Below are 72,089 nucleotides of genomic sequence, written 5' to 3' on the forward strand. Positions count from 1 at the left end.
TCCTACTCTCTGTACATATATATACACCAAGGAATATTTTTAACTTGTTAATTTAAGATTAATCTTGTCCAAGTACGGACCTAATATTGACCGTGAGATTCCCCAGTTGACCCTTACTTATATAGAAAGCATAAAATGCTACCGGTAATTATGCTTTATTAATTAAAAATTTAGATAAAATTCGAAACTCTCAGATGAGTTGGCAAAAAGTAAAAAGATAATATGAACTAGATTGCCTTAGATTTTCATTTTCCTAAGAATTACACGATTTTCCTTTTTATAGTGTGTATCTTGATAATCGAAAGTCTATTTGACACTGACTAATCAAGTTAGAGTCGAATCGGCCTATTAAGGGATTAAAACTTTCCTAGTATGAATTTCCTCCATTAATATGATTTTCTTTTTGCTTGATAAGAATTAGAGTTACATGATTTTCTGGAGTTATTTTTAAGCAACACTTCAAAAGTAATAAGAGGTGAAGTCAAATGATATTTGTTTCTGCAAAAAATTGAAAAAGTAAAAACAAAAACAACAAAAAAAAAAAAGGAAAACGAAACGCTACCCCGTGGTGGAAGAATTATATTTAGTATTATATTATGTAAATAATAAAAAAATAAGACTAAAAAAATTAATTTAATAAAGAATTAAAAGATAATTTATTCGGTTATCTTATGAGTCTAATACATTAACATATAAATCCTAATAATTAACAAATGAGCACGGATAATTTCGCTACGAAAATTGAACTTGCAATCAAAAGAGAGACAAAGTGGCGCACATTCTTACTTGATAATTAAGAAGTTCCAAATTCAATATTCAATGGAGACCACCGGTACTCCTTTATTAAAAAATCGAACCTACAAAAGATTAAATGACTAATGCTGCGTTTGGTTTCAAAATAGGATTTTAAAATCATATTTTGAAAAAGAGTTGTATAAATAGTTATGTATGGGGTCCACCCTTTGAGTTTGTATGAGTTATTTTGTTTTGTTATGAAAAAAAGAGTTGTATAAATGGGGCTCACCCTTTGACTTTGTATGTTTTGTTGTTGGTAGAATTAAGTTAAAGTGTGATTTTAAAATTACACTTTGAAACCAAACAAGTCATAAGTTTCCGTTTGGTTTTCAAGTTGAATCATTTTCTAACTTAATTTGATTTTGTATAATGATTGCAAGTATTGACAAATATATAGATGGTGAAAAAATATATATGTATATATATAAATGTGAAAATATATCAAAAATTTATTATTAAAAATTGATTATAAAAATGGTTAGGAAAAAATCAATGAAAAATTATTATTAAATTGAGAAAAATATAAAATAATAATGAAACTTGCGTTAAATAAAGTAAAATTTTTTATCCGAAAGCCAAATAAAGCATAAAGCGTTTTCCGCTGCGTGACGGTCTCTTTCTCAAATTGAAAGATGTAATACCCCGTTTGGTTTGCAATCAAGTTTTTAAAATTTTAATTCTAATTTTAACTCTACTCATTACATAACAAAAATCAACAACACGATTATTACTTTTTTCTTTTTCTTCAATTTTTTTAACGATTCAATTCAATTTTTTATACTAAATTCTCTCAACTATCAATTACTTTTTTCATAATTCAACAACATAATCATTATTTTCTCTTAATTATTTATTAATTTTTCACACTTTTTCTCATAATTTAACAGCATAATCATTACAACTTAATTAAAATCAAAACTCAACTTTACTTAATTCTAAAACCAAACACATCTGTTTTATTTAGTTTTAAAGTTGAGTAGAATTAAATTTTGATTTTAATTGATTTATAATGATTGTGTTGTTGAATTGTGAAAAAAATAATAAATAATTTGAAGAATTTAATATTAAAAATTGAATTAAATGATTAATTTTTTTAAAAAAGTAATAATTATATTATTAAATTTAAAATAAAATAAATTAAATGGAATAGAGTTAAAAAAAATTTTGAAACCGGACGGGCTATTATATCCTCCATTAAAGCAATGCAGCCAACAGCTCAATAGAGGTTTGAGGCTATTCCCTAAAAGCATTTTCCCACTGACACTGCAAACTAATCATCACTCTGCTCTCTCCCTCCCTCCCTCCCTCCCTCTCTCTCTCTCTCTTACGCTCTCGCTGTCTGAGCCGAAACCCCCGATGGCGGTCTCCGTCGCCGTACTCTCCACCATCATTGGCCTCCACCTCATCGCCTTTGTCTTCGCTGTCGGCGCCGAACACCGCCGCAGCACGGTACGGTCTCCTCCTCCTCCTCCTCCTCGTCGCTCCCCTCTCCTCCCTCCCTGACATTCTCGACTGTTCTCGCTGTTTTTGCAGGCCACGGTGAAGCCGGACGAGTACGACGAGTACACCTACTGCGTCTACACCACAGACGCGTCGACGGTGTACGGGCTCTCGGCGTTCGGACTCTTGCTCCTTAGCCAGACGGTGCTCAACGGAGTCACTAAGTGCCTCTGCTTCGGCAGGGGCCTAGTGACGGGGTCCTCCGTCACGGCTTGGGCTGTCTTCTTCTTCATATTCTCCTGGTAAGCTTGATTTAGCATGGCTTTGCGAGATGGACGCCGCTGTTTATCTCACTCGATACGGGAGCTTGTATTGTGCAATTTTATGCCATGAGCGGCTTAATTGTTACCATCACACTGTGCAATGAACTCTGACCAAGTTGAATCTACGGAATCCGAGCCCGTAGCCCAAGCACTGTTTGTGTTAATCATCCACTTAACTTGTAACGTTGTGTGTTGCGGGATTGAACTCTATCGCAGTATTGCCAGCCTAATTTAGATGTGATTTGAAATTGGCCTTGCTATGTAATGCATCAATTGAGCATATAAAAGCTCTGTCGTCATCAAAGGTTGTAGTCTCAAAGTTTCTGAACGGGAGGAACCCGATGGTGCTTAACAATAGGATTTCACTCTTCAATTACTAGTTCATCTCTCTGTCTGGCTCTATGTACCACCTCACTTATCGTCTTAGGTCATATCTGTCCTCCTTTCTTTGTCGATCATCGCCTTATGTCCGAAAACTCAGAAAAGTAATGTCTAGAGGGAAGGAGATACAGAGGGTCTAGAATTGCTTAGCATTGATACATTAATAGGTGCTGGCTAAATTCAGCTGAAGATTGTCATCTGTTCCTCGTTCTATTTTTTAAGATGAAACACTCCATTTACTCATAAAGCAACATGTTGATCAGCCTTTTCATCCTCTGTTGGCACCGTTGTCTCAAAATTTAACCGATTTGATATCGCTTTACTGGTATAACTCGTGATAGTTAATGATTTCCATCAAGTATAACTTGTGAACGGAGAGTAGCCTCCCTATATTTCCCTCCCTATCACTGTGATGGATATCTGCAAAATGAGGAACTGCCCTTCCACTCCGACTACTCTCCGAATTTAATTCCATCCCCACGTTTACAATTGTTGGTAAATGTTTAACATCCAAATTTAGCTGTTAGTCACTTGAGCTTCAGAGCGTCCCATGTGAAAGGAGCTTTAATTGCTTATGTGGTTTTTGAAATAAAAACCACCAACCTCCCTGACCTTTGGAGGAGTATCGAAGTGTACCTCCAGATAGTGAGTGAAATCTTCCCAGAAATGCTGTGGCAATTCCTCTTTCGTGGCTATTCTGGGTGTCATCTGTTTCTAAAGATTGTCAAGCTAATTTCGTCTGTGTGGGGAAGAAGTGCGTAAATTCATTGTTCGAGATTTGCTTTTTTTGCACAATTAATCTGATTTTTTACATGGCAGTAAAACATGCTGGTTTTCTTCTGTTTTGCTAACTGAACATGTTATTGAAAATCTATCAGGGTAAGCTTCTTGGGAGCAGAGGCTTGCTTACTGGCCGGGTCAGCAAGAAATGCCTACCACACCAAGTACCGAGGCTTCTTTGGAGGAGACCATCTGTCTTGTGCCACTCTCCGCAAAGGTGTGTTTGCTGCAGCAGCTGCTATGACTTTACTGTCTCTTGTGGGTTCAGTGTTCTTCTACTGGTTGCACTCCAAGGCAGATACTGGTGGGTGGCAGAAGCACCGTGAAGAAGGTGTCGGGATGGCAGCTTCTGATTTTGCTTCTCAACAGCATCAGCAGACTGAATCCGGGAAAGCCTGATTGAGGTTAAGTGTTACTACATGTTTGAGGACTTTTTATGTAGGTCATGTCGAGGAAGAAATATGAGTGGGTGGTTGTTTTGTTAGAGTGTATATATGTTGGAATGGTATCTTAAGTATATCTAGACATATATGCATACATAATTGGATTAGGCTTCTGCTTTTGCAGTAATATGGGGGATATGTTGATCTCTAATATTCCACTCTGGACACATAATCTGTGTCAAGGTTGACTTTTCCGGTTTGTGGTTCTCTAGCTTGAATTCTACTATATTACCCTCTATAGTTAGTACAATGGGGACACTTGCAAGGTTGAATATCCTTGCATTCGTCGGATCTTGCCTGGAGACCTGCTCTATCTATGTATCTGCATGTGTTTTTTCGATGCACTGGCCCTGTAAGTTGGAATCCTTGGCAATCCTTCATCACGGATGCGGTCGTGCCCCTGAAACTAGAAGCATAGTTTTTTCAACTGACTTTCCTAGAACATGAATATTTCCCAACACATTAAAGAAATAATCGGAAAAGAAAAAAGAAAAAAAAAAAGGAAAAGGTTGAAAAGGTATCTTATTTTCTGCAGTGTGTTTGCAGTTTATTTTCTTATATTTTTTCTCAGTGAAATTATGATGTATTTTTAGTCTCTTAGTTAAGACGAATTTTGGCAAAGATGTTGGCTTGCCATCTGTTCCATTGGGTGTTCTAATTTTCCAACATGTATGCATATATACGCACACTCTATATAAAGATAGAGGCTGTCTATATAAATACCAACATGTGAAGTGACAATTGCATGTATCTCATGATTTTAATATTTCGATGTGGAATCAACATGCATACATATATATATATATATACATACATATATACATGTACATAGACACTACAGAAAAGAATGAGGGCGCCCCTTGCCATGTTGGCGCGGTAAAGGTTTATGGATTTAGTGCAAATTTTTATATTCTAGAGCAACTAATCTTAACTTTATAAAAAAAAAATCTCAACTTTTGTTTTTTTTTTGTTTTGGATCGATTAAAGAAAATCTCAAGTTACCACCTACAAGTTGTTGTTTACTAACGTTATCTAATTATCTGTCAAGTTATCCCAAGATAATTCTTCACATCTTGTCTCCTTATTATCTAATTTCTAGACGAAGTATTTGATTATTAGTTTTCTTGTTAGCATATATATATATATATATATATAAATTTATCTACTTTCACGAAATTCTTTCGATCGTGCCCCTCAGCTCATCAGTCATCTCTTCGAGTCTCTCCATTAATATAAACTTAAATTTTTTTTCAAATTTTCATGATATGTTTACAATTTTATTATATATTCCTAAAGAGACTTATAAATTTTTTAGAGATACTAATTAATGTAATTACTCCCAATATTTTTTATTTATTTCTAATATTTTGTTTTATAATATTATAATATTTACAATATCAACAAATTTCCATGCAATGCGCGGGTTATATGATTAATCAATCAATTATAATATATAAAATCCGACTAGCGAAGATATGGTTGCGCCATGTAAGCTAAATCACATACCTTTAGCTCCAAATTGATTACCTTTTCATTTCCGATGTTAGTATATTTCATTTGTGTTATATTCAACGTATTTCATATATTTGTTTATATTCTCTGTGTGTAATAATATATAGTAAAAAATATTTAGAAGAGTTAAAATTTTCCTTTATAATCGAAAAGATTCCTCGAGATTTGTGATATGTCTAAATTGAATGTGTTAAATATCCTATAACTAGGAGACATGAAGATTCATTTTATACATCATCTTTCTATTAATCATTATAGTTTTCCCCAATCTCTACGTGATATCACCCGCTCTTTATATGTACAAATTTATTATATGTTATTTCATTTTCATATAATATTATATGTATTTATTTACTATCGTCATGATTTCATGTCCTTTGACTCTCATGCACTATATGTTTATTATGTCCCTTTGATATAATATATAGTTTCACTGTCACTGTGGTATCAATATTCAATCGTATATTGCCATATGCGATTAATTATCTATTTTTTGTGACACAAAAATTGACAGAGAATTATCGCGCAATCCGCGAATATTAACTAGTTATACTATAATTTCAATATCGTCCATCTCTTTATTAGGGAGAGTAGGGTGGTTTTCCCCACTCGCAAAACTACCTTTCTCTTCCTTTTTTTCTCTTTTTTTTTACAATTTTTAAATTAAATTTTATTTAATTTGAATATACCACTTGACATTCGGAAATCTAATGAGTCTAACTCTATGTTTGAGCAATGTCAAATCACTCAAGGGTAAAACTCTTCAAATCGTAATTTTTTCCAATCATAAGATTCACATTTATGAACTTACTAAATCAAAACGGGCACCAAATTATCTAAGATAAACCATATTGAAGTTTTATTTCAATTTATCACCAGTCAAGTTATTTCTTCTTATTTTGAAGCTTCAAATGTTCTTATTTTTCGGTAAAATACAAGATTACACCAACTTATTGACTGAGACTAACTTTTATTTGGGTGTAAAATTAGCTGGCCAATTATTGACTAAGACTAATTCATATTTGGATGTAAAATTTGTCTGTATAAAATTAGCGGGCCACTTAAGATCTATTATATTGTGATTATGATTTTCTATTTTGAAATATTAAAAAATCAAATTAAGATTAGCTTGGAGAAATATTGACTTTTATATCATATGAAAATTAATTAATACAAGATTTGAATAATTTATTATTAATAGTTGGTTCATAATTTTTACACATAATCAATTTTATCATTAATTTCATTTATATTATATATTGATTATTAGGGGTGTGTACGGATACCGGGTATATCCGAAACCAGTCGGAATCTACCCGTTAGAGTAGGATCCGAGTAACTCGTATTGAAAATATAGTAGGGTTCGGGTATTAAAATAAGGAACTGGTGAAAACCGATTCCAGTTTCGGTTCCGGTACCCAAATCTGGATCCGGTACCCAAAAATCGATAATAATTTCCCCTAGTTATATTGAGATATATTTCTTCCTTTTACTTAACCCTCTTATCCTCTCCGTCTCTCTCTCTCTCTCTGGAAGCCTCGGATTCCTTATCATCGATAGCTTTGGTTCGACGACCTCGGTGTATCATCACTGAGGTCTGATCGTATTACGAATGTTTAGTTTTGTGGATGGATTGATAATATATATTGTTCTTTGTTGTAAATATATTGAGAATCAATCTAAATCTATATTGACATTATGTTTTGTGTTATTACTGATTACGAATGAGATATTTTCGATTTTATTTAACAAGACAAAAAAATTTATAGGTTCCAACAGGGTACCCAGAACTTGTGATACAATACAGGTTCTAGGTGGATTCTGGTTTCAAGACTCAACCGGGTAGAGTATGTTTCCAAAATCTTGAAACTTATTCCTTACAGGGTAGGGTCCGGGTATCATGAAAAAATAGGATACCTGAATCCGAACACCCCTATTGATTATTATACAAACTACTATGATAAACTAAAAAAAATTGAAGGAAAATTATTCTGACCCCTGCATCGTGTGGGTGCCCGCCCTAGTAATATTAAACATGCTTGTGTGGCTTTTACTAGGCAGATGACTCGCTAAGCTATTGCTATTTTTTTTTTAACTTTTCGGGGTTGAGCAAGTTTATTTTCATTATCATTATCCAACTTCATTTTTCCCCAAGAAAAAAAGGCGCATTTATCACCACGGAAAAGAACATCTGCAGCCTATTAAAACAATGCATTTTAATTTTTTTTGCATTTTAAAACAATGCAATATTTCAATATTCTTCATAACAATAAATAAAAACAGCACAAATATTGCACTGATATCGAGACTCAAAGCTTCGATTAGAGAAGCAACATTTATCACTATGGAAAATTAGCATTTCTTTGCAATTTTAAAACTAGGGCTGTTATTAGTTGGACTAAATAGAAATTCCATTATGGATCAATTACATAGGTAATGCATATTATGTTTGTTTTCAGCTATAATCAAAATCCTAGAGGCTGGTTTAGGATATGTAATAGATTATGAATGGGCATGCTCCATTATGTAATGGGAATAACCATGTGCGAAATAGTACTGGAATTACTTATCTACCTTTATTTATTAAATTCTCAAATTGTGCCCTCCCTCATCCCATCCTCGCCCTCCACTGTCGTCGCCTGCCAAATTCTACCTCTAACTATGTAGAATGTCATTTCTGGCCTAATCGAGGCCGTGAAGCTAGATCCAGATTAGATTTGACCCAATTTTGCCTCGATGATCGAGATCTCGGCCTAAATTTCTCGGAGATCCACAACCTATGAATACAAAACACGTTACTTACATGACTAGTTTAAAAATTAAAGCACAAATATAAGTACACAGTACACACATCTTCCGCTTCTATTTTCTCTCATTTATCTCTATTCCTATCTCCCTTAACATCACTTTTTTTTTTCTTTTTCAACACTATATAACTCATGAAAAAGGTAGAAATTTTAGCTATACGATTACTAACTGTTATATTGGTAATTAATTATTTTATAAATATATGCATTTTTTTTGTGTTAATAGTTCATCTGTGTGCATATCTTGTTAAAAATTCTCGGAGTGCGTGCTATACCTCGCTTAGCGCGACATGACCTCTATTTATTATAAAGAGAAAAGGAAGAATTTGGTCTACCTTTTCCTTTTCGAAATTGCCCATTATTCTATATTATTAAAGAAATAATGAAAAACATTAAAATAAAAATTCAATATAAATTAGTAAAAATGTGTACATATCTAGCTACTTCTATCGCATTTCCTTTTTTCGTTTTTCCCTTTCACATCTCTCTTCATTCTTTCTAACTCTTCTTTTCAATTATAAGGAAAAATCCATTAGCCTAAAAATCTAATAGAATTTGTAATAGATAATAAAAGAGTATAAGTAGTCATAAAACGATAATCGAATTTGAAATTTCTTGATTATTAAGGAATGGTGTGTGCCATTATACTACATTATATTTCTCTTTTTCCTAGCTCCTTGATGTTACTTTTTCTTTTTTTAATTTTATAATAATTACATTATAAAAGCTTTTATGATTTTCTGGTTTTGATTTCCATCAGGGCATATTTATCTTAACTAAAACTTTTAAGTGTAAAATCGCACTAGCAATACCCTTGCCTTTTATTTTGAGAATGAGATGTAGTTTAAGGATACGAATAACGACAATTTTTATGTTTGCTAAAACGCAATATAGGACAATAGTCGCTGATGTTCTTAAAATTACTGTAAGTTTTACTTATTTTGAAATATAATGCGTAAAACTCGCTCTAATATGAAATCAAGAAGTTCTGGATTTGGTTTTTTGCCAATGTTCATATACAGACTTTTGGTGCTCCTTCACTTATGCATGTTTCTTTGGGAAAAAAACATTTTTTGTCCTATAAATTTAGCATTCGGTCAATTTTGATCCTCTAAGTTTTAAAAATATCAAATTAGTCCTATACATTTGTTTCGTAAGGCAATTTTGGTCCATTTTGTGACTTATAGGATGAAAAATGTCTTTCTTTTTCAAAATTTATAGGACCACAATTTAATTGAAAGTCAACTTATAGGACCAAAAATATATTTTTCAAAACTTATTGGATAAATTATCTTATAGAATAAATATATAGGACTGATTCGGTAGTTCTAAATTTTATAGGATCAAAATTGACTGGATGTCAACCTTATATGACAAAAACTATCTTTTTTCTCCTTTTTTCTTTTTCCCTTCTTTTAGTTATAAGAAAAAGCTCGTACATTTAGTATCAGAAAAAGAAATATAAATTAAGGGTACATGCAGTCTCACCGACAATACTCGAATTTAAAACCTCTTATTCGCAAGCAAGAGCATGTGACATTACACTATACCCTCTTGCTCTCTCTCTCTCTTCCCTTCCTTTATCAAGCTCATGGATTTCAGTCATACTCAAGAAAACCAAAAATAAATAAATAAATAAATAAAAGAAAAAATCCACCAAAAAAAGAAAAAAAGGAAAAAAAAAAAAGAACTGCGCCACTTATGAAGCACAACATACGACACACATGTAGTAGTACTGAACATTGATCCCAACACTTGGACCAAATAAACAAATTCCAGTACCATGCAGCTACTACATACTACGAAACCGATCAGGAGATCAGGTCCACAAATTTAGTCGGCTAGCACCATAGAAGATTTCGTCCTGGGTCTAATTAAGTTTGAGTAGAACGGCTTAAATTAAGGATACACTCGTGTAGCTAATGGATAAAACGAACATAAAAAGTCTCGATTAGGCTGATACGGATTCGGGACCCCAAAAGAATCCCACTTTTGGACCCGGTCTAAAGTACTATGAGCAATTGAGTATCAACTGAGGGATGAAACCGTACGTAGAATAAAATGTAGCAGACAGGGTTCGTGCCGTAGGAGAGGACTAGCAAGTGGGGAAAGGAGAGCCACAGATGGTGGCCACCTTCTTGGCATTGGGGGAGTTGATAAGCCTCTGCAAGTTGGGGTCCTTGAGGTACTGGCAGAGGCAGGGCCTCTGCTCCTTAAGCTTGGAGCAACATGTGGGTGAGGGAGGGACGCCCGACGAGGTTATGGCGGTTGCACATGAGCTCAGCTCTAGGGCATTGCAGGTGGTCATGGCTGCTGCCACTGACGTTATCTCCCCTTTGCCTAAGAGCAGAATCAGCAAAACCCACAATATGAACTTCGACATTTTCCCTTCTTAAATTGTCTGGCTTAAGGTTAACTTGAGTGAGGGAACTTGAGTGAGTGTGAGAAAGGGAGATTTGATGGGCATTTTGGTGGGTGCAGCTCTTCCCTTATTTATATGGAATTATTTCCTAGAAGAGGAGAAAGTCTTATATGTTTCGGGTATACCATATGATAGTGTCACAAGCCAATAGGGTTCTCCAATTCCTCTTTATATTTAGTAATATCACAAAAAAAGAAAATTACTATTGCCATTTTTTTTGTCTGGTGATATAGTGTCATGTGACGTAATACCATGTCAATTAGGAGGTACAAGTCGTGGAAATGTTAATTAAGGTCATAAGAGATCCATTCATGGCACCCAATAAAACTGGTTTCCTTAATTATTTTCCTTTTTTCAAAGATATCAGGAATGTCCTTAACCTAATCGATGATACTAATCTCATTTGGGTATCAACGTGACTGTGACAACAAGATATTTTTAATGAGTTTCAAATCCCTAAAATATCATAACTAGGTGAAGTCCGTAAACTGACAGTTTATTTAATTTTTTTAGTGTGTATTCATGGTATTTGGAAACCCAACAATTCCGACCAACTTAGTTCGAGTCGACTCGGTCCACGAAGGGGTAAAACTCTTACAATAAAAGAGTTTTTTTATTGACAATACTTGAACCCAATATTCCTACTTAAGAAGAACAACTGCCGAATCACTTCAACCAACTTTTGTTTGGTAAAAGCTTATTTATTTTCGTGCGACATTATGATGTTCTTTTATTGTATTGCAGCGGGACATCAAACGTCCGCAGACGCAGCTATTCATTCTTTAAACGTGGATGGTTTCCTAGACAACATGACTGACAATTTACTCGTTCTAAAATCAATGGAAGTTTGAAAAGTATATTATGGTGTTGAAGACTGTTAGGTTCAACTGGAGTCTTTCATATGATAGGTTTGGTTTCACCTGTTGCAAAAGTCCATCCTGTAATCCTGAACGAAAGAATATCTCTCATCAATCACAACTTCCTACTTGTGTTGGATGAACGACATTCACATTAAGCTTAGTCAACTCACTCCTAAATGATCGGATCAGATTCTTTTTTCTTTTCTTTTTTTGCAATGTAAGAGAGGTCTGTGAGGCTAATAAAGGCAAAAGGAAAATTAAATAAAGGGATACGAAATGTCTTATTGGTAATGTCACAAGAAAAATCATGCTGATAAGATCAAATCCTAAAATCTTTCGGTTTCAGATAAGGATCGCACCCTCTTTTTCTAATTGGGTTTTTCTAATTGTGTTGAATTTGGCTAACTACTATCCTTTAATAGCATTGGCATATTCTATGATACAATTAACAAAAGGCTGGGGCCAAAGACACATCCCATATGGGGTAAGTGGACAAAATTACTCTTGAAAAGTGGATGATACTTTATAGAGAAATAAATGGTAACTTTGTCCATTTACCATCAAAGGGTGACCCTAGTCATATGTGGTGTGTATTTAGCCCTACCCTTAACAAAAATGACTGTATATACAATCAAGTAATAAATTATGGAGTCTAATCTACTTTTTTTTTTCTTTTTCCATTTGTATAATTTAATTTAAAATTGGTGTCATTTATTTTTTTATCAGTAATTTAATAGAAACTCAAGTATTTACTTAGAGTGTATATAATTTATGCAAAATATACATAATTTACTTGCTATTGAAATATTTTAAAACAATATAGAATAATTTATTTTAATTTAGGGTAAATTACAAAAAAAATCCAAGTTTTGTAAAATATCTCAATTTTGTCCTAAATTTTGTTTTGTAACAAAAAAAACCATAAGTTTTCTAAAATGTCTCAAAAATGACCTCCGTTATAACTTCCGTCAATTTTTGCTGCTGATGGTGGGTCCCTTTAACAGTTCACGTAGGTCACACGTAGGCTAGTGGGTCCCTTTAACAGTCCACGTAGGTCACACGTAGGCAAAAATTGACGGAAGTTATAACGGAGGTCATTTTTGAGACATTTTAGAAAACTTATGATTTTTTTTGTTACAAAACAAAATTTAGGACAAAACTGAGACATTTTACAAAATTTGGGTTTTTTTTTGTAATTTGCCCTTTAATTTATGATAAGGTGATTGTATGTATAAGAGGTTCTTGATATATAGCATCCAATTTTTCATACTTGAATCATATTATATTTCCAAGATAAAGAGAGGGCACATTAGGTTGAGATCTCATTCAAATGTTTACTTTACTTCCACTTTTATATTTAACTAGCAAGTAACCAAATCTATTGAAGTTAAAGTGCAAGGAAATTGGGATTGCCCCTTTGAATGTATAGTTAAAGTGCATGGTGCGGTTTATCATGAGAAAGTTTAGGATGCTTGTGGGGCTCAAAGTACTATCATTGTCCCACTTCCTTGTATCATTCTTTCCCTAATTTTCAAATTCTAATTAGTGGCAAGTCATATGTGGCTATTATTACGAAGTAGCTGCAGGTTAATCATTTCTTCAAAACAATGTGTCCCACGTATAAATAACTCGATGATCTGATTGATTGAAAAGCCATGTGTTCATATACGTGGAGGGAAGATCCTGTCATGATTCCATAAAAAAAAATAAAAAGATTCTATTATGATTGTACCATGAATTTTAATTATTTTTGACATCTAAAATGACTCTTTTTATACCACAAAGATATTTTCAACTTATTAATGTTAGTCCGCGCTTGGAGGATCCTCAAAGAATTAAATTGGGTTTTTATGTTGTTTAGATTTGCAGATTTTTAACCGAATGCCCAAATTGATTTGAAATCGAACAAATTCGAATATACCCCTAATTAATGGGAAATTTGGATGGTGGGAGCTAAACCTAGTAATTTTCAAATGAACCTTTTGCGGCTATGCCCCTCTAAAAATACTAGGATGGAATGCCCTGCCGTGCAAAGTCTAATCGTTTAAATTTGTTTCTTATTTAATCAGTATAATCATTATATGCATTGGTTTATATTATGTATAACTGCAAGAACAGTTTAAACTAACTGTTCATTGGAATCATGAACTGTATACGACCACTTTAGTGATAAAAGTAATCGTTTAAAACGATCATTCTTAATTTATTGATGCAGAATATTTTTTATTAACTTCTTAAAAAGTATATTAATCAATATATGTTATATATGAAAAATAACTAATATTTTTTATGCTTATCCCAATAAGTTTACTTTTAATAGCTTTTACCAGAAAGTTATTTCTCAATTACATCAAAAGTATGGTCATTCTCCATTTTATCTTTGACAGTCTTCACTTAATCTTATTTTGTTGATACACGTGCGGAAGATTTTAAAAATTCTCATAAGCTCAAAAATAATTAAGTATGTAGTGTTATCATTTTATTTACCAGGCGAAGGCTTGGTAAATAGTTATTTTATGTTAAATACAAGTAATAATTACTTAACATATTGTTGTTTTACCAATTAGTATTGGTACATTATGAATATTGATTGGTCACCAATTCGATTGATCATGAAATATATATGAGCTTGGGAGAGGATTCTAGGTTAAGTTTTGGATAGGATAGCCTAAGTTAAGTTTAGTTTGAGTTGGAAAACCGACTAATTCCTGTGAGTGATAGGAATATACCCGAATGTTTTAGGTAGCCAATTAGGGTTGATAATTAATCGGTTTTTTCTTATTAATTGCCTAGGAATAGAGTAGTTAATTTGATACGGGGAATAAATTTCTACAGCGCTCGGAAAAGGGGTAGAAAGATAGTAGAATCCCAGGTTAGTAATTCATGAATTTGATAGAATAGAGAGAGAATGATCGATTTTATATAAGGTATTAGGGGAAATTGAAAGTCCTATGTTCATCACCATTGACTTTAGTTGTATTTACTTTATCGCTCTAATTTAGTTTTTAAATTTAGTTTAATCCTCTCTTTCGAAACCTGATCGTCTAGATAAAAAGCTAGTTGTGATAGTTTTGGTACTTAGCGAGGTCTAGATAAGTCTATGTGGAACGATACTTGTACTTTCATATATTACTTGACGCGATATATGCAATTGCGTGAATTGATGATTTTTATCGCAACACTAGGGAAGGCACCTGCAACAAGTCATAGTGCATGCTAGTTGTGAGTAACGAAACAAATGTCCCCTTAGTGAAAGTATAGAAAGTCTCAGTCATTTTAACATCCAAAGAAAAATATGCATAATAAATATATTTGCAGAAACCACGGTATCATTATGCATGCTAGTTGTGGGTAACGAAAGACTGTCAAAGAAATTACTCACCAGGAAAAAAAAAAAAGAGAGAGAGAGAGAAACTGTCAGAGAATTTACCGTTTGAAATGTACCAGCACCGGAAAGTGAGAACAGAGTCCACAGAGGTTATCTTCAGAGAGAGAGAAAGAAAGAACGCAGCAAATAGAAGAAGAATTGGAGAGAAGGAAGCTGATATTCTCATTAAACGAAGAACAGATACAAGATGATCATACCTACTGATGGTTTGATGATCGACAGCATGATCCCATCTGTTATCAATACCCCCCTTATCCCTCACTATTTCATCGTAACCAGAAGGGCTCTAGGCCCCATGTAATAACTGGAAAATAATAAAAGGAGGACAATATTTTGGTGTATGCTAAATGTTCCCAGCAACTACCTGTTTATTACAGCTGAGGCCCTGTTTCTTTTGTTCTATAAAACCTTCTCAACTTAAAATGATAACAAACTGAAGCATACAACATGATAACATCTCTTATAGCACCCTTGATAGTAAGGAACGTATTTGATGGTGAATAGAATATATATGAAAAATTAAAGTGGTGAAGAATACACGGGACTTAGTGAACGGATAAAGGTCACTCTATCGAATCCAACGGGATGACCAATATTTCTTGTTATTATTATATATTTGTTTATCTATTTATTGTGCCAAGAATTGTAGCCTCAGGAATACTAGAAACTGTCGGTCGATAGGGCTTCGGCCCCCAATTTCACCCAAAAAAAAAAACTGCCAGCCAAACTTCATCTGATGTTCAACTCAGAAATAAAAAGTCCTCCTAGAAGTATATCTTTCGATATTTGGAGTAAATAACTAATACAGTCCTCAAGAGATAGATACGCGGTACATCAATTAGATTCTCAGTTATTTTTATATTAACATCGCCCCCTTTAAGTCCTTTTGTCAGACTCCCATTAAAAAAATGGACAAAAACGATAAAAATCACTTTCAAATATTTCTTCTTTCAGTTTTTTTATTATTTAAGGATATGTTTAAAGAAAAAAAAATTATAACAAAAGAGAGAAAAACAAAAAAACTTTTGCGATTCTTGGAATGAGAAGTGGGTCGTAGGGGGAGGATCCACGGTGGAGCAACCCCATCGGCCACCGCACCCACAAGCTACCTCGCAAGGAGCTTCTGGTGGCTGGTGGGGGTGCCTACATCGCCGATATGTTCATTTTTGTATGGGCATTTAGTTTAATTATTCTATTCAGCTGGCGTGGTTATTGGCAAGAACTATTTGAATCCATCATATAGGCGCATAATAAATTAAAAGTTGCTACTGCTGCTCCTAGAGCCTTGAACATCTAATTCTAATGAATATATTACGTAAATTCTGAAAACATTTTGCCCTTAATTTTTTTTGCCCCAGAAGCCAAATTCCTTGAAGAGTCATCCTTCAATCTTTTCTTCCCCTAGACAATAGGACAATAATATCCTGGACGTAATTGCCACTAGCAAAAGGTTTCTCTGCACCAACAGTATCCTACGTGAGTAAATTCATAAGCATATGAACACATACTCGATCGCTTCTACTTTAAATAATAAACTATTTGGATGATGGAAAATCATAAATTCAGCTATTATATGGCTATTCTAAATGTTATAAATTGATAAAAATAAATAATTACCTATTAATTAAAAAGTATAAGAAAATACAAAATACTTTTATATTTTGGTAAACACGGGCCTTTCCTTTCATTGTACCCATGGACTCTTTTGTAATAATAATAATTAAAAAAAAACACGGGGCCGAGGCCCCAATACAAGATACTATTTTCTATTAAAAATGAAATTCATCACCTGATACAATCAAATAGAAATCCTAATCTTTTATAAAGGGCACTAATAATAAATGTGTCATGAAATAAGAGCTGAAACAGTCCTCAATATTCACACCTATATAGATTTTCATATTCAATCTTTTCTTTTTTAAATGTTGGCAATTCATTATGTTACTCAAAATTTCAGAATCGGCCTGGCCTCTCCATCTACATGTCCAATATTTTAAGCTATAATCTTTGTCATTGTAATCTATAATTAATTATAATATAAAAAAAAACTGAGGAGTACGTGTGAGAATGCGCCATGACACTTTTCTGAAATCCTTAACTCGTCATTCATCATCTTTTTGATTGCTCGGAGAATTAATTCTTAATGTAGTTTTGTGTTTGTCAATATTTCTGTCATTGATAGTACACTGTCTATTTACATTTTTCTAAATTCTATATATGTAAGAGATCAAGAAAACTCAATATAATCCTTGAGAGCAAGCATGCAGTGAAATAGCCTTCATAATCTATTGCTAATCCACGTTCACTCAATCTGTCGTTATAAGTTTTCTCCTTATTAATACATGCATCACGTTTACCATGGCTCCCTCCCTCTAGAAAACTATATCTGATTTTTCAAATAGTGATTAAATAATTACTAAAATTTAAAAGGCAAAACCAAATTATTACTAGAGTATATCATTAATCTTTGTCGAATAAAGTATGTTTCTTTAATTTCTTTACACGTCCCCGCAATGGGCGAATCTTTACTTAATTTATCTAGATCGATTTTCATATATATATATATATATATATATATATATCTCGTGATAAAGCGAGTAGTCACATTTAATATATTTCACATTCTATAATTAATTTCACCTCTTCTCGCTATCCCCACTCATTTTCATTTTTTTTTTTAACTACGCGCATGTATAGCGAATTAGGATCATCTGAAAGTATTCTGACCATCAAATAAATTGTCACATTGATAAAGCAGGCAAAAGTGAGGAAAGGCACAAAGGCAGCTCTCGAACAGTTCTTCCCGCTCTCCCTCTCTCAATGATGATTGCTTGCATACTGGGCATGGGTGAACGCAAAAGCGTGCTTGCAGCTTATTATGTGGGGTGTGCCTATACAGCACCCTTTTAAGAGTGTATATATTATAATCTAGCATTTCTATAATCAATTGAATATCGTACATGGGGTTGAAGATACATGTGGCACTTGCAAGTAAATTACTTATATTTTTTCAAGTACTAGTAGTATGGCATGCTGTGCAACGCACGAGAATCGTGTAATTGCAAGCTATGTAATTTAATCTCTTGGTTTTTACACTCAAAAGGACATCTATTGTAATCAAAGTAAACACACTGGCTTGAGTTTCCTGAACATTCGAATCAATAAAGGAGGCAAGTGAAATTTCAGTTTTGGCAATATGATGATATCTGAATTCTTATTGAAAAATTTCACGCAATTGAGTATATAAATGCTAACGTTTGTAATGCATTCCAACATAGTTTGAAGAGAACCAAACCAAATGGTAAGAGTGAGAATGCTTATGCCTCAGTTCTATCACTTTGTTGTACTAATAAAACCACACGTCATTTCCACATCAAAACACTATGTTCTTTTGGAACTGCTCTTAGACCATTATGCTCACTAACAAACTCTTGGCAAACTTTCCATCTTGATTTGCTTTGAGAAGCCTGCTTGGGGGGGGGGGGTGTTGGAAGAAAACATGGTTGTGGGACTACCCGTGTTTGCTTCATTAATTATTAGGATTTTTATTTTATTGATTAATCCAAAAAAAGTAAAAACAATGATTAAAAGACGAACTTATTCGAAATGGAAAATATAACTCTTCTATAATGAGATTTTCATTAGGCTATCTACCGTGAACTGGACTAAGTTTCCTGTACTATTGCTCAAAAGGAAGGATGCATCTCGTATACTGAACAACACTACGCATCGCCTGTAATGCCATCTACGGGGGGGCCTTCGATATGTAATAAATGAGTTGCATGTTAATATCTCAAGTCTCATCTTGGTGGCAGAAATTTGTGAAATATGAACTAATTTATTAACTTGATTATCCGAGTAAATTTTAGTATATTAGTGTGGATAACTCTGAACGATGACAGTGGTTTGAGACACATATTTAATATCAGTTATATATGAGAATTATTATCAGCGCAAGCTCCGGTATTCCAGTTGCTATAACCCCTATCCATGATAGTAGTTCGAGATAAATGTTTAGCATCAAAATCAGTTTATTAAGAATAATGAAAAGCATAAAACTGAAATGAGGAAAAGCTAAGAAACAATAAATTATTAATCAATTATTAATTATAACATACAAAAAGGTGGCAACAGCAAGCGCAAGGAGGAATCGCCAGCGCCGACCATTTTCTAATATCTTTAGGCCGTGGTCACGTAAAATATTTGATTGCGTAATGAGTATTTGATTGGTTCAAGTAATGATACTTATAGTAAAATATTTATAGAAAATGCCAACATTTTCAGCTTACAAATGACAACAATTGACCTGAATTTTTAATTTTATTATAAAAAAAATGATATAGTTACTTGAGAATTTATATTAGCATACTACTTTGATATGGAATATGAAATATGCATCTAGAAATTCATTTCCAAATATATGTAAGCTATTTTTTGTATTAGGATTTGTTGCATTTACCTATTAAAAATTTACGTGTATAAATTTATATTTTACAAGAGGTTTATATCATTTCAATCTTTAACTCTCTGCAAAATTCATAAAAAAATATATATAACATTAACATCCTCAAATTTATAATATATACATGTTTAAATATTTTTGGAGATTGTATAATGGACTTGATCTCGATATATTCCGTTATCCCCCTTTTTTTTTTATAAGCATATATATGTGATTGTTCATTTACTCAATCAAATGTCTCTGCGTTAATTCTTTTTTCATTCATCATAAAAATGTTGGTCCTTCATGTCCAATGCAGGTGATCAGTAAATCATTAAAGTGTACTACCATAGGCTTTCAACCCAAAAAAAAGGGATGCTTGACCAAAAACAAAAAACCAGAAAAAGGGTGCACTATTTTGGTCTGCTCTGCTCTTTAAATCATGACAAGGTAGTAAAAAGAATAATGAAGAAAGGAAGCTCCCTCTCTCTCTCTTCATAGTGATGATGAGAAGAAGAATAAGAAGAAAAGAGGGCCGGCCGGGAACCCAATGATAAAGAACGGAAAGTTTGTCAACAAGAACAATAATAAAGGGAAAGCTGGGTTTTTGAATGACGCTCTAATAAAATTGCGATGTAGAAATAAATGAATTTATGAACATATGAATAATAAGTAATAACATTATATAATAAAATAATTATATATATAAAATAATAAGTAATAACATTATATAATAAAATTATTTTATTTTATTTTATTTTTTCTCATCATATCAATTGTGAAGGAAAATTTAAAATATTGTCGTGAAATCTCGACCTTTGATGGTGCTCTGCGGAGGGCAATCCCCACCTCGCCACCCCTCTCTTTGAAAAACCCATTTTCTCCTTTTCATGCTTTTCCTCCCATTCCCTTTCTTTTTCGTACTAATCTTTTCCAATCTCTTAACGGTTAAGAATTAGTTTGCGGGATAAGCCTCAAAATAGTCTCTAACATTTTTGGGTTCATTATATTTTTTAGACTTAGTCCTTTTCTTTTTAGTGGGTATGTTGGTACGGTATTCAAAAGTTCAAAAAGCCTAAACTATTCTAGTTCGAGCTCGATCGATCCATTAAGAGTTAAAATTCTCCTAGACTCTCAGCGTAGATTGAAATCTATGACTTTACTTAAAGGGAACAAATAACAAACCACTCAAATCTAGCATGACATGAAGTCATGATAACACATATTAAAGTGTAAGTGTTTAGTACTTCGACTCAAATACTCATTACATATTTAATACAAGTGTTTATTACTTTCGCTTTCAGTTCAAACGATTAGTATCTTGCTTCAAGTGTCTAGTGTTTAATATAATTCATCATAAGGTGTGTATGAGAGTTGAATTTGGAGGGAGAGGGAAGGAAAGTGGGGGAGAGTGTTTCTCTTATTTGAGAAATTTATTTGAGGGAGAGGGAATGGGAAAGGAGGGACTTGGAGGGAAACACTCTCTCTCTATTTCCTCCTTTGTTAAGGGTGTGTTTGGGAGTTGGAGAGGGAGGGAGAGGGAGGGAGAGTATTTATCTTGTTTTGGAGATTTATTTGAGGGGGAGGGAAAGGAGAATGAGGGATTTAGATTGGAACATTCTCCCTTCATTTCCCTCCATTGTTAAGAAATTCTTAACCCTTTAAATTAGAGAAATTCGAAAGAACTCGTATATTTTCTACTCCCTCTTTTACACAACTCTCTTTACAATAATTATTTTTAACTTGTGTAATTTTTTTTTCTCTGTACCCCTCACTTCTCATGTCCCTTATTAATTACTCTCAAATAAGGAAGTTCATTTTCCTTAATTTCCTTTTCTCTCCCCTCCTCTCATCTCCCCTCCCTCCCTAAAAAATCACAAACATAGTGTTAAAAATCTCTTAACCCTCCAAATTGGAGGAATTTGGAGGAACTCATGTATTTTATATCCCTTCCTCTACACAACCTTCTTTATAATAATTTTTCTAAATTTTTTATAATAATTTTTTAAAACATTTATTTTTTTTCTCTTTTCACTTCCCTCATCTCACCTTCGTTGCTAATTACTCTCAAACAAGGGAGTTCACTCCCCTCCATCTCCTCACCTCCCCTCTCCTTCCCTCTCCACTACTCCCCTCTCCTCTCATCTCCTCTCTCTCCATAAAAAACTCCCAAGGTAAAAATACTAAACACTTGAACTAATATACCCAACGTGTCACCATAATTTGATGTCATCTTAGAATTTTTCGTTCTAGTTTTAACTTCCTATATTCCCTCTTTTTCCTTCGGTCAGCTCGATATTAGCCATCTCAACCCGTTCACAACCTCGTCGAAGGTCAATCAGGGGCCTCTACAGTATTCACCCCAACCCCAAATAGGTCTCCAGGATGGTCTGATCGTTTCAACAACCTTACTCAAGATGGGCGTTTATCCCCTAATTCATATAGCCTGCAGAGGAGAAGGAGTTACGCAACTTCGTGCCAAACACTTCGGCCCTCTATGAGGTCGCTGAAAAGGTCAAATTGACCGGTTGTCAATCCAACTAGACTAGCTAATACTTTTTTCGTAAAATTAGATAAAATACGCTTGCACGTTTTTTTGAGAGAGGACTAGTTCTCACTTTGTAGAATTAAAGAGAATAAATTTCCCGAGATGATAAACCCTAGTAAGGAGGAAAATCCAAGATGTTGCACACACTGAGGACTGCTTTGGCACTTAAACCCTATTTTTATACATTTTAAAAGAGACTAATAGTATATGACTTTAGTCTAAATCCATCTCTATTTCCCATGTCCATGTCCTTCCTCTTTAATTCTCTTCCTTTGATTTATCCCTTCTTTTCTTCTTTTCCGTACTCTCTCTCTATAGCTCATACCCTTAAATATGGTTCCTGCTGTAACTTTTATCAGTGTCTCCCTCTCCCTACTCCCATGGGATCATCATGCGAAGATGCCTCTGTAAGTAGCTTCCTCGTCCTTTTCTCACGAATTTCGGCTTACCGAACCCCAAACCTCCGTCTCAGTGACAGCTTTGTTTTTATGCTTTGACATCAGAGTGAAAGAGTGCGTCAAGTTCCATCATGAATGGAAATAAGGGAGATACCACCATGGACGTGGAGAGTACTGCCGGGAATGAGACAGAATTCCGACCGCTTGAACACCCAAGGGAGCCGCCGTTTGATGAAGATCAGCCGATTGAATGTCCCATGCGTGTGTCCTCTGCTGTCAATGTAAGTAAGAATCCTCCCTCATGATATACTTGGAGTCCAATAATGATGACCACAAGTCACATGAAACTAAAATGGTTTAGGCAAAATTACATTACGAATGGCTCACGATGTTCCCATGGCCATCGGATTAATGCCTGGGACTGGGAGTAGACCCCATGTTGATCCAACGGCCATTGATTAGCGAATAAAGCAACCCCAGTCCTTTATATCAGAACTACGTTTTCGCATGAATACTGTAAATAGTTTGGAATGTAAACGCAGAGGTATCTAATGAAAAAGTTATTAATCAAACAACACTACAAAGATCGTGTCATTATTTGCACATTATAACAAAGGAAGCTATATTCTTCAGCTGAAACTATAGTAAGAATTGAACCGGCTTATGACAAAGTGCCCTACAATCCAATCCCCCTCGAACAAGGACTCATATGGATCTTGTAATGAGAAGTTAATGTTCAGTCTTCAGCTGAAACTTAAGCAAAGCATGGCAAAAATGGTTGCGCACTTGAAAAATGGTCATGTACAATCATTCCACAAGAGAAATACAAAGGGCAACAGCCATACCGAGTATAAGCGAAGTCAACTGAGCCAAACTGCTCTTTATCGATGAGCTTCCATTATTATTCATTTCTGCAAGCACACCTGCAACTGCTATGTATATAAATCCCCCAGCGGTAAATCCCTAGAAGAGAGTGAGAAATATGTTAACTTCATGAGAGAGCAACTGATGAAACCTCCTGAACCCAAAAAAAAAAAAAAATCAGTTAGTCATGCTTTACCTCGATCAGGGAAGACTGTCCTGGATCTTGACCCCAAAGCAGTGACTGAATAAGCAAAGCACCAACAAGTACAATCAGAAAATTATAGAGCGGGCCGTAATCCTTTTCTTCTAATTTGGTTCAGTAGGCTACACAGGGAGATAGTTAATAGTACTTACAAGAGCAGTCCCTCCTAATGCAACAAGTGCAGAGAGAAAATTGAAGAAGAGGGCCTTGGATACGCTAAACCCCGATCGTACTAAGATACCAAAATCACCAACCTGCGCAGAATCCAATCAAGCTCTGTCATGGTTCTTGCACTATCTTTGAGTAAGGTCTGAAATCTCGGTACTTCTTTCGTAAGTAATATAGCCAAAGCAAGCAAAACGGTTAGGCATGTATTTAAGTTGGTCCCAGATCTTACCTATAAACTACAGTTAAATTTCCCATATTCCAGGCGAGCAGTCATTTCTATAACAAACATTATTACATCACAGCAGCACATAGAACTAATTTGTACACGTCATTGTATACAAGTACTATGAAATTATCTCATGTTTATTATGTAATCATAATATTAATTTTGTAAAACCAGTAAACTATTCAGTAGTAAACAAAAAATTAAACAAGTACCGCTGTTAGATAAAGAAACAGCACATTTAGGATTGCATAAAATTTGAATAACATGTTCTCAGAAAAGACCAACATATGGTGTAAAAAGTATGATTCTATGGAACCATTTGTCATATTCATTCAATTGTTTCCATAAAATTGTGTTTCTTTGATGAAATGCCAGATCTTTCAGCTACATGACAGACAAATATCGCAGCTGCTAGCATTATAGATCATAAGTGAATATTCTCGTATTGACATTCACTCAATAATCTAGCAATGCGAATCCAAATCCAAAATTTAACACGTACAGCGCACTCAATTTTTGAAGTAATTATATTTCGAATATTCACCAAGTTATACATAGAGTATTGTTATTGTAATTTAACATTTTTATTTAAGGTCGGAGAGATGCCCAAGGAAAACTCAATGGAGAGCCCAAGGAAGAGAATGGAATCAACAAATATGATGAGTAATGAAGGGACGATTCTCAAGGCGGATGCTGAACCCCCCAGTGCACGAAAGAGGCATCATAATCAGACCCATGGGGACATTGTCATAACTCCAATCCTGAGGAACATACCACCACCACCGCAATCAAACTTAACCCATGAACTCACCACACTTCACCAGATGGACAGTTTCAAGCCTAATTTAAATTGAATGAGGTATATAATTAGTGAATGTTGATCTCCCTCCCTCCCTCTTTCTCTATAGTGCTGATAAGGAAGGTGAGGGTGCAGAGGGAGCTGTCTATTCAACTTCAGTGTACTCTGTTCTCTGGAAGATATGGTGATCGGCTATTGTAGGAAGATGCAGAAAAAGGAAAAAAGAAGGACCAGTTCGTCAAACTAAAAATACAGACTGACTTGTTTAGACTGTTTAAGTTAACAGAACATACTCTTGCTTCTTTTAGTGAAGATTAAGAAAATGAACTCACAGCATGTTCCTCTTATGGGTAGTATTACATTCGTTAAATCATCATGGAAGAATTTTTTGTGTTTGAAATATATAACTCGTTTTAATTGTTAATGCATGTCCGAGAGATGGAGATCAGAGAGTCGGAGGAGATCCATGTAGAGAGTATAATACGAGGAAAACTGCACACATGAGAGGACAAAGAGCAAAGGAAAATATGCTACGACGAAGTGGTTCTGTCCTTGTACTAGAGATTGTTAAATCGCCTTATGCCTACCCGAAGATCCTAATGATCCCAAAAATATTTGAAAAGTTTAACTTTCATACAGTAATGTACTGATAAGGAGGGAGGCAAAGAGATGTATGAAAAAATAAAAGAACTGCTAAAAACCTCCTCAGCTTGTACAAGGATGCAATTTAATTATAGATAGTGATGCTTCCTTCTATTTTTTGCGATAAAGAGAACAGTGTATGAACTCCTTTAGATTCTCAGAGAAAGAAAGTCGTGAAAAAGCTAACATGATACATGGCCCGCAGCATCATTGGGTTTGTCTTACCGTAGTATAACACCAAGAAGGCAGAATATATATATTTTACAGACCACAACTTCTAGCCCAGAGCTATTAAACAAAGAGTAAAGCTGGTAGAAGAAGAACAAAAGAATCACACACATCATCATATCTATCCCTAGCTCAATTCTTGTTCAAGTTCCTTTCTCACAAGTTTAGAGTTCCCCACTTTAACAGGTCAGCATGAAACAGGACAAATTCTTTCCAACTAGTAATGACAGTACATTCATAGATAAGCCCGAAAGCAAAGATGCACTTGAGGACACCTACACTAAAGATGACATCACAAACCACCTCAAATGCAGACATTAAATTCAGCAAAATAGTATAATGATATGATAGCGAAACATCAAACTGAGTGATGATCCCCACGGAAGTCATCTCATAGTTGACAGACTAACGGCAAGGGTCATAATGTATCATAAAGGGAAGCAACCGAAAATGCATAGAAAGAAATTTCCACTCACAATTCTTGGAGAATATCAAGGTGGCAAACATATCACTATCCAAAACTAATAATGAAGATGCGTACCTCTTGAGGAAGCTCATGGGCGAGCAAAAATAGGGTCCTAGACCATCCACCAACAGATCCATACAGAAGAAATGCGCTTCCTAGAGCCATTCCATCAGTGAAATTGTGCTGCAAATATATGGCAATTGAAGCTCAGACAAATACATTCCAGCAAAAACATTGGTGGCAAAGTGCATAAGGCTGCTAGGGGACAAGCAATTCTATGGAGGCACTTACTACACCGTCAGAGAAAAGATTGAGATAACCAAACACAAGATTTGATGATGATTGCGATGGCTCCTCTTCTTTGGAAGATATCATATTTTTGGAGGATCCACTATTAGCAACTTCACCAGTGGCTGTGTCTGTAGCGCCTGTAGCTCCATCAGTAACCTTTCTCTGCAGGAAGCGTGTCAAAGAAGGCTCAATAATTATTTTACTCAATAATTCCGTACACCATCCCACCATTCTCAACTACTATATTCCACAAGAATTTCAAAACTAGCGCTACAGATTTCCTTGTCTGGGTATCATACGTCTAATAAAAATTTGTTATGTTTGCATAACTAGATTAAATTACATCATTTCTCTCCCTATACCTCCAGGCTGGAGGAGGACTGGAAAGCATACTTTGTAATACGAGTGATGAAAACAAAATATGGGACCATCCTAGAATGCAAAGCCAGCCAAATTTATATATATGGTACTAGGACTATTGGCGTTTAAGGATTAATCAAAATTTGCTACTAGATGAGTTTACCTTTCGAAGAGAACTAGGTTCAGTTGAATTCCTTCCGTCTGAAGAGTCATGAGATCGCATCTCTGACGACATTCCATTTCCATCAGATGATTTTGACTGAACATTGTCCCCAACATTTTTCACATCATCCAGCTTCTTATTACTATTCTTGCTATGATGATGATGATGGTGATGATGACCATGATTCCATTCACCAGCCCCTTGAGAATGATTGTCAACATACCTCACCAGCTTCTCTACAAGAAGAAATAGCACAATTCCAGCTGCAAGACCCAAATAAAAATTGGGTTACTATCTACTGCTTTCACTCTTAAGATGAGTACACATCTCTACATGTACAGCAAATATAATTATGCTAATAAAGATCGGAGCAAATGCCAAACAGGATTTTGCCTACTAACACAAAACTGAGATTCCAACAGAAAGATCTTTCAAAGTGTGAACATGTCCATGTCTGGAAGTTGACTCATGCAAATGATCAACATGATGATCATGTGAGTGAGAATGCTCTCCGCCTGAAAAGAGAATATGATACTGATTACATTCAAAACTTGCTGAAGCAGTAACAATTGAAAAGGAGCTTTAAAAATGACTAAAGAATGCTCAGTAACATATGAAGTTGGTACTTACATATATATATATATATATAGTAGGCAACTCTAAATCTTTTATACAAATAATTTGAAGAATATTTTATTAGCATTCACCAGAGCTGTTGCCTTTTTGACCAACAGTACTCAGGTACCTCTTCCCAGATTGCTATACTCAAAATTTTTGGAATTTAAATAAGAGTTATTTCCAGGGTTTCACTAAGCTGTAGGTCTGTCAAGCACCTTTGGCATAAAAAATTGTCCTCGGAACCACTGAATTCATATATTTCACTTTTCAAGCTAATATCATTTGGCTGTATGATAACTTTATTCTACTCTCTCTGGCCAGACAGTGAAAAGTACTAATTTCTTTGCAACGACTGTTCCAACTTTATCTTTGTTATAATTGTAATTGAGGGACAATCTAGACAAAGATTCTTCCTATCATTCATGAGAATGATATCAGATATAAATGATGCATGAAACCATGAAGTTAGAAAAAAAAGAGGAAAAAGATCAAAGAAATTTGAAGGGACTAGTAAAGAAAAGAGGACATTTGAAGAGACAATCTAGTGATGACAAAGAAAACAGAGAAATTTAATGTGACAACAAAGTGAAGCTCTAGGTTTCTTTTTCATTTTCTAAAATTTGAAATTCTAATAATCTTTAGTTACTGGTCACTAAAACGTATTTCCATTAAGTTTCTCAACTTTCATGCTACACATTGCGTCTTTAGCCAAACAAGAATAATCTTTATTGCCCCCCAGAAACCAGGATCAAAAGGGAACAAAAGAAAGAACAATCTTTATCTCCATCAAAACCAGATGAAAACAAAATTATCAAAACTTGGCAAGCCTGGAAGCCTCAGAAATTAATGGAACACTTCCTTTTCGTTTTCTCCAGCACAAAACACCTACTTTCTCAGTCACATCTTAGGTGAAATTTTGTGAAGATTCTCTGACATCTAAAATATGGATAACCATTATATAAAACAGAAAATTAGCAAGACAACATTTTCCACCATAAGCAACCACATTAAACCAACTAGAAAGATCAAGCTTCTTCACATGCCAAAAGTAGTTGGTACCTGTTAATATCGAAAAATACCAGAACTAGCTATAAGCATACCATGATATCTCATCAAGGAATTATTTTAGTTGCTCAAAGTATCGATTGCCATCCAAAATGTCCAGAACATCTTATGAGTACAAAAGCAACAGTAAGTCAATTATCCAAATTCAGTTGCATGCAGAAGTTTTCTCTAATCAATTATCAACATTTAGTTTCAAACCGAAGTTGTCTCTAATAAATATAGAACAAACTCTTGAGCTTATCAAGTAGTTTGTTACCTTTTTTTTTCCCTCCTTTGGGACAATAAGATAGATTGCTATCCAGATCATATGCAAAACATGGACAATGCCAAAAGAAGAGTATCATACCAAAAGCATGTGGTAGTTGGTGAAGAAATGCATCCCCTAACATCGCTCCGGCCTGAAAATGGCATATTCAGTTCAAATACATAACGATAATAGCAAACTAATTGTTTCCGTGTGCTATGTTCAACTTTCTTAAATTGCAATAAGAATGTCATGAATAGTCAAAAATTATTTTACACCCGCCAAAATTACAACTCATTTATATTAAAGCTTAAAGTGATAAAAGCATTGCAAACTTCCAAAGACTACAACAAAGGTCAGATCTCGAAAAATCCCGACATTAAATACAAAGAAAGTCCAAGTCCAGAAAAATAAATAGCGATACAATCCGCTTCAATTTTCCCTACACTAGAGCTCTTAGTGCATTAGTTATCGCAAGCACCGCCTCACACTAGAACAAACACAAACAAAATTAACTAATCGGTTCAGACTTGAATTTGTTTAATCTAGTACTCTTTTTCAACCAAAGATTACTTCTTTGCAACGATGGTTGAAAACATAAATAAAATGTCTGCATAACTAGGAGCTTAAAACCTAAAAGAGAGTGGAAACAAGAACACATCAATATGTCCTATCAAAGGTAGCAATGGTTCAAATCTGTAACAGGTGGAAGATATTCACTCTGGAGTTTACAGAAACAAATCATCACGAATAGAAATGGTTAATAAATCTAACCCCAAATAAAGCCAATGAATCGACAATCGCCTTGGATGGTTTCCCTTGTACTGCAATAAGAAAAAGTTCGTCATTTATTTCTCTAAAAAATAGAATTACAGATATTTTCACAAAAGAATTGGCCCCTCCAAGATGGAGGAAAGAAGCAAATAAGCATATAGTAAGCTAGAGTAACTTACCAAAAATTAGTGGCAGAATAATGAGACAAATAAGAGACGCCATGCTAACCAGAAAGGAGCAGCCCAAAGCATGCACCCAAAGAGCTACCAAAAGAACATATTCAAATGAGGAGACTGACGTCATAAATCACCCAGCAAAAGAAAAAGGCTACGGGAATTTAAGCTTGTCTTTCAACATGATAACTTCAAAGACCATCTCACATATATTAACCAAGCTAAACCAGGCAGCAGCGTCTTAAGAATAATTTGCCCCCGTTGGTTCGGTCACTATATTCCTGTTTTTAGATTTTAAGAAATATTGAAACATATCACTAACCAAAGGAAAGTAGGGCCTAGCTTTTATTCCTCCAACATGTCCATCCGCAACTACAATACTGTTACCAAGTTCTTACTTCAATAACAGAAACTATTGACGTCACTTTGCAAAATTCAATTGAACTAAGCAAATGCAACATCAACCTAATTCAAAGGCATGTAAACTCAGTTTAATTGAAATTAGATGTGTGAGATAGATTTGACCATTTTCAAGCAAATATTGAAAGAAACACACATAGAAAGTTGAGTGGTAGTTAAATGACAATCACCAACTTGATGTTCTTGTTAAATCATTCTCAAAGATGTACTAGATAGCGGTCCAATTTCAATAAGTAATAACAATGGGAAAATCTATAATACCCACTGAGATAAAATCATTTGATTTAACTATAATCCTACAAGGTCTAGCGCTATCATCATATGGAAAGTGCATTATGTATTTCATATCAGATAACCTCCAAATTTATCCTCAAGAAACAATTTATCTGAAATGAACATCATGCACAATGTACCTCCAAATTCGAGACTCATTTGTACACTAGCACATAAAAAAAAGGACCATAAGAATCATATGTGACAAGAATATCATGCTGATGCTCAATTTGACCAATCAATTACCTAACTTGGGGAGATCAGAATCACCAGAATGATGCAGCCGACCGACATGCTCGTGGTCATGGCCCCCATCATGGCTATGGTGGTGCCCATGATGAGAGTCGAATCCATACAGCTTCAGATCCTCCTCCTCAGCCAATTCTTCTGGCAGCTTCTGTTGTGCTACCTCATGCACGTGATGGTCATGATCATGTGAACAGTGATGATGGTGATGGTGATGGGCGTCCTCATGACCCAAACTCAGATCCAAACATAATAAGAAGATAAATGCAAGTAATTGAAATCTTTGTGTCTGCTGCTGCCGCCCATGATGGCCCATCTTGTTCATCATATTCTTCTTCTTCTTCCTTCTCTGTGAAATAGGACCAACTACTGTTGAGCCAGGTATTGAGTTCAGCATGATCTTGGAAGAGCTTTCAAGAGGGCCGGCGCTTGCAGGTCCCTTCGATCGTCATTACACAGACTGCGGCGAAGAACAGCACGATAATGGCGATTATGACTCCGAATGTTACTACCCCCATACCTCCTCAGTTGCAGCAGATCTAAAAACCACCATCAGTGAGCCCATTTGCAGGAACCACACCTTTGTTCTATTTAAGCAGTTACCCAGTAATGAGCAATACAGAGGGCGATTTGTCTACTTGTAAGGGTAACAAAATCAGGGCAAGCAGATAGGCATTGCAAGTAGAATTACACTGATATAGGCAAAAAACTAACTATGTGGGTTTCATAAAAATTAAAAAAATTTACCCTCGGCAATAATTTTTTTTCCCAAAAATCGTGCAATAGAGAATCATCCCAACTGAAGACAAGAAGGGAAAAGAAAGACGATTAAATACCGAAGAGGATGCAGAACCCCCAAAAGAGGGATCACGCGCTGACCCACGGAGACATTGTCAATAACAGCTTCACCTTATTCCACTCGCGGACTCACACTGCACTCTCCGCCAGTTTGGAGCCCCACCCAATTTGTGTGCTTTTCGCCGGAGCAGCTAGAAGAAGAGTTCGAGTGTTCTCTGTCGTTTTGTCGATAAGGTAAAAGTAATATGCAAGGCAAAGGTGTGCCCTTTATTTTGGAGAGTAGCGGCAGATAACGGCAGGGGTGGCAATTCGTGTCGTGCCGTGCTTATACGTATCGTATCTAAACGGATTCGTGTCATCAAAGTCATATTAAACGGGTCAGGTTTTGAAAACTCATACACGATACGTTTATATCCGTGTCAACCCGTTTAGACACGTTTAAACCCGTTTATCGAAACGTGTCATAATAGGTACACGTATATGCAAAGCAAAGGTGTGCCCTTTATTTTGGAGAGTAGCAGTAGCGGTGGCAATTCGTGTTGTGTCGTGTTTATACGTGTCGTGTCTAAACGGATTCGTGTCATCAAAGTCATAACCCATATACGCGCGATTATTAAACGGGTCAGGTTTTGGAAACTCATACACGACACGTTTATATCCGTGTCAACCCGTTTAGACACGTTTAAACCCGTTTATCGAAACGTGTCATAATAGGTACATGTATACACAATGCGATTATAAACGTTATCCAGACACGTTAACACAACTTATTTATCCGATCAACTCAGTTACCCGGAGACATTAACACAACATGTTTATCCAATTAACTCGTTTACCCAAACACGTTAACACGACATGTTTACACGTTAACACGGAGATTGAGATGAATGGGAGGGGGATGTGGAAGGGGAAGAGGTGGGAGCCGCATTCGGGGGAGGCAGCGACGGCGAGGATGAGATTGAGCCATGAGGCGCATTGGCTGGAGCGGGAGCCAGTGAAGCGGTGGGCTTTGAAGGGGAGATGGTGGGAGTGGAGCCGGCGATGAGCTTGGGAGCAGGGGAGGGCGAGATCTGAGACGAATCTGCGGACAATGTGAGGTGCACAGAGAGGAGAGCAATGAGAGCGAAGAAGTAAAAATTCGCCATTGATGGATGAGAAGAAGGAAATCAAATTGTAGATGAGATCCGAGGGAAGGTAGTAGAGAAGTAGAAGTAGAAGTAGAAGTGCGGTTATGCTGTGTTGGATTATATGAAAAAAAGGAAAGGAAATTAGGTTAGGGACTTATGAAGTTATAATTACATAAGGATATTTTGGTAAATCCAAATATATAAACGAGTTAATGGGTTACATGATTATAGTAACACGATTAAACATGTCTAAATAAACAGGTTTAATTATGTATAATCGGGTTACACGGATTCAACCTGATAAGACACGCTTATTAACCGTGTTTAAACGGGTTGGACCCGTTTAAATTGATTATCAAAAATGTCCAACCCAAACCCGTTTAACTCCGTATTGTGTTATCGTGTCGTGTGAAATATTGCCAGCCCTAAGTAGCAGTCTAAGGAGTAAGCGGAATCGCAGCAAGGTTTTGATTTGCTTCGGTTTGGTTTTGTTTTGTTTAAAAGGACAAATATCCTTCAACCCCCTAAACTATGACAAGGGATGGTTTGCCCCTTGAACTTTCTTTTTAGGAACATTTGCCCCGGAATTGTGGTCGAGGGCGAATGATGAGCACGGATTTTTCATATTCAAAGGTCAAAGGGAGGCACTAGTGGCTGCAAAGTCACGTCACCTTTGCTCCTTTTTTGTGTCCGATTTCTATAATTTGTAATTTTTTTAGCATTTTCTGTTAACTTTGATAGTAAATTAAACATGAAGGATATGCTTGCCTTCCCATTACAGTTCGGGGGCAAATGTTCCAAAAAAAAAGCTTAAGGGGCAAATCTTCACTCACCTGATAACATATGAGGTAAAAGGTAATTTTTTTTCTTATTACAATTAAATTTTGGTTGAATAGCATTATGCATCCTAACATTTTGATATTTTCTCAATTTTATCCCAACCTTTATTTTTTTTCTGAGATATCGTAATGTTTAGGGTTCAGTTTCAAATCTATCACATTGTTATTTTTTCATCCATTTTTTTTATCGAGAATCTGACGTGCACGTTAATATGTATAACTATGCTGACGTGAAGAGTGTGTGTACCCTAATACAAGATAAAAATAACACCATGTATCCCAAATCTTTTGATACTTTTTCAATTTTATCCAACTTTTTGATATTTTTCAATTATATCCCAATAGCAGTACTAACCAAGTACTAACCAAGGTTCAGCTAGTAACTGCGTCCGCGAATCAGCTGTCCCAACAGATATGTTCAAACAGCTGAACCTGTTCGAAACTCTCAAATTTTCAAAATAAAATTGCATTTTCGTTATTGAACTGTCAATATTTACAAAACGACACTTGACTCCCATTTTCCTATAAATAAATGGTCATTTTCAGAATTAAGGACTTTTAGTCATTCTCGTGTGTTGAGAGTCTGCCAAGTCACAGGCCTGAAATTCCTAAATTAAGCCTAGGTCTCCCATAATTAGTAAGGATAAGCCCGATTAAGCCCTGATTAGCTGATTAGAGCCCGGTTTCCCAAATATTAGTGGAAGAGCAAGGTAAAACTCTCGATACCAGAGGCTGGTCAACCTCAAATCGGATTTGGGTCGAATCAATCCTCTTCTTTGATTATTTTTTCCCAATTATGCAAATATCTCTTAAAATCGAGATTTTCGGTTACTTTTATGGTGATGTCAGCGCCTCATTTTGATCCATTGGTGCTCGATGACCATCAAGAAGGACCCAACTACATTCCCCATATATTGAGGAAGTCATCTTTGACTATTGATCGATACATTTGCTACTTTTGAAATCGGAGCATTTCGTTTATTTAACTCCAATTTCAACTTTCAAAGAAAAAAGAAGAAGAAAGAAAAAAGAAAAAAAAACTCTACGAACATTTTCAAGTTTTATGGGCGCCAATTTCGATTTTCAAAGGACTAAAATTATTTTTCTACATAATCTTGATCTTTGTATTTTTCTGAACACGACGGTGGTGTGGAATATTTTTTGGATATCTGATTGTAAAGATAAGAATTTTGGAATCAATCGATCAAGTACGATTGACGCGTATCAGATGGTTCGATATTGATTTTTATCAAGATTCGATCTCTACTGACGTAAATTTGATTTTTCATAGAGCCAATTATCTTTTGAATTTTTCAATTTCAAATATCCATTCGTAAAATTTTGACGGACACCGAGAAATTGAATTTTGCCTAAAAAACGCTCGTATGAATAAATCGATAAAAAAAAAGAGAAAAGAAAAAATAACAATATATATAAATGCATGGCAGAGGGGTCAACCAAACATCCAAGTGGGCCGACCCTCCTTGCTACCTTCTCTCCCCTCTTCTTTTGCTTCTTTCTTTCTCTTTTCTTTTCTTTTCTTCTTCTTCCTTTGCAATTTGCCTGCACCACTATTTTCAATCCCAACGCCAACCTTGCAGCTCGATTCTCTGCCATCTCTATCCCATCCTCTTCATCTTCCATCATCACGCAATAATCTCCATCACTCATTCCCCATAAACTGGCTTCCCTTCTCATTCTCTCACTCTCTTTCTTGGCTCTCTCACAACTGTTCCCAAGAGCTGTAGAAGCAATATTACGTCTCCATCACATTCTTCATCATCATCTCTGCTTCTTGCTAGCTCTTTCTCGCTCTCTTTCTCTTTCTCATTCTATTGGGCTAAAGAAAAAACATACAACAGCTTCTTCCCTCCATTTCCTTTATGTTCTCTCTCTCTCTTTTTCTTGAGCAAAGCACATACAGAAAATAGGAGACAGCAACTTACACCTTCATTTCGACCTATGCTTCTCACTATCACCAGCCTTTAGTCGCTCCATCACAGCCTGCTCACTCTTTCACCTTCATCTCAGCCATCCTCCTTCTTCATTATTGTCCTCATCGTTGCCAATACCACCATCACCTCCATCTTCTGCCTATCACTAGCAGACTCTTTCTTCTCCTTCTCCCTCTCCTTACTCTCTGTTCCTTCTTGACCGTCAGCTCCCTCCATCACCATCCCTTTCCATCACCATCCCTTTTCATCATCCTCTTCAACAAACTTCATTATCTTGTCATCTCTTTCTTCTTTCTCTCTCTCTCGGCTCAGTCTTATTTCCTCCTCTCTCTCTCTCTCGGCTCCCTCATTAGCCTTCATCATCTTCTTCATCTCCATCATCATTTTCACATCCCCATTCATAAGCATCTTCTGCCATCTCCTCCTCAATCATTACCGTCAGCTCCATCCTCATCATTCTTGTCAACACCCCATTATGGTCCACCGGCTCTAGAAGGGACCATCAGCAGCCACCCTGACCACGACCAGACAAACAGAGCAGAAGAAGGCCCAGTGGAAGCCCGGGATTCACAGTCGGGTCAGCGAGGGCGAACATACATTCACGGGGCATGGACTATAAAAGAGAAGCAAGGGACACCAAAAAGGTCACTACAAGGAACCGGAGAAGCCGGCAAGCAGCAGACATCGGTGTGACAAAAAGCCGGCAATGAAGCATTATTCAAAGCCAGATCGCCGGAGTATCAGAAGATGTCTAATATGGGGTTCCAAAAATACCTCATGATGCTAAAATGACCAATGTCATCTCCCTGTGCATTTCGAAAATCATCTGCGACTCCCATACCACAGGCAAATCGGCTGCATCCGAAAACATGCTTGGCCACACCTAAGGGTCACCAGGACCAGGTAACAGGTTTCAGACTATTTTTCGGAAATCATTATGACTAGGGAAAACGAGACCCTTTTCTACAAAAAACCATAGCCGAAGACCTTTTTAACGAATTGTCAATGCACGAAATATGCGCCAATCAATCCCAGGGACCTCAAAGGCTAGGGAAATAAACCCTAATCGCACTGCACGAGCCATTTAGGTTTTTCGAGTGCCGTTCATACAGAAAAATGGCCCCTTTCAGGTGGAATCTCGCACCTTGAGCTTATTCTGGAAAAAGTTAATGTCAGAGCTCTGCACCACCCAATCCCAACAACCCCCAAAGCCTGGGAAATCATTTCGGCCAAACTGCACAACTCACCAAGGTCTCTTGAGTAGCGTTAAAGTTGTCTCAAACATCCCCCGGCAAACTTTCGAGGCTCGTTTGCAACAAACGGAGAACAAAGTGATCTTCTGACACATTAGAACACTCGTGAAACACTAAGAAAGCTCCGATTGTATATTCCCAAGATGTATCGGGTTCCCGATCTTCAACCAAGGCCGACGAGTCAACTGTTCCGCCAAAAGCACGAAACACGCCAATACGAGCAGTACAACACACAGAGTCATAAATAGGCGACAAAAATAGTTAACTTCGTTCCGATCACCCAAACTAAGCGAAACTGACTACCGAACCTCTAGGCCACACGAGCATTCATTTAAGCAAAGCATAGTAATATTAGGCTCATTAGGATCGTCTTTGCGTGCGCATCGACAATTCGTCGTTCATGGGAGCCACGAAGCTCAAACGCGCAACTAATCGAGACCCAAGCTTCCCCGACTATTCTCCAAGCAAAAGTAGGGCCCACAGCTCAGCCCCCAAACCACGGCTCAGCCCTCCAAGCCCCAGCTCTCCCCATGGTCGGTTGGAGCCAACTCAAGCTCCTCCGCAAATTCAAAATATCTCTTACACACTTTCCATCCACCCTTCCATCCATCATCTCCCTATCAACTTTCCATGACTTTTCCTACACTCAACAAAACACTTTCCCTACCCTAATCACCTCAAGAGCAAAGGCCCCTCTCTAATCTCCCTCTAATCACACTTTACTTTCACTAATTGCACCATTAAGCTTACCTATATATGCCCTAAGCATCCTTAAGTTAATCACTTCTTGCCTTCCGTTCTCTCTCAAGCAAATTTCTCTCTAAAATCCTCTCAAGCAGCTCCCATCTTCCCTGGACGTCCAACCCTTTACCCAGCCCAAATCAAGGCTAAAATTGCCGGAAAACTCAACCGTTTTTCGGTAACCACCCGCCCGACCTTCCCAAGCCTCAAACAAAACACATACCCCCCATATATCCACCCTCCCGAGTCCATTTCCAGACTTCGTTTCATCGTTTGAAGCCAGCAACCGCCCATTCCAGAGTTGAGCAGAATCGGGTTCCTAAGGGTTTTTCCCGAATTCCCTGGCTTTTCTTTCCTCTACGATTTAGGTAAGTCGTGCCAACATCCCTCGAAGGGTCACCCACGACCTTCACTCTCCCCGTGACAAGGAAGTCACGGCCCGAGAGCCTAGCAACCTTGCACAACCGCCCTTTCCCTTCACTTTCTTTCTCGAGTCCTTATACACTCTCACCCGGTTTTCTCTCTTGATTCCGGGTTAACACAAGGTTTCGTTCTCTACGAGCCATACACAGTTGCGTTCTAGAATTCCTTGGGAGTTCAAAACATCCGTTGAGGAAGCCGCCACCGAGCCATGGTGCAAGCCAAGTTCTACCCCGATGCCTTCCTTACTCTTCTCGGGTCAACTTTGTCCAGCCAGGTCACCCGACTTTTCGACCCTTCACCAACTCTTTCCTCGCATCCTGAGGCTAGGTATAATACTCCTACGACTTAGAGAAGTAGGCCTCTTAGCTTCCTACGCTTGTGAGGTGATAAGGCGGTCCTTGACCGAATGCATGCATTATTATCATTTAATGCGTTGTATCTCGTTCATTTTGTTCATATGATGCCGTAATATACGTATCATGGCTGGAAATGATGGAAGTCGATGTAGAAGAGGCCACCATGGCTCGATTAAGCCATGGAGAACTCACGACTAGGTCCCATGGGAGGGAGTTGTGGGCTTACTTGGCTCATCCGAGGCCAAAAGGGCCTCTCCTTCCCCAAAATTAGTTGTTTTCCTACGTTTTACATTTTCATCGTTGTATTGCACACTAGCATGATAGGAAGTAAGTGTTTTCAGAGTCGAGGAGCTCGTCACGGCCCGGGATAGCCGAAGGAAGCTTTGGGCTCTCTCCCAAAGGAAGAGGCCGAGAGTCCTTGTGGCTTGCCCGAGCCTCAAACGGGCTTCTCTCCCTCAAGACAAGTTGGCTCCCGTGTTTTTACGTCTTTGTCTTTGCATGAGTCGGTGCCATTTTATCGATTCCATTAAATATTTTGTTTGTGAGTGTTTACATATTTGCATGTGTTTTCTGAGAGCATAGCGACACCGATTGCGTAAATGAGTGTTGTTGTCGTGTTTGATGTTTTGATGCACGCGAGAAATGATTAAAACCAGAATGAGGAAACCGCTGAGACCTTAAACGGGTCAAGGAGCCTCTCGGCCATCCCTCAAGAGGAGTGGCTGAGAGCCCCTTGACATGTTTCGGGTCATAGGAGGCCTCCTACTTTCAGTTTAATGGTCGGTGCTTGGATTGATTGTAATCGCATTTTCCGTTTTGTCACTAATCACACAGATAAATGGCATGTTAAGCCGTTTGTTTAAGTAATACGTATGGATTTGGATATCAGCGACTATTTCGAACCCATGAGGGTCCAAGAGCACATCGGTCGTCATCGACCAGGTGCTCTTGGCCTTCAAGGACCCGTTTCGGCCCTCGGGTCACGAATCGATTCCATTAATCTGTAATATTCAAGGCTCAAGGCCATAATCATTAATAATTCCACATTCGGAAAAATGGAACATATCATTCGGCTGGGCAACCTCTCGGCCTAAATAAACTTATAATTGCGTCAACGGATCATGAACTGTCGGAAATGCCCTTTTAAAAATCACAATTTGAAAAGCACCGAGACACATAACATATGTAGCATGGGCATCTATGGAACGCTAGTGCGTCTTGACTCGAATTTGAGCCCGATTTGAGGCGGCTCAAGTCGAGGTGTATGAGTCTTCCTTAGACCACTCCCAGGTGGAACGACCGTTTTCTCGGTCCTTTCAGGGTCGACAAGATCCCGATAGGCCCCCAAGGGATCGGTCGGCACCGACTTGTCACGTGATCTCAATTTTGCACGAGCTCTTTACACAATTTATAGTTCAAGGGAATAATCGTCATTTCGTGAATTGTCGATGTGCGCAACCGAATTTTAATCTCGTCGGGGCACGCATGCGCGCGCCTAAATGCAACGCGGCTTGGGAGTGTCCACCATCCCAGGGATGCGCGACGGACGCACGTGAGAATGAGTCGCCACTACCTGTTTACAACCCGAAGGTCGAGGGCCGGTGAGTTGCCCGGGTCTAAGGGTATGGGATATACCTAGTATGCTAAGGCAATGGTCTGTACGGAACCGGAAATTCCGAATTCGGGGGTTCTATTACGTATGGGCCTATATCCCATACGCTCTTTCGGTACTCTAACTTGCTAGGCTTGCCATTTTATTTATTTACCGCATGATTTAGGGTTACATTTGACTCGCTCGTTTTGACATCGTAAATTCGAAGAAAGCCTCGTACCGTCCACTGTCCGACCGGAATTATTACATGAATAAATATACAACATAAATCCGTATCTCAAATAAAAGACAAATTACAATGATTGAATCCCGATCGGTTTGCGTTCGGCCATTATTTCACTCATGCTCACCGTATGGTTTGGAAAAGACCGAAAATTAAATTAAATGCGCACTCGGTGTATGGGGGCATTGGACCCGTGATCGATGGTTAGAGGCGTTGGACCCTATGTAAATCGTGTCCTAAAGGATCGAGCTCGATCCGCATAACAAATAAGTGCAAAAATGTAACAAACAAGCTCAAATAAATAAGCAATGGGGTTTTGTTATCGCCGAATTTACGTGAATTAACTGATTATTAACCAAGGTATCTTAGCATACGAATTCTACCTTAAAACAAACAAAAGGAGTGATAGATAGGGCATGTAGCATTCGGCATCATTTTAACGGACCCGACAGACATGATGTCCATAGTCAAGTCTCGAATGTGTGGGTTATTTTTAAATTATTATGTATCGTGACAATGTGGATTTTACAGATTAAGAGTATTTTTACCTGAAACCCAAAACCTAACCCTCTATTTGACTATTGCCCATGTTTGATTTAAGCTGAATTTGAGATTAATCTGTTTTTCCATGTTTTAAGCCGTTCTAAATACAAACCTATACTAGAGTGACGGCAGGACAAGAACCGATAGTCATCCCCCTTGAATCGAAAAATATGTGTGTGTAGCACGTATCTCAATGCTTTTGAAATTGTGAATTTAAAAAGGGAGTGACTAACAGTTATTGAACTGTTGATGCGATTACAGATTATTAATCGGTTCGTACAATTCATTTAAAAGAGTCAAGTGATTTAATTTAGCCAAATTTAACGTACCGATTATCCCGTATGTAGAATTTTAGGTTAATTAGAAATTTTCGAGTCGTCGAGATAGCCATTAGTTGATCGCCTGATAAACTCTAATTTCCGACATTGTCACGTTGTATACATATAATTACAAAAATAAAATATTTAAATGGGGCACATACATTTTCGGTTGGTGATCCAAGTAGGAAAGGGTCGGATATTTTTAGAAAATGTCCAGGGGACTGAATTGAACGATTTTAAAAGAGCAGAGACTGATTTGAAAATTCGGATGAAGTTTAGGGGACCGATTTGAAAATTCTGAAAAAATTGGAGACTGTGTAAAAATAATTGAAAATGTCCCAGGACTTGTTTGAAACGAATTTAAAAATATGGACTGATCTGAAAACAAAAAAAATGGCCCCAGGACTAAACTGAAACAACTTGGAAAGTTCCTTGGGATGCTTGAAAAATTCTGGGAATTCCAGGACTGATTGGAAAATAGTAAAATGACTGGGACTTGATTGAAAAGAATTTTGAAATTCGGGGCAGATCTGAAAAGGGTGAAAAATGGCCCCAGGGCTAAACTGAAACAATTTGAAAAGTTCTTTGGGATGCTTAAAAAAAATTCTGGAAAAATTCAAGGACCGATTGGAAAATGGTGAAAATGGCTGGGCTTGACGGAAAAGAATTTTAGAGTTCAGGGCAGATCTAAAATAAAAAAATAAAATAAAATGCGTCCTCCGGACTAAAATGTGACAAAATAGAAAGTTCGTAAAATCGAGTTTGGGACAAATCCGATCACCAACGCAACCCAAGAACGCTCATTTCACATCATATCCATCAAGCAAGCATTAATATTCAGGAAAGGAGCCCTAATCATGCCACTAAGTAGAGAATTTACCTAGTTCGGAAAGTTGAAGGGTGATTCTGTAAAAATAACAAAATCGCCGAACGAATCGGGTCAGATCGGATCGGATCAGACTGCCCGCCCGAAGGAGAAACCGCTTGGAAGAACGCTGGGCCGAATGGATTTGGGTTGGACCTGCGAAGCAAAAGAAATGGGCCGAGGCCCGTTAGTCGAAGGGCGGTCGGGATCGTCGAGAACGGCGGTGACGACGTTGCGGGCGGCGGTTCTCGCCCCTGGAATGGACGCCGGTGACGATTTTGGACACCACCGACGCTTCGCCGTGGTCGATCTGGGCCTCACAGGAGTTAAAATAGTCAGGATCGGGGAAATTTTGCGGTTTTCCGGCGAAGGTTCCGAATTCCTCTGATTTCAAAATTCCCCAAAACGAGAGCAAATTTTTCTTTTTTTTCTTTCTGGGTTCTCTTCCCTCCTTTCCGTCCATTTAATTGCAATTTCTTCCCCTTTTTCGTTAAGATTTCGGTCGATTTGGGGATTCTGGGCCGGCGGGGATCGCGGGCAGCCAGTGAGCTCTGCCCGGCCTGCTCGAATATTTTTTTTGGGCCGGCAGGATCACTGGCAGCCGGTGAGAGCTGCCCGACCCTGCCTGGCCTACTCGAAATTTTTTTAAAAAAATTATATATATATATTATTTATTTATTTATTATTTATATTTATTTTAGAAAAGGTAATAAATTGGAAAAATGACGATTTTGCCCTCCTGGAGCCGATGGACCGAAATTGGGTGCTGACATTCGACACCATAGGCGTTAAGGTGATCGAAACACTCCATGCCACGAGTGGAGATGGGCAGCCCGTTCGAGTGCAAGTTTCATTTGCATAGCCCTCTTTCTCCAATCTAAGTGTTTCTGTCATCCTAGCGTAGATTCGGGTACCTAGACACGGTATCTCTGTCGTAAAACATGCAAAACTTGACTAACCATTCATTCGACTTAATTAAACATTAGAAATTGGTTAGGTGGAACTCTAGGTTCCAAATCTTATGTCAAAACACGCATTCTTGACATAATCTGTAAAGCCCGCATTGTCATTATACATAACAAGTTTAAAAAAAACCCAAACACGCGTAGTCGAATTAGCATCGCATTGTAGAATGTTCTCTTGCTTATCTAGGCTAGAAAATTGCTTGCCAAGCAACCCGGGTCCATAATTGGTTAATCAAGTAAACAAGACGCATAATACACAACTTGTCTGTATTCATCCGTTTTTATCCGTTTCTATCAGTTTTTGTCTGTTTTCCTCTATTGCTTGCTGATTTGTTATGGTTCAAGCCCGAACTCATAGGTTACGCTTTGCACGGGGTCCAACGCCCCAAACCATCGATCACGGGGTCCAACGCCCCCATACACATTGAGTGCACGCAACCTGAGTGCGGAACGGGGTCTAGCCCCGAGTCACTGCTTTGCTCCAAGTAGTGTCTATATGGAAGATAACTTGGAATGGGCGTGTGAATCATGGATAAACAATTGCCCGAGAGCTTGACCGGTCCCACGGACATCTTAAGAGTCGATCGACTCTTTTGCTATCTGTCGGTCCGGTTGGACTCGACTCCCTACTCTTTTACTCGCGTTGCCTTAATTTGTTTGTTGGTCATCCAAATCTCACGGTTAGTTGGAGCGGAATATTTGGCCCAATACAAACCGACTGGGATCCATGTACTGTATTCTTTTGTATTATGTAATTATTCGAGAGCACATTGTAAGGATATTGTTATTCGCACATTTATTCATTCATTGTAAGGATCCCCGATTAGTGAGTGGACGGTCCAAGTGTCGAACCGATTGAGTTGATTCACTTGCCCAAAGACGAGTAGATTCAACGCTTCGCGGTTTCGGTTCGCGCGAGAAGTCGATCACCATGGTCCGATGAACCGTAACGCAAGCATAGTAAACCGATCCCTCGATGTGCGAGCTTACTCTTTTCTCGTGTTCTTAACCTGAATCGATCGTTTCATCAAATTTACGGTGTCAACACAAGTAATGAGAGCGCAACCAAATTCATGCGATAAATAAATAAAATGGCAAGCCCTAGGCAAACAGAGTACCGAAAGGGTGTGCAGGATATAGGTTTGCACGTAATAAAACCCCCGAATCTGAAATCTCCAATTTTGCATAACCATTACCTTAGCAAACTAAGTGTATCTCATACCCCCAGACTCGGGCAACTTATCGACCCTCGACCTCCGGGTGGTAAACAGTCAAGTGGCAACTCCTTCTCACGCGTATTCATCACGCATCCTCAAGAAGGTGGACACTCTTAAGCCGCGCCATAGCGCGCGCCTGCGAGCCCCGACGAGACGAAATTCGTGTCCGCATGACTTGACGACTCCACTGGGAACACTTAGAAGGTTCGGGCTTGATCTGTTTGTTTGCTTGCTTGCTTACTCACTCTTTTTATTTACATCTTTCGTTTAGATTTCGCTCATTACTTCTGCATTTACATATATGCATCATTCCTAGCGGTATTTAGGTACCATGTTGGAAATCCCATGGGCACCAATAAGAGCTAGGTTAGAAAGTGGTCCCGAGTAGCGAAACGGATCGAATGGCTTTACTGTCGAACCGGCCTCCAAAGATCCTCGCTCGGTTTTAGGGAAGTGATTACCCCTCGATCGGGAGCCCCCATCCCTAGTTTGTTTTTCCTGGTAGCACCAAAATACTACATAAACGGGGACCGTCATGCTAAACCAATTTAACCTCTATGTCATCAATCGACCCCAAAGTCGAGTCTTTGTGTCGACCTTTGATCATTTTTTTAAGCAGGCATTTTCCTGTTTTAAGGAGAGAGAATTGTACATTGTAAAAGCCCGATTATAGTTTTATTTTTCGCACATGCATGCATGTTTACGAAAACTAAGACATTGTTTCGGTTCAATTTTAGACATTTAATCCGTAATCTTTTCCATCTAGGTAAGGATGACTAGCTCGACTGTCTGCCCTAGGCTCGACTACATGTCACTGCCAGATCGGCAGATCATCCGCATCTGGGACAAACTCCGCCGCGAGCTCGTCGAGGCCCGAGCAGAGCTCATAGACCAGAGGGAGCTACAGTAGGAGCTAACTAAGGCACGTGTGCGCGTGGAGGCCCTAGACAAAGAGATACCGCGTTTGAACGCCAAGTTAGACCGGGCGCGGGCGAAGGCACGAAAGGTCTCACATCCCTAGGACTAGTTCGTCGGCAGTGTTTTCAACCTGCTCGAGCCTGAGTAATGCTCACTTGGTTACCGAGCGCGAGAGATTGTCGATTCAATGTCTAGGTTCTTTTTAAAATCGAACATGTTGCCTTTTGTAAACTCGGGAATTGAATCGAATCAAGCAATGCATTAACATTTTGAAATATTATGCATCTCATGCATTCCTTTCTTTCAATTATTGCTCCGTACTTTCATTTATAAACAAACCTATGTCTCTCGCCACTTACACACTCATGAGATGTAGGTGTTTACAACTGGCTACTCTACACCGATACTTTACTCGGTCTCGTGTAAGAATGGCCGAAGAAAATCAGTCCGAAATTCCCAAAGAAGTTAATCCACCAGCACTGGTTCATTCCAACAGCCGGCAACCCAAGTGCCACCACTACTGATCCCTGCAGGAATACAACTAGCTTATTCAGGGGCACCCTTGGCCCATCTCTCACCGCCGACTTCAACGGGTGAACCCCTAGCACATTAAGGGGTTCCGCCACCACCACTAGTATATGCGCCACCTCCACCGGCAACTCAAGCACCACCGCCTACCCATGACACCGCTCGCGTAACCGTACTCAAGGGCAACGTCACCACGCTCTAGAGTACGGTCAACCAAATGGCCGCGGAAATGGCCGAGCTCTTGGCCCTACTCAGGGGCCCGAATCGTGCATTTTCAAGCTCCACCCCGCCTCTTGCACACTGGTCAATGGTCGACCCTGCTCTTTGGGTCCCGCCAACCCATGCACAAATAAGCAACATCGCGACTGCCCCAGCACCAACTGTCATTCTGGCCCCCATTCCTCCCCCGATGCACGTTCTAGCGATCCACCCAGTCGACATCCTCCAGCCGTCGTCCACTATTCCAGCAATCGTCCCGCTTCTACCAATGACGATTCCAACGCCGGACCCGGCTATATTTGCACCGCCTCCCATGTCTGTGCCGGCCCCGGCCATAATCTACACGATTCCTCCGCCGATGGCCTTCCTGGCATCGAGCGCCCCTGCTCCTGCTCAAACTACAGAGCATTTCTCATTCCTCACTCTACAACCCCACATCAGCCTCCACTACCAAGTTCCACCACCTAATAACATTCATTTTCCCTGAGCTGGGGCACGCCGACCCACGTGGCCCCTGTAGCTCTACCCACAAATTTCCTCCCCGGGACAAACCGAGTAGGAAATGAGGATGAAGAAGATAGAGGAGACTATTAAGGCCCTCCAAGCCAGTGCCTCTCGCCATGACACTCACTACCTAAACCTGAACCTCTTCCCGGGAATGCGGCTTCCCCCAAAGGCCAAAGTTCCCAACTTCAAGAAGTTCGACGGGATGATGGACCCGCAACACCATCTTCGACACTATCAGAGGAACATGCTCCAGTACTTAGACTATGAGCAATTCGTTGTTGCCACGTTCCAAGAGAGTTTGTCCGGACCAGCTCTCAACTGATTCATGTTGCTCCGAGCAGAAGACAGTCCCTCTTGGACCGAGCTACCCAAGAAATTCATAGAGCAGTACCAGTACAACATAGGGACACCCCCATCCTTCCTCGAATTGAGCACGATGGAGATGAAGGGGCAGAGATTCGAGGATTGCGCCACTCATTGGCGTTCCGAGGCAGCAAAGCACTTTCCCTCTATCTACGAGGCTCAGCAGATATAGATGTCCCATGCAACGTTCAATGGGACCTACTACTCACATCTCATGGGCTACAAGTCCTTGTTCTCCGAAATGATCATGGTTGGGAAGCAAGTGGACCTAGGCATCCGATCAAGAAGACAGAAGGGGAATCTTCAAAGAATGCCACTTTTGTAGCGTCCTCTACCAACAATAAGAAGAGCAAAGAGACATCCATCAATGTTGTCAATGCTGGACGCCGAGGTCCCTAGCAGTATTCATTAACGTTCAAGCCAACAGCACCGGCCGTTCAAGCGTACGCCCTGTCTCCCATGCAATATCAGCAACATTACCTAGCCTAGCCGGTCTATTACTTGGCTACCCCGGCTTATTCCCCACCACAAGCTCCGCAGCCGTATGTCCATCACTATCCGCCACTGCACCCTCAGGAACCTCCCACCAGGGCACCAGCTATGAGAGTTCCTCGGCCGGCACAACAAGCGCCAACCTCGTAGGCTCGACAAGGAGACGCAACACAGGCTAGGCCTCAGAAGCACTACACTTCACTGCCAGCCCCTCTATCTCAAATTTATCGGCAGCTCTAGTAGCTGGAAAGATCACACTCGAGGCTCCTCGCTCGAGCTTTGACCCGATAGCCCAAAACCAGAGCGCCCACTGTGAGGACCATTTCGGTGCTCCAAGGCACAACACTGACAATTGTTGTAGGCCAGGGGATAAAGTCCAAGAAATGATCGACGGGCGAAACTCTCATTCAACAATGTCAAGCCGCCAAAAGTCCAAGCCAACCCTCTCCTCGATCACGCATCAAGTTTAGGACTAGCCATCAACGCGATCGACATCGGTTCCTCGGACGAGGACAAGGCTGAGCAGCAAGTGCTGGCCTCCTAATGAGGCCGCTTGAGTGTAAAATATGACCATGCATGTAGGCGTAGCTATATGCCATGTAGCGGAAGAGTAATCCTTTGTCATCGCCCGAACACGAATATTAATGAAATCCCTTGCACATCTTTTGAATTTTGGCGTTAAGACTCTCTTTTTCTCTTTATTTATTCCCAGCATTTCTTGCATTCTGAGATGAATAATGCTCATTTCCGGGAACCACTTGACTCTGAAATAATGAACTCAGACTTGAAGTCCCCTCGTGCGATACTCTGAAGACTGGGCCTACCCCACCCTTCACTGTGACCACCGACGAGCCACTGGGGCAACACGCACTTTATTTCTTAAACTCCCTTTTACTTTTATGCATTCCCAAATAGGCTCCTAACCAGAATAAACCCTTCAAGTGAGCATTGGGACAGTCCCGAGAGTACCCTATCGGTTCTATCGAGCCCGTTCGACCCGCTTGTCCACTTGGGATCCCGCTTCTCAAGTTTTCCCTAGGATGACAACATTTAATTACCCACACCCGGGGAAAGTACATTAGTGCGGCCCCCAGCCGTGGCTTAACCACTCCAGTATGGCGATGACCAAGCTCCCAGAAAACAAATGTCCCCCACGCATGGCACCTTAAGGGTCATGCACTGGACGAAAGCGATTTTTTCCATGAGTCCACTTCATATTTCTTACCACACATTTCACCATATAATCGCCAGATGCATATCTTTTTTGTCGCTTTCACTTGGACACGTTGGCCACAAGCGTAAAATAATGCACGGATTCACACCTTCTCGAGAACTTTTCTCGGACCTTTACCCTCATACTTCGACAGGGGAAGTGCCCGACAAAGAGATACCCCCTATGAAGCCGAAGACAGAAACGACCAAACGAGCCATATGCTGTCAACGTAATCATCAGCCGACGTCTAGTGCTGCTTCCAAGGCAAACACGTCCATCAGCTTCGAGAGCGCACATCCCCCAAGAGGCGCCCACTGCGGGAGCAACAAGACACGGTCGGGGACGAAGATCGAGCAAGACATCAGCCACTAGCAATATTCGAGTGTGCCAAAGCATCTTAGTCCAATATTCGCACTAAGACAACTCCGATTACCCACACCCCTAGGGCAAATCTTTATTTCTTTAAGAATTTGAAAAAATCATTTGTAAAGTTTGTGAGGCATAAGAGACCCTTGATTCGACTTCTGAGCGTGCAAAAACTTTAAAACAAACCCACACAAAATGGGGCTAGGACAAAGATCAAGTCTCCACAAAGCAAAGCACACCAAAGCAATCTCGGCAACGCAAGAGTCAAGAAAAGTCAGGCAAATTTGAGGGGCACAAACAGACCCCAACATCAAAAAGAAAGCGGGACAAGCTCGTCAGTCAAGAAAAGCACAAAAATCAAAGGCCTCGCTAAAACAAGGGGCAGCTAACGCGACTCCTTAACGAAGACAGAATATGAAACAACACCAACTCAAAAGTTGAATTCTCTAGACTTTCCTTCCTTGCAAATTTGAGAGATAAAAGAATCGAACCCGCTAGGTCGAAAACCCCTTTGAGGCTACTTAGACAAAAGCTAGGGTGAAAGAGAGGTACGGCTGGAAACTATGAATAGAGCTGACGTGGCAAAAAGTGAGTACATCCCCCCTCTAGTTTGAGAGATACGGTCGGATCCTGAGGTGGGCGACCGCAACAAAAGGAGAGCAAAATGAGAGAAAGACAAGCACAATTGACACCCTAGCTTGACAGCACCCTGTGCGGACTAGGGACCCCCAAAGGAAGTGGCCAGCTTATCTACTCCAACAAGATTCCTAATCGACTCCCTTACATAACTCAACCGTTCGAGGTGGATTCCTCTTCACGAGAAGCAGGCAACCGATTACTCTACCCAAGTAGCTCGGGACAACCTACCCCACAGCAGAAGGATGGAAGGAGAGATTGTACATCTCATTGCAGTGCGTGAACTCGTGTATCTTTCTTAGCCTGGAGCAACGTGCTCCCCATGCCTTTTCTTTTCTCTTTGTCATTTCATAACTCCAAATAGGTTACAGCTACCCTTCAATTATCTACCACAAAACCAAAATCCCAAACATCCATCTCTAAGGGTCTAGTCATAGCGCCTTGGAAACGATTAGACCAAGGTCTGATCAATTCTTGAAAGAAATTTCCCAGCGGATTACAAACGCGGCCGCACTACGGCACCTTGATGAGAAACTGACGGGCGTGTTGAACAATCTATAGAGCCACTAAGGCATCATCGAGGACGTCTCAATACTCCTATAAATGTCCAACAGGAGCCCCTGGAGGCCTCGCAGCGAGGACTTCGAAAACGGGACCCCATTTGCAATGCCAAAACAAAATTCTTCACGGGTCGCTCAGGCGACCCGTGACGAAGGAGCGTGTTTAGCAATGACTCCTTGTGCTTATACATCGTTAGTAACCCCCAATGACTTACTAATGATGCTAGGAACACAGGCACTAAGCAATAAGAACTACGACAAGCTCTGATTCCTGGTCCCTCGAGATACGTAAGTGCTCATCTCTAGAGTTCAAGTCCTTCATCACAAGGCTGGCTTCCAACAGATCAACAAGTAATTGCCCCAACAGAAAGGCCGGCTTCCGGCAGATCAATACACAATTGCTCTAATGGCAAAGCCGACCTTCGGCAAATCAGCACCTTCGGGGCAACATCCGCCCCTCACACTCAAGCGCGCACCGCCGCCTGCGTGACTAATGGTGAGCCATGCCCACCTTTGCGGGGGAACCACTCGCAGTTTTTTCTCTCCCTGTGTTAAGACGAGTCACGACCCCGAGAGTAGGTCCAACCCACAACATCGTCATCCTACGGCCACACTCATAAGCAACCGGGGCATCCCCGATGAACACAACGACTGGGGCATTCCCACCAAGCGCAATGACAATCGATCTCCAGCAAACCCAACAAGGGCCTTAGAGGCCACCGCCCAAAGAAGTCGTCTCTCAATCAAGCTAAGCTCACGTCTCCCACCACTTAGCATGGATAGAAAGCACTTTCTATGCCATAAGCAGCTCCCCAATACACTCGTGCTTCCCGCCCATTCCTCCCGAACAAACACTCATGCACATCGTCGGATCAACCCCGACTTTGCATTCCCATCGGATCCACCCTGACTTCACTTTACTTTCCTGTGGGATCGACCCCGACTCTGCATTCCCGTCGGATCCATCCCGACTTCGCTTTACTTTTATGTCGGATCCACCCCGACTTCACGTTACTTTTCTATTGAATCGACCCCGTCCTCGCATTGCCGTCAGATCTACCTTAACTTCACTTTACTTGCTTGTCGGATCCACCTCGACTTTGCTTTCTTGTCGAAACGACTCTGATCCGGTTATCCTGTCTTGGATCCACCCCAATTTTACTTTCCTAAACAATTTCAAGTTTCATTCTTCGCAGTTTTCTCCTATGCATGCTCTGTACTACTTTCTTGCATCATCTTTTGCTCTTTTCCTTCCTCGGGGTTGGGCAACGCTCCTCAACCCCCAACTAATAAACTCCGTGCCCTGGTACAACCTTCCTCGACATATTCAAAGACATAAGAGGAATGGCCATGGAGATGTCGAGGCGGTCACCAGGACCAAATAAAGTACCTCTTATAGTCTTTGGTTGCGTCATCTATCCAAGCACGCGACCAAAGAGGGGCAAGCTGTTAGCACACCATTCTGGTCCATCGACTCTAGCAGGGAACATTAGTAGCCACCTTGACCACAACCCAACAAATAGAGCAGAAGAAGGCCCAGTAGAAGCTCGAGTCACTATTCACAGTCGGGTCAACGGGAGTAAACACACATTCACGTGGCATGGACTACAAATTAGAAGCAAGGGCCACCAAAAATGTCATGGCAAGGAACCGGAGAAGACGAGCAAGCAACAAACATTGGGGTGGCAAAAGCCAGCAATGCAGCACTATTCACCGCCAAATCGTCGGAGTATCAAAAGATGTCTAATATGGGGTTCTAAAAATAGCTCATGATGCCAAAACAACCAATTTCATCTCCGTGCTCATCTCGAAAATCATTTGTCTAAGTCGAGGCACTCCTGAACATCCACAAACGGTTCTTCTAAGGGCCTCCAAAGACTCCCGCTCCATAGGCAAATCGACGGCACCCGAAAACAGGCTTGGCCACACCCAAGGGTTACCAAGACCAAGGAACAGGTTTCAGACTGTTTTTTGGAAATCATTATGATCTCCCAAGTGGATCCAGACCTGGGAAAATGGGGCTATTTCTACAGAAAACCACAGTCAGAGACTTTTTCAACGAATCGTTAATGCACGAAATTCGCGCCAATCAATCCCAGGGACCTCAAGGGTTAAGGAAATAAACCATAATCGCACTGCAAAAACCATTTAGGTTTCCCAAGTATTGTTCAGGCGGAAAAAGGGCACCTTTCAACCGAAATATCGCGCCTTGAGCTTGTTCTGCAAAAAGTTAATATCTAAGCTTTGCACCACCCATTCCCAACAATCCCCAAGGCTTGGGAAATCATTTCGGCTGGGACTACACAACTCAGGAAGGTTTCCCGAGTAGAGTTAAGTGGTCTCAAACGTCCCTCGGCCAACCATCGGGGCTCGTTTCCAACAAACGGAGAACACAGTGGTCTCCAGACACATCAAAACAATCGGGAAACACTGATAAAGCTTTGATCGCAGATTCCTGGGATGTCTCCGGTTCCTGATCTTCAGCCAAGGCCGACGAGTTAATTGTTCCGCCTAAAGCACAAAACACGCTAATGCGAGTAGTACAACATATAAAGACACAAATAAGCGACAGAAACGGTTAACTTTGCTCCGATTACCCAAACCGAGGGAAACTGACTCTAGATTGTTTTTGCGCGCGCATTGACAATTCGCCGTTCATGCAAGCCGCGGAGCACAAACGCGACACCAATCGAGACCTGAGCTTCCCCTGACTCTTCCCCAAGCTAAGCGGGGCCCACGGCTCAGCCTCCAAGCTACTGCTTAATCCTCCAAGCCACAGCTCTTCCCATGGCCAGTTGGAGCCAACTTCAGCTCCTCTACAAATTCAAAATATCTCTTACACACTTCCCAGCCACCTTCCAGCCATCATCTCCCCATCAACTTTCCATGACTTTCCCTACACTCAACAAGACACTTTCCTTACCGTAATCACCTCAAGAGCACCAGCCCCACTCTAATCTCCCTTTAATCACACTTTACTCTCACTAATTGCACCATTAAGCTTACCTATATATGCCCTAAGCATCCTTAAGTTAATCACTTCTTGCCTTCCACTCTCTTTCAAGCAATCTTCTCTCTAAAATCCTCACAAGCAGCTCCCATCTCCCCTGCACATCCAGCCCTCCACCCAGCTCGAATCAAGGCCAAAATTATCGAAAAACTCAACCGTTTTTCGGCGACCACCCACCTGACTTGCCCAAGTCTCAAACAAAACACATACCCCCTATATTTCCACCATTCTGAGTCCATTTCCAGCCTTAGTTTCATCATTTGAAGCTAGCAACTGTCCTTTCTAGAGTTGAGCATAATCATGTTCCTGTGGGTTTTTCCCTGTTTCCTTGGCGTTTCTTTCCTCCACGACTTAGGCGAGTCGTGCCAACATCCCTCGAAGGGTCACCCATGACCCTCACTCTCCCCGTGACAAGGAGGTTACGGCTCGAGAGCCCAACAACCTTGCACAGCCGCCCTTTCCTTTCACATTCTTTCTCGGGTCCCTATACTCTCTCACCGGTTTTCTCTCTTGATTCTGGGTTAACACAAGGTTTCGTTCGCTACAAGCCATACACAGCTGCGTTTTAGAATTCCTTGGGAGTTCAAAACACCCGACCTTCCGACCATTCACCGACTTTTTCCTCTCATCCCGAGGTTAGGTATAATGCTCCTACAACTTAGAGAAGTAGACCTCTTAGCTTCCTAGACTTTGGGGTGATAAGACGGTCCTTGACCGAATGCATGCATGATTATCGTTTAACTCACTCTATCTTGTTCATTATGTTTATATGATGCCTTAATATACGTATCATGGCTAGAAACGATGGAAGTCGAAGTAGAAGAGGCTACCATGGCTCGGTTAAGCCATGGAGAGCTCACGGCTAGGTCCCATGGTAGGGAGCCGTGAGCTTACTTAGCTCATCAGAGGCCAAAAGGGCCTCTCCATTCCCAAAATTAGTTGTTTTCCCACGTTTTACGTTTTCATCGTTGTATTGCACACTAGCATGACATGAAGTTAGTGTTTTCGAGGTTGAGAAACTCGTCACGGTCAGGGAGAGCCAAAGGAGGCTCGAGGCTCTCTCCTAAGGGAGGTGGCAGAGAGTCCTTGTGGCTTGCCCGAGCCTCAAACGGGCTCCTCTCCCTCGAGATAAGTCGGCTCCCGTGGTTTTACGTCTTTCTCGTCGCATGAGTCGGTACAATTTTATTGATTCCAATAAATATTGTGTTTGTGTGTGTTTACGTGTTTGCATGTGTCTTTCGAGAGCATGGTGGCACTGATTGCATGAATGAGTGTTATTGTCGTGTTTGATGTTTTGATGCATGTGAGAAACGATTAAAACCGAAACGAGGAAATCGCCCGAGACCCTAAACGGGTCAAGAAGCCTCTCGGCCATACCTCAAGAGGAGTGGCCGAGAGCCCCTTGACATGTTTTGGCTCATGGGAGGCTTCCTACTTTCGGTTTAAAGGTCGGTTCTCATATTGATTGTAATCACATTTTCTGTTTTGTCGCTAATCACACGATAAATGGCATGTTAAGCACGTTAGTTTAAGTAATATGCATGAATTTGGGTATCGGCGACTATTTCGGGCCCATGACAGTCCAAGAGCACATCGGTCATCATGCATCGGGTGCTCTTGGCCTTTGAGGACCCATTTCGACCCCTGTGTCACGAATCGATTCCGTTAACTCATAATATTCAAGGCTCAATGCCATAATCATTAATAATTCCACATACGGGAAAATGAGACGTATCATTCGGCTAGGTAAACCACTCGGCTTAAATAAATCGCTCGAACCGGCAATTAACTTGTAATCTCATCGATGGATCACGAATTGTCGGAAGTGCCCTTTTAAAAATCTCAATTCAAAAGCACTGAGACACATAACACTTGTAGCATGGGCATCTATCGAACGCTCATGCGCCTTGACTAGAGTCTAAGCCCGATTTGAGGCGGTTCAATCAGCACGACCCCGATAGGGCCAAGGAATCGGTCGGCATCGGCTACCGATCTTCAATAGTCCATGTCACGTGATCTCAACTTTGCACAAGAACTTTATACATTTTACAATTCAAAGGCATAACCGTCATTTTGTGAATCACCGACACCCTAGGCGTTAGGGTGATCGAAACACTCCATGCCACAAGTGAAGATAGGCAGCCCGTTCAGGTTCAAATTTCATTTGCATAGCCCTCTTCCTCCGATCTAAGTGTTTCTGTTATCCTAGCATAGATTCGAGTATCTAGACATGGTATCCCTGTCGTAAAACGTGCAAAAACTAACCATTCATTCGACTTAATTAAACATTAGAAAATGGTTAGGCGGAACTCTAGGTTCCACATCTTAGGTCAAAACACACATTCTTGACATAATCTGTAAAACCCGCATTGTCATTGTACATAAAAAGTTTAAAACAAAGCCACACACGCGTAACCAAATTAGCAACCATTCTAGCATGTTCTCTTGCTTGTCTAGGCTAGAAAATTGCTTGTCAAGCAACCAGGGTCCATAATTGGTTAATCACGTAAACAAGACGCATAATACACAACTTGTCTGTATCCATCTGTTTTTATCTGTTTCTATCAGTTTTTATCTGTTTTCCTCTGTTGCTTGCTGATTTTTTGCGGCTCAAGCCCGAACCCATATATTATGATTTGCACGGGGTCCAACGCCCCCATACACATCGAATGCGTGCAACTCGAGTGCGGAATGGGGTCTAGCTCTTAGTTACTGCCTTGCTTCGAGTAGTGCCTATGTGGAAGAAACTTGGAATGGACGTGTGAATTGTGGTTAGAAAATCGCTCGAGAGCTCGACCGGTCCCACGGCCATCTTAAGAGTCGATCGACTCTTTGCTATTCGTCGATCCGGTTGGACCCAACCCCCGACTCTTTGAGCCCGTGTTGCCTTAATTTGTTTATCGGTCATCCAAAATCTCACGGTGAGTTGGAGCAGAATATTTGGCCCAATGCAAATCGACCGAGATCCATGTACTGTATTCTTTTGTATTCTGTAATTATTCGAGAGCATATTGTAAGGATATTTTTATTTGTACATTTATTCATTCATTGTAAGGATCCGCGTTCGGTGAGTGGACGGTCCGAGTGTCGAGCTGATCTAGTCGATTCACTTCCCCTAAGACGAGTAGATTTAACGCTTCGCGGTTTCGATTTGCGCAGGGAGTCGACCACCACAGTCCGATGAACCGTAATGCGAGGACGGCGAACCGATCCCTCGATGTGCGAGCTTACTCTTATCTCGGGTTCTTGACCTGAATTGATCATTTCATTGAATTTACGGTGTCAATACGGGCACGGAGAGCGCAACCTAATTCATGTGGTAAATAAAAAAAATGGCAGGCCCTAGACAAACAGAGTACCAAAAGGGCATGTAGGATATAGGCCCGCACGTAATAGAACCCCCGAATCCTGAATCTCCGGTTTTGCATGACTATTGACTTAGCAAACTAGGTGTATCCCATATCCCTAGACTTGGGCAACTTATCGGCCATCGACCTCTGGGTTCCAAACAGGCAAGTGGAGACTCCTTCTCACGCGAGTCCGTCACGCATCCTCCTAAAAGTGGACATTCCCAAGCCGAACCATAGAGCGCGCTTGCGAGCCCCAACGAGACGAAATTCAAGTCCGCACAATCCTTAGTCCTTTCCTTCACCGTAGACCCCGGTGGTCCCTGGGGCCTACAGGCACCGAGGGACCACCGGGGTCATGGAACAAGCTTCAGACGACCTCTTGGAACTCTACGGGGTTTCCCGAGGGACGTTTCAGTGGTAGCGACCGCCTTCCGGTGAATCTACGGGGCACGTCCACGGAAAACAGAGATCACAGCGATCCTCGAACACCTCAAGACATTCGGGAAACACTGAGAAAGCCCCGGTCACAAGTCCCCAGGTCCTCTCGGGACAACGGTCTTCGGTCGAGGACGACGAGCCAACAATCCCACACGAGGCAAAAGGGTCACCGAAACAAACATTAAGATGCACAAAGGGCAATCGGAGACCGGGGACGCTCAACTCCACTCCAAATGTCCGAACAGGGCAAAACCGACTCTCGAGGCGCCAAGTCGCCCGAACATTCGCTCACGCGACGAATGGCGATATTAGGCTCATTCAAATCCTCTTTGTTCAAGCATTCCAAATCTATAAATTAATCGGACATCGGAGATCGGACGCGCGTTCAATCAAGTCTCAAGCTTTTTCCGGCTTTTCTCTTAATCGAATGGGACCCACAGCTTAGCCAAGCCAAGCCTCCAAGCCACGGCTCAACCCCAAGCCACGGCTCAATCTCCAAGCCGCGGCTAAAACCCAAAATTCGGTGGCTCCAAGCTCCAAGAAGCACCCCCTCCACACATTTCAAATTCCTTCTTACACCTATCACTTCCCATCACTTCCCCATCACTTCCCATCACTTCTCCCTTACTTCCCCTACACTCTAAGTGACACAAACCCCCCCTAACCCCTCTTCAAAAATTCGGCAGCCCCATAATCCCACTCAAAATCACACTTAATTTCACTAATTTTGCATCATTAGCCTTCTTATATAAGCCTCTTGGGTCATTAACTTAATCACAACTCAATTTCCATTCTCTCTCAAGCTTTCTCATTCTAGGAGAACCTCCATAATCCTCTCAAACTCCAGTAATCAGCCCTGGTCGTTTAGCCCAAGCACAGCCCCGTCCAAGGCCGAAAATGCCGGAAAACTCAACCGTTTTCCGGCGACCGCCATCCAATCCGATCCAAACTTGACCAAACTTCATAACCCACATGTATTCGACCTTCCGAGTCCATTTACGGTGTTATTTTTGCCATTTGAAGTCATCTAGGTCCCGTTTCAGCCCAATTCAGATTCGGGTCCCTAGGGAGTTTCCCGGTTTCTAGGCGAGTTCTTCCTTCCCGACTCATACGAGCCTCAAACAAACTACATATCCCACATGTATTCGACCTCCCGAGTCCACTTCCGTTGTTAGTTTTGCGATTTGAAGCTCCCAGAAGCCCGAACCAGCTCTGTCCAGAACCAGGTTCCGTAGGTGTTTTCACGGCTTCCCGGGCTTCCCAGACATTTCCACTACCTCAAGAGTATAGCGAGTCGTGCCATCATTTCCTAGGGGTTCCTCATGACCCTCACTCTCCCCCGTGACAAGGTGATCGCATGCCGAGAGCCGCTCAACCGCGCACCACCGCCATTTCTCTCTTTTCTCCCTTCACAGATTTTTTCCAGTTTTTACCAGTTTTCTTTGCATTTATCGGGAAAATCGACATGTCTAATCTTCACGAAACCACTGCAGGCATGATCCTCAGTCAGTTAGGAGTCTAATGCCACCGATCTTGCACCAAAAGACCACCGGGAGCCTCCCGTAGAGTCGTTTCGTCATCGGGTGCCAGTTGGGTTTGTTCCTCTGGTCGTCTTTTCTAACCCGAAATATGCAGGAACGCACAGGTCAGCTCGGGTTGAATCTCGCTACGAGCCACCTATCACCGTGTTCCTCACTCAGTTAGGAGTCCAATGCCACCGACCTTGCATCAAAAGACCACCGAGAACCTCCTGTAGAGACTTTTCCTTGCCGGGTGCCAGTCGGGTCTGTTTGTCCCGACTGGATCTGTCTTTTTTTTACTAACCCAACTTTGTTTTTGATTTCTGGAAAATCTACGCATGCTCTCCTTCCGAAACCACCGCAGGCATGATCCTCAGTGAGTTAGGAGTCCAATGCCGCCAACCTTGCAGCAAAATACCACCGGGAGCCTCCGGGACAGCCATTTCTTCTGACCTGCCCAGTCGGGTCAGTTCCGCCCAGTCGGTTCTGTTTTCTGCTAGCTAACCCGACTTTGTTTTCGATTTCCAGAAAATCTACGCATGCTCTCCTTCCGAAACTACCACAGGCGCGATCCTTAGTCTCTTGGGAATCCAACGCAACTGGCCCCGCGCGAAAATTCCATCCCGATCAACCGGTACAGCCCCGACAAGCCAGACTGCCAGTCGGGTCTGCTAGTCGACCCGACTGCACCGGTTCGGGTCCGTTCGTTCCAGCCGAGTCTCCCGACTCCCTTTGCCACTTCTTTGACTATTTCCTCGTGTTCCGAGGCTAGGTAACATTTCTCTACGACTTAAATGGGTCTAGGTCTCCGATTTCCACTTGTTATGGGGTGATAAATTGTTAATATACATGTTGCACGTAAACTAGGGTCTTCATGCGATTCCATGTATTACCATGCAATTTCATGCACGTTTACTCTCCGTATTATATCCGTATGACGTATAAATGCATGTATCATGATGGGAAACGGCTTGGATCGAGATAGGAGAGACCCCTTGGCCACGGTAGAGTCATGGGAGCCCACGGTCTAGTCCCAAGGGAGGGACCCGTAAACTCCCTTGACTTACCCGAGACTAGGACTGTCTCTTTTCCCCGAAACTAGTCGGTTCCCATGCCTTTGTCATCGATCTCCGCGTGTAATGCGTTAACATGACGGAAAAAAACTTAAGTCGGGGTTGAAGAGGTCGCCTTGACCCGTGTAAGCCACGGAAACTCACGGTTATTCCCCATGGGAGGTGGCCGAGAGTTTCCTTGGACCACACGGGTCCAAGGAGCTCTCTTTCGCCCCGAAATCAGTTGGTTCCTGTATTTATTTTATTTTATTTCGTTGTTGCATGAGCCAACGCCGTTTTATCGATTCCCCGATATTTGCGTTTACATTATGTGCTTGTTTGCGCACCCAAGATCATGGCGGCATCGGCTTTATAGAATGTGTGTTATTATCATGTTTGACGTTTTACGCATGCAAGAAACGTTCAAAACCGATTCTTGGAATTGATTGTAATCACAATTTTCATTTAATCATTGGTTTCATGTTAATTCGTATGTTAGGTACGTTAATATCGAACAATCATTTCATTGATCCATAACAATTGAGGTTCGCGGTCTCAATCATTAAACCACTTCACAAACGGGAAACGGGACGTACCATTCGGCTAAACGAACCACTCGGCCTAAGTAATTGGATAAATCGAATATCAACTCGTAAACGCGTCGACGAATCACTAAACGGTGAGAGTACCCTTTTAAAATTCACAATTTCAAAACATCGAGACACATAACTCGAATAGAATTAGTGTATAGGGAGCACTCGTGCGCTATGACTCGAGTCAAGGCCCGATTTGAGGAGGCTCATGTCTAAGTGCGCGAGTCCTCTTTGAACCTCTTCGTGTCATGCGATCCCAACTTCCACATACACGCCCTACACGTTTTATCGTTCAAAGGGCATGACCATCATTTCGTGATTCGCCGACATTCTAGGAGTTAGGGAGACCGAAACACCTCGATCTATGGCTGAAAAAGGGCAACCCGTTCGGGTGCGAGTTTCATTCGTACGGCCCATTCCGTTCACTTTCGGTGTTTCTATCTTCCTATCGTAGATTCGGTGGTGAACCTTTTTATTTCAGTTGCAAAAGACGAAGAACCGAATTAATCATGTACTTGACTTGAACAAACATTAGATAATGGATAGGTGAAATATTAGATTCCAATCTAGAGTCAAGATACGAGTTTGGTTAATTCGGTGAAACCGCAGTGTTATCTCACTGAATAAGATTCTAAAACAAATTCATACATGTAATCGGCTTAAAACCATATTCTAGCCCACCATCTATGTTTGCCTAGGCTAGACACATTGTTTGCAAATCAACCCCGGTCGATAACTGATTAAATCACGTACATTCGACTTAATACACAACTTGTCTGTATTCACCTACGTTTGTCAGTCGTTATCTGTTTTCCATCATTTTCTTCTGTTTTCCATTTGCTTTTGCTGATTTGTTGCGGTTCGGGTCCGAGCCCATAGGTTACGTGTTGCACAGGGTCCAACGCCCCAAATCACCGAACACGAGGTCCAACGCATCCTAACTCACCGAGTGCGTGCAACCCGAGTACGGAATGGGATCTAGCCTCGAGTCACCATCACACTCCAAATATGGCCTATGTGGAAGGCAATTTGGTTTGGATGTGTGAAACGTGTTTAGATATCACCCGGGAGCTCGATCGGTCCAACGGTTACAGTGGGAACTAATCGGTTCTCCTGCAAACCGTCGGTTCGATTGGACCCGACCCCCTGCTCTTTGAGCCCGCGTTGCCTTAATTTATTTATCGGTCATTCAAAACACACAGTGAGCCGGAGCGGAATATTGGCCCAATGCAAACCGATCGGGATCCATTTACTTATTCAGTTACACTTTGTAATTATTCGAGAGAACATCGCGAGGATTTTATTTGTATATTCATTCATTCACTTGTAAGGATCCCCGATCGGCGAGCGAGAGGTCCGAGTGTCGAACCGGTCAAGTTGGTCTATTGTCACCAAGAGATGAGTAAGCTCGAATACTCGCGGTCTCGGTCCGCGCAGGGAATCGACCATCACGGTTCGATGAACTGTAACGATAAGATAGTGAACCGATTCTTCGACACACAAGTCTACTCATCTTTCGGATCCTTGGCCCAACTCGATTGATTCACCGGCTTTACGGTGTCAAAACGGGCGAGTCAAGTGCAACCCTAAATCACACAGTAAATAAAATAAAACGGCAAGCTTAGCAAACTAAAGTACTGAAAGGGCGTGCGGGATATAGGCCCGCACATAATAGAACCCTCGAATTCGGAATTCTCGGTTCCCTATGACCATTGCCTTAGCATTTAGGTGTACCCCGTACCCCTAGACTCGGGTAACTTGCCGGCCCTCGACCTCCGGGTCGTAAAATGACAAGTGGCGACTCCTTCTCACGTGCGTCCGTCGCGCGTCCCCAGGAAGGTGGACTTCCCCAAGCCGCGTTGCATAGGCTTCGCGCATGCGTGCCCCAACGAGATTAAATTCGGGTGCGCACAGCGGGGCGACTCCGCTGGGGATATCTAGAGGGTTCGGGCTCGATTCCGTTTGCTTGCTTGCATGTCTATTTATCGCTTTCCGTACATTTATTTCTCGCATTTATTTTACGCATTTGCATCGCATCATTCTAGCGGGTTTCTAGGTACCTTGTCCAAAATCCCACGGGCGCGAAAATAGGAAGCTAGGTTAGTCAGAGGTTCCGAGTAAGGGAACGGATCGAGTCGGCTATGCCACTGAACCGGCCCCCAAAGATCCTCGCTCGATTTCAAGGAATTCACACCCTTGAGTCGGGAGCCCCCATCCATTGATAGCACGGTCCCTGTAGCACCGAACCATGCATCGTGCTATGCCTCCATGGAAGCCTTCAACCCGACTCCGACAACAGTCCATCGAGTCGACCTGCGAGCCATTTGAGTCTTTTCCATTTCAAGAGCGATGTACATGTAATTTCTATTAAGCCGTGGGCATTTACTCTCTTCGTACACATGCATCATGCAGTTTTTAAAAATTAGGATGTCATTCATGTTGACGAGTCCTAAACGGATTTTCCTGTCGTCTTGGTAAGGGAAGCCTTACTCGGCCTCCTGCCCGCGCCTCGACAAAGTCCGCCAACACACGAGGACCCCACCGACTCGCCACAGATCGCGAATGGGGTATATTCCGGGACAACATGATCGACCTCATCAACACTAGGTTCGATCACTGAGAGGTCGCTGAGAGATGAAGAACTCGCCGGCCAACCACCTTAGAGGGAGCTCTCCCAAACCCGTGCCAAGATGCAGAGAGGCAGTCAGGAGCTTGCTTGAGCGAACGCCGCCCTGGAGAGGACTAGGAAGAGGGCTCGAGGAGGCCCACACATGCACTCTAGGGTAGATATCTCCGCAAGGCCCTCGCCTAGAACCGGTGCTTTCCGAGGCCGCGCTCGCTCAAACCCCGAGTGTGGTGGCAAATCAGCTTAAGGCTCTATTTTACAAAATTTGCATTGTACTTTGAACCTTTCGAGTCAATGTGAACGACAACATTAGCTTTTGAAAACTCACGTACTGCATGCATCCTATCCATTTACTGTTTTACACGACAATTAACACTACCACACGGTAGACAAAGTTGTGACCGCCTTCGCAGGTGGACCTCTCGTGGTCCTCACCCTTCCTCCACGGCGAGACGATCAGTAGCTCAAGGGCCAACCATCCAAGCAACACTAACTCCCCATTGATCCCGCGCAATCGATTATGTCATTGCATGGTTGAGCACACGTCCCTCCATGCTACAAGTGCTTCCATCAGCACGACTGAGTGTGCCCTTTCCGCGTCGTGCGAGCACACCCCTACCTTGTCCATGCACACATTCTCGACACACCTTGTGCATGTCTTTCAGTGTGCTTGCATGACGCCTACCAGGCCAGTTCGCTCCCCTACACAGTTGCATTCAAATTACGAATAGTTCTTGTTTCTTCATTGCTTTTCCTCTTCCCATTGCAGGAAATAACTGACAAGAAGGCAACTTGAACCTTGATCGACCACAATTGAGACAACAAACGTCTCCCATCCATCCAGCTCCTTGGGATTTCAACACTAAGTCCCCATCCCTGCTCCACAAAGCAAGACCGCAAGCTCATCTAAAATCCAAAATCGACTTGGATTCAAATTCATCCAAGCGATACTCCGAGGAGTAAGTCTAATCCTTCAATCGCAAAAGATCACAAGCAACAGCTCCGACGAACAGAGCATGGCCCTGCCCACCCGCCGCGAAAGTCACTAGCACGGTCACATCTCCGATCGGAGAATGATCCCTGCCCACCCTCCACTGTGGCCATCAACCAGTCACTAGGGCAACATGCACTCTTCCCTAAACTCTCTTTTACATTTATTCATGAATGGGCTCCAGGCTTGAACAAACCCTTCAAGTGGCACTAGGACCATCCCAGAGATGCTCTATTGGTTCTGTCGGACCTATTCGACTCGCCTGTCCTCATGAGACCCGGTTCCTCGAGCCTTCCCTAGGACGGCTGCGCATGCCAACCCGCAATCGGGGAAAGTAAACCTATGCGGCCCCTAGCCACGGTCTGCCCACTCCAGGGTGGCGATGACTAGATCTCGGAATTGAGTGTTCCCTACGCGCGACACCCCATGGGTCGCGCGCTGGACAATGGGACTTCCCATGGGATCACTTTACATTTCTTACTGTACATTCCACCGAACAATCGCCTAATGTACCATCTTCTTTGTCATCTCTCACAGGGACACGCCGGTCAAAAGCAAAAAAACAATACACGGGTTCACATCTCCCTGAGAATTCCTCTCGGACCCTTTTCCTCATACTTCGACGAGAGAGGTTTCCGACGAATATGTACCCCCTATGAAGCCGACGACGGAAGCGTCCGAACGAGCCGCGTACCTTCAGCACAACCGTCTCAATCGAAAAACAAGCATGCCTATCGGCTTCGAGAGCACACCTCTCTAACGTACAACTGATGCTGGAGCCACAAGCACGATCGGGGACGATGGTTGTACAAGGCGCCCACCACAGGTCACATTAACAATGAAGATTGGGGCATTCACGTTCATCATTCAGACCGAGACCACCTCGAACATCATCCGGCCACGATGAGCATTTCCAAGCGACGTACGCTGGGGCATCCCCGGCTGAAGCTCGCGACTACACGATCTCGGCAAGCGACGTACACTGGGGCATCCCTGGTTAAAGTTCGCCCTGAGGTCGCCATAGTGGGTCACTCCAACAAACGACACTGGAACGTTCCTAGTCTTCCGTATCAAGAATGGGCATCTTCCACAGCAAGCATCAAGACAACCTCGGTCACACACTCCCTAGGGCAGTTTTGCATTTTCTTTCTCTAGATAATAGGGGAAATCACTTGTAAAGATTGCAAGGACGAAGAACACGGTGTTCGGTTTCCGAATGCGTGAAGAGCAAACATCAAGTCTCCGCGAGGCAAAGCGCATCAAAACACCCGCAATAACGAAAAAGTCGCGAAAAGTAAAACAAATACATGGGGACACGATACAAACCCCAGCTGCAAGAAGAAAAAAAACAGAGCGAAAAGATGCGGGAAAAAACCGCCAATGAAGAGAGAGAGAAAAGATGCGGGAAAAACCCGCCAATGAACAAAACAAGGCACCGCCGAGATATAAAATTCTGGCACCGCCAATCCAAAAGAAATGAACAAATCCCGACAAAAAGGGAAGAACCAGTCGCAACTCCTCAACGAAGACAGAACGTAACGCACTCGGAGGTTGAATTATTCGAACCCTTCGCCCTTGCAAACTCGAGAGACAAAAGAATCGAACCTGCTAGGTCGAAAACCCCTCGGGGCGATCTAGGCAAAAGTTAGGGCAAAACAGAGGCACGACTGAAAATCCTGAGGCGGGCGGTCGTGGCAAAAGGAGAGTCCATCCCCTTTAGGTTGAGAGGTACGGCCCCGATGCGGGTAATCGTAGCAAAATGAGAGTAAAATAAGAGATAAACAAAACAGTCACCCTAGGCCTTCGCACACTACGCGGACCAGGGATCCCCAAGGGAAATGGCCAGGTTATCTACTCCAACACGATCCCCGATCGGCTTTCCTACCGAGCTCAACCGTCCAAGGCGGATTCTTCTTCAAGCACAGCGGGCGACCAAGCACGCAATCCAAACAGTTCAAGACAGCCAACACTAACCGAAGGACGGAAGAGAAAGGGGGTACATCTCACGGCATGCGAGAATCTGTGTATCCTTTCAGCCTTGGACAACGTGCTCCCCAAGCTTTCTCTTTTCTCTTTGTCATTGCACAACTCCAAAATGGGTCACAGCCACCCTTCAATCGGCTACCACAAAGTCAAAATCCTAGACATTTCTTTCCGTGAGTCTAGTCATAACACTTTGGAAATGACTAGACCGCGGTTTGACAAAATTTGAACAAAAATTCCCCGTGCGGGTTACAAATGTAGCCGCCCTACGGCACCCTGATGAGAAGGGTCCTAAGTTCACGGACGCGTCGAACAACCGATAGAGCCACTTGGGCACCTTTGAGAACGTCTCGATATGCCCATGTAAGGCCAATAGGAGCCCCGGAGGCCTTGCATCAGGGCCTCTGAAAGCGAGACCCCCATTCGCATCACCGAAGCAAAAAAACTCTCCACGGGTCGCCCAGGTGACCCAAAACTGAAGAGCATGCGTCACAAACACTTCCTTTTACCTGTGCTTACAAATCGCTATTAATCCCATGACTTACTAATGATGTCAAGATCACAGGTACAATAAATACAAGAACTACGGCAGACTCTGATTTTCGACCCCTCGGGATACGTAGGCCCTCCACCACAGAGCTCGAGTCCCACATCACAAGACTGGACCATCCCCAACAAACAGGTCATGCTCTCGATACGCCAAAAACCGTCGAGGGATGCTCCACGCTACCAAACGACCGACGTCCAAAGATGGGCAAGCATCGGGGAATCATCATCAGTCATCGCACGAGATGCAATCCAGGCCCAATGCCAAGCAAACCACGTCGCCTGACGCTTTACGCGATCCTCGAGTAAGTGTCTCGGGTCTGTCCCAGGTTTCAACCCCAAGCCACAGCTCAACCCCAAGCCACGGCTCAATCTCCAAGCCGCGGCTAAAACCCAAAATTTGGTGGCTCCAAGCTCCAAGAAGCTCCCCCCTCCACACATTTCAAATTCCTTCTTACACCTATCACTTCCCATCACTCCCCCATCACTTCCCATCACTTCTCCCTTACTTCCCCTACACTCTAAGTGACACAAACCCCCCCTAACCCCTCTTCAAAAATTCGGCAGCCCCATAATCCCCCTCAAAATCACACTTAATTTCACTAATTTTGCATCATTAGCCTTCTTATATAAGCCTCTTGGGTCATTAACTTAATCACAACTCAATTTCCATTCTCTCTCAAGCTTTCTCACTCTAGGAGAACCTCCATAACCCTCTCAAACTCCAGCAATCAGCCCTGGTCATTCAGCCCAAGCACAGCCCCGTCCAAGGCCGAAAATGCCGGAAAACTCAACCGTTTTCCGGCGACCGCCATCCAACCCAATCCAAACTTGACCAAACTTCATATCCCATACGTATTGGACCTTCCGAGTCCATTTACGGTGTTAGTTTTGCCCTTTGAAGTCATCTAGGTCCCGTTTCAGCCCAATCCAGATTCGGGTCCCTAGGGAGTTACCCGGTTTCTAGGCGAGTTCTTCATTCCCGACTCATACGAGCCTCAAACAAACTACATATCCCACATGTATTCGACCTCCCCAGTCCATTTCCGGTGTTAGTTTTGCAATTTGAAGCTCCCAGCAGCCCAAACCAGCTCTGTCCAAAACCGGGTTTCGTAGGTGTTTTTACGGCTTCCCGGACATTTCCACTACCATTACGACTATGGCGAGTCGTGCCATCATTTCCTAGGGGTTCCTCATGACCCTCACTCTCCCCCGTGACAAGGTGGTCGCATGCCGAGAGCCGCTCAACCGCGCACCACCGCCATTTCTCTCTTTTCTCCCTTCACAGATTTTTTCCAGTTTTTACCGGTTTTCTTTGCATTTCTCAGGAAAATCGACATGTCTAATCTTCACGAAACCACTGCAGGCATGATCCTCAGTCAGTTAGGAGTCCAATTCCACCGATCTTGCACCAAAAGACCACCGGGAAACTCCCGTAGAGTCGTTTCGTCATCGGGTGCCAGTCGGGTTTGTTCCTCTGGTCGTCTTTTCTAACCCGAACTTTGCAGGAACGAACAGGTCAGCTCGGGTTGAATCTCGCTACGAGCCATCTATCACCGTGTTCTTCACTCAGTTAGGAGTCCAATGCCACCGACCTTGCATCAAAAGACCACCGGGAGCCTCCTGTAGAGCCTTTTCCTTGCCGGGTGCCAGTCGGGTCTGTTTGTCCCGACTGGATCCGTCTTTTTTTTACTAACCCGACTTTGTTTTTGATTTCCGAAAAATCTACGCATGCTCTCCTTCCGAAACCACCACAGGCATGATCCTCAGTGAGTTAGGAGTCCAATGCCACCGACCTTGCAGCAAAATACCACCGGGAGCCTCCGGGACAGCCATTTCTTTCTGACATGCCCAGTCGGGTCAGTTCCGCCCAGTCGGTTCTGTTTTCTGCTGGCTAACCCGACTTTGTTTTCGATTTCCAGAAAATCTACGCATACTCTCCTTCCGAAACTACAACAGGCGCGATCCTTAGTCTCTTGGGAATCCAACGCAACTGGCCCCGCGCGAAAATTCTATCCCGATCAACCGGTACAGCCCCGACAAGCCAGACTGCCAGTCAGGTCTGCTAGTCGACCCGACTGCACCGGTTCGGGTCTGTTCGTTCCAGCCGAGTCTCCCGACTCCCTTTGCCACTTCTCCGACTCTTTCCTCGTGTTCCGAGGCTAGGTAACATTTCTCTACGACTTAAATGGGTCTAGGTCTCCGATTTCTGCTTGTTATGGGGTGATAAATTGTTAATACACATGTTGCACGTAAACTAGGGTCTTCATGCGATTCTATGCACTACCATGCAATTTCATGCACGTTTCAAATTCCTGTTCGGGTCCATCCCGGTTTCAAAATTCATGTTTCGGGTCCATCCCAGTTTTAAACTTCCTGTTCGGGTCCATCCCGGTTTTAAATTCCTGTTCAGGTCCATCCTGGTTTTAAATTTCTGCATTCGGGTCCATCCCCGCCACATCCAGGTCTATCCTGGCTCATCTGCATTCGGGTCCATCCCGGCCACATTCAGGTCTATCCTGGCTCATCCGCATTCCACATTCAGGTCTATCCTGGCTCATCTGCATTCGGGTCCATCCCGGCCACATTCAGGTCTTTCCTGGCTTATCTGCATTCGGGTCCATCCCGGTTTTAATTTCACACAATATCCCAATATATCCAAGCAGGGCACGAGCAGCCATGGGGGAACGGCATCAGAGCAGTCACCGGGCGCAAAGTGGGGGTGCTTCTTATAATCTTTGGCTACATCCTCTAACCGAGCATGCAATCAAAGAAGGGTAAGCTGTCAGCACCCCATTTTGGACCACTGGCTTCCTACACGAGAATCTCCGACTAAAGTCCGGGTTATTATTCATCACCCGACGATCAGAGGCGAACATGCGGGCATAGAGACGTGAATTACAAGAGAAAAATAGGGTGCACCAAAAAAGATAGAGGAGAACCGTCAGAAGAACAGACAAACAAGGAACCCCGAAAACAGCGGAGCCGGCACAGTGACACTATTCATCACCGAATCACTGAAACATCGAAAGGTGCCCAATATGGGACTCTAAAAATCCCTCTCAGTGCCAAAATGACCAACGACACGTCCGAGCGCGTTTCGGGGGCATACCACTTAAGCCGGGACACCCCCGATCTCTCACGGACACCTTTTCTGACAGGGTTCCCGGGGTCCGATCCACTGACAAGTAAACGGCACCCCAAAATGGGCCTACAGGCACCGAGGGACCACTGGGGTCATGGAACAAGCTTCAGACGACCTCTTAAAACTCTACGGGGTTTTCCAAGGAACGTTTCGGTGGTAGCGACCGCCTCCCGGTGAATCTTCGGGGCACGTCCACGGAAAACAGAGATCACAGCGATCCTCGAACACCTCAAGACATTCGGGAAACACTGAGAAAGCCCCGGTCACAAGTCCCCAGGTCTTCCCAAGACAACGGTCTTCGGTCGAGGACGACGAGCCAACGATCCCACACGAGGCAAAAGGGTCACCGAAACAAACATTAAGATGCACAAAGGGCAATCGGAGACCGGGGACGCTCAACTCCACTCCGAATGTCCGAACAGGGCAAAACCGACTCTCGAGGCGCCGAGTCGCCCGAACATTCGCTCACGCGACGAATGGCGATATTAGGCTCATTCAAATCCTCTTCGTTCAAGCATTCCAAATCTATAAATTAATCGGACATCGGAGATCGAACGCGCGTTCAATCAAGTCTCAAGCTTTTTTTGGCTTTTCTCTTAATCGAATGGGACTCACAGCTCAGCCAAGCCACGGCTCAATCTCCAAGCCGCTGCTAAAACCCAAAATTCGGTGGCTCCAAGCTCCAAGAAGCTCCCCCCTCCACACATTTCAAATTCCTTCTTACACCTATCACTTCCCATCACTTCCCCATCACTTCCCATCACTTCTCCCTTACTTCCCCTACACTCTAAGTGACACAAACCCCTCCCTAACCCTTCTTCAAAAATTCGGCAGCCCCATAATCCCCCTCAAAATCACACTTAATTTCACAAATTTTGCATCATTAGCCTTCTTATATAAGCCTCTTGGGTCATTAACTTAATCACAACTCAATTTCCATTCTCTCTCAAGCTTTCTCACTCTAGGAGAACCTCCATAACCCTCTCAAACTCCCGCAATCAGCCCTGGTCGTTCAGCCCAAGCACAGTCCCGTCCAAGGCCGAAAATGCCGGAAAACTCAACCGTTTTCCAGCGACCGCCATCCAACCCGATCCAAACTTGACCAAACTTCATATCCCACACGTATTCGACCTTTCGAGTCCATTTACGGTGTTAGTTTTGCCCTTTGAAGTCATCTAGGTCCCGTTTCAGCCCAATCCAGATTCGGGTCCCTAGGGAGTTTCCCGGTTTCTAGGCGAGTTCTTCCTTCCCGACTCATACGAGCCTCAAACAAACTACACATCCCACATGTATTCGACCTCCCGAGTCCATTTCTGGTGTTAGTTTTGCGATTTGAAGCTCCCAGCAGCCCGAACCAGCTCTGTCCAGAACCGGGTTTCGTAGGTGTTTTCACGGCTTCCCGGGCTTCCTGGACATTTCCACTACCATTACGACTATGGCGAGTCGTGCCATCATTTCCTAGGGGTTCCTCATGACCCTCACTCTCCCCCGTGACAAGGTGGTCGCATGCCGAGAGCCGCTCAACCGTGCACCACCGCCATTTCTCTCTTTTCTCCCTTCACAGATTTTTTCCAGTTTTTACCGGTTTTCTTTGCATTTCTCAGAAAAATCGACATGTCTAATCTTCACGAATCCACTGCAGGCATGATCCTCAGTCAGTTAGGAGTCCAATTCCACCGATCTTGCACCAAAAGACCACCGGGAGCCTCCCGTAGAGTCGTTTCGTCATCGGGTGCCAGTCGGGTTTGTTCATCTGGTCGTCTTTTCTAACCCGAATTTTGCAGGAACGCACAGGTCAGCTCCGGTTGAATCTCGCTACGAGTCACCTATCACCGTGTTTCTCACTCAGTTAGGAGTCCAATGCCACCGACCTTGCATCAAAAGACTACCGGGAGCCTCCTGTAGAGCCTTTTCCTTGCCGGGTGCCAGTCGGGTCTGTTTGTCCCGACTGGATCCGTCTTTTTTTTACTAACCCGACTTTGTTTTTGATTTTCGGAAAATCTACGCATGCTCTCCTTCCGAAACCACCACAGGCATGATCCTCAGTGAGTTAGGAGTCCAATGCCACCGACCTTGCAGCAAAATACCACCGGGAGCCTCCGGGACAGCCATTTCTTTCTGACATGCCCAGTCGGGTCAGTTCCGCCCAGTCGGTTCTGTTTTCTGCTGGCTAACCCGACTTTGTTTTCGATTTCCAGAAAATCTACGCATGCTCTCCTTCCGAAACTACTACAGGCGTGATCCTTAGTCTCTTGGGAATCCAACGCAATTGGCCCCGCGCGAAAATTCCATCCCGATCAACCGGTACAGCCCCGACAAGCCAGACTGCCAGTCGGGTCTGCTAGTCGACCCGACTGCACCGGTTCGGGTTTGTTCGTTCCAGCCGAGTCTCCCGACTCCCTTTGCCACTTCTCCGACTCTTTCCTCGTGTTCCGAGGCGAGGTAACATTTCTCTACGACTTAAATGGGTCTAGGTCTTCGATTTCCGCTTGTTATGGGGTGATAAATTGTTAATATACATGTTGCACGTAAACTAGGGTCTTCATGCGATTCCATGCATTACCATGCAATTTCATGCACGTTTACTCTCCGTATTATATCCGTATGACGTATAAATGCATGTATCATGATGGGAAACGGCTTGGATCGAGATAGGAGAGACCCCTTGGCCACGGTAGAGTCATGGGAGCCCACGGTCTAGTCCCAAGGGAGGGACCCGTGAACTCCCTTGATTTACCCGAGACTAGAACGGTCTCTTTTCCCCGAAACTAGCCGGTTCCCATGCCTTTGTCATCGATCTCCGCGTGTAATGCGTTAACATGATGGAAAAAAACTTAAGTCGGGGTTGAAGAGGTCGCCTTGACCCGTGTAAGCCACGGAAACTCACGATTATTCCCCATGGGAGGTGGCCGAGAGTTTCCTTGGACCACACGGGTCCAAGGAGCTCTCTTTTGCCCCGAAATCAGTCGGTTCCCGTATTTATTTTATTTTATTTTATTTCGTTGTTGCATGAGCCGACGTCGTTTTATCGATTCC

General features: G+C 41.8%; 4 protein-coding genes across 13 annotated transcripts; 3 read left to right on the forward strand and 1 right to left on the reverse strand.

The window, feature by feature from the left end:
- Positions 1–2,028: 2,028 nt before the first annotated feature.
- Positions 2,029–4,502, forward strand: LOC116201817. Its single transcript, XM_031533236.1, has 3 exons — positions 2,029–2,244; positions 2,329–2,537; positions 3,818–4,502. Exons 1-3 carry the CDS (start codon positions 2,152–2,154, stop codon positions 4,116–4,118), a joined length of 603 nt encoding a protein of 200 aa, XP_031389096.1. The 5' UTR covers positions 2,029–2,151; the 3' UTR covers positions 4,119–4,502.
- Positions 4,503–22,258: 17,756 nt separating this feature from the next.
- On the reverse strand, positions 22,259–31,791 carry LOC116200160 (IAA-alanine resistance protein 1). 9 transcript variants are annotated; one of them, XR_004155668.1, is made up of 14 exons: positions 31,597–31,791; positions 30,761–31,299; positions 29,828–29,911; positions 29,649–29,698; positions 28,977–29,028; positions 27,349–27,462; positions 26,948–27,210; positions 26,425–26,586; positions 26,209–26,316; positions 23,757–23,858; positions 23,599–23,643; positions 23,384–23,501; positions 22,910–23,052; positions 22,259–22,808 (listed from the first exon to the last, which is right to left on the reverse strand). XR_004155668.1 is itself a non-coding variant. In XM_031530889.1 (13 exons), the coding sequence occupies exons 2-13, from the start codon at positions 31,155–31,157 to the stop codon at positions 22,777–22,779; spliced, it is 1,527 nt and encodes a 508-aa protein (XP_031386749.1). In that variant the 5' UTR covers positions 31,158–31,299; positions 31,597–31,791; the 3' UTR covers positions 22,412–22,776. The 9 variants fall into 9 exon arrangements, 7 of the variants coding, with proteins under 7 accessions (XP_031386749.1, XP_031386748.1, XP_031386744.1 ...); XR_004155669.1 differs by having other exon boundaries at positions 22,259–22,811; XM_031530889.1 differs by lacking the exon at positions 22,910–23,052 and having other exon boundaries at positions 22,412–22,808.
- On the forward strand, positions 22,411–25,557 carry LOC116200162. Of its 2 annotated transcripts, XR_004155670.1 has the most exons (3): positions 22,411–22,547; positions 22,644–22,819; positions 24,592–25,557. XR_004155670.1 is itself a non-coding variant. In XM_031530891.1 (2 exons), exons 1-2 carry the CDS (start codon positions 22,670–22,672, stop codon positions 24,850–24,852), a joined length of 411 nt encoding a protein of 136 aa, XP_031386751.1. In that variant the 5' UTR covers positions 22,644–22,669; the 3' UTR covers positions 24,853–25,557. The 2 variants fall into 2 exon arrangements, 1 of the variants encoding a protein (XP_031386751.1); XM_031530891.1 differs by lacking the exon at positions 22,411–22,547.
- A 13,881-nt stretch (positions 31,792–45,672) lies between the features above and the next one.
- On the forward strand, positions 45,673–46,149 carry LOC116200506 (leucine-rich repeat extensin-like protein 3). The gene has a single exon (XM_031531355.1). It carries the CDS (start codon positions 45,673–45,675, stop codon positions 46,147–46,149), a length of 477 nt encoding a protein of 158 aa, XP_031387215.1.
- The last annotated feature ends 25,940 nt before the right edge of the window (positions 46,150–72,089 follow it).

The sequence above is a fragment of the Punica granatum genome, chromosome 3 (assembly GCF_007655135.1).
Source record: "Punica granatum isolate Tunisia-2019 chromosome 3, ASM765513v2, whole genome shotgun sequence".
In the NCBI taxonomy this organism is placed as follows: Eukaryota; Viridiplantae; Streptophyta; class Magnoliopsida; order Myrtales; family Lythraceae; genus Punica; species Punica granatum.

Coding starts and splice junctions, on each gene's coding strand:
- LOC116201817 (XM_031533236.1), top strand. CDS start 2,152: ATGGCGGTCTCCGTCGCCGTACTCTCCACCATCATTGGCCTCCACCTC. Junction 2,245..2,328: donor CCGAACACCGCCGCAGCACG/GTACGGTCTCCT, acceptor CTGTTTTTGCAG/GCCACGGTGAAGCCGGACGA. Junction 2,538..3,817: donor TTCTTCTTCATATTCTCCTG/GTAAGCTTGATT, acceptor AAAATCTATCAG/GGTAAGCTTCTTGGGAGCAG.
- LOC116200162 (XM_031530891.1), top strand. CDS start 22,670: ATGAATGGAAATAAGGGAGATACCACCATGGACGTGGAGAGTACTGCC. Junction 22,820..24,591: donor GTGTGTCCTCTGCTGTCAAT/GTAAGTAAGAAT, acceptor TTTTTATTTAAG/GTCGGAGAGATGCCCAAGGA.
- LOC116200160 (XM_031530884.1), bottom strand. CDS start 31,157: ATGCTGAACTCAATACCTGGCTCAACAGTAGTTGGTCCTATTTCACAG. Junction 27,211..27,348: donor TGTTGGAATCTCAGTTTTGT/GTTAGTAGGCAA, acceptor TGGGTCTTGCAG/CTGGAATTGTGCTATTTCTT. Junction 26,587..26,947: donor AACCTAGTTCTCTTCGAAAG/GTAAACTCATCT, acceptor CGCTTCCTGCAG/AGAAAGGTTACTGATGGAGC.
- LOC116200506 (XM_031531355.1), top strand. CDS start 45,673: ATGGCCGAGCTCTTGGCCCTACTCAGGGGCCCGAATCGTGCATTTTCA.